Here is a 71299-nt window from a genome sequence, read left to right as displayed (position 1 = left end):
TAAATGGAGATGAGTGAGCTCTTAGAGAACCGCTTTGCATGAACAGATCTTATGGGACTTTTTCAGCAAGAAGTCGTTTTTAACATTATTTTAAACTGTTTTAAATTAATTTTGAAATGTTTCATTGTATTACATCTATATTATGTTGTGCACCACCCAGAGCTGGTTCACTGGCATAGGCAGTACCTAAATAAAATAAATCAAGGTCACCCAGCTGCCTGCGTGTGGAGGAGTGGGGAATCAAACCTGGCTCTCCAGATTAGAGGTTGCCACACTTAACCACTGCACCAGGCGGGCTCCATGCAGGGCAATGCCCTGGCATCTCCATGTTCACATCTGTTTACTTTTCTTGCATATGCTTCAGATACATGCCGGCTGTTCGCATGCATCCCTCTCCTTACGCAGAGATGTTGCCTCTACAGATGCAAAGGAGGGAATGAGAAAAATCTGCACACTCTACTGCATGTGTGTTCTCTCTCAAATCTTCAACATCACTGGACAGGCCAAACAAGGGCTGTGGTTTACCTGGGAAAATAGGTAAAACTGGGAGGAACAGAATGTAAGTTATTGCCCCAATCAGTGGTTCACCACTCAGCTCCTGGAGGACTCAGGGGTCCTGATGGACCCTCCAAAGCAAACGTCGGCTTGTACTCTGGTGAGAGGGGAGTCCGTACAATATATGGATTGTAAAATATTTGATCCCTAGATGTGAAATTCAACAGTATCCGTCTTTTCTCTAAAACATATAGATACTACCCAGTTAGCACAGCTGTGTAAAAGGATTTTTACGCAGAGATAATTGGCAGTGGCGAACCGAGAAATCTGACCATGGTGCATGATGTTCCTGTTAGTCTTGGTTGCAAAATCATGTTGTTTTCTGCACCTCCAGGAAACAGCTCAGTCGATAAATATGATGAATTGTCCATGTGTGGCTCAGTCTTTTTCAGCCTTTTGACCACAGAGGAGCCCCTGAAATAATATTCGGGTTTCGAGGAGCCTTGGAAGTGATGCCGTCTGGCCATGCCTCCCTGCCACGTGCTCCCCACCCCACCCCCAGTTACATGTTTTTGCCAATAGGTGAGAACAGGTTGGTCTCCTTCATCCTTTTTACCATCTCAAGAATCTTGGTAAGGTAGGTTAGTCCAAGAGAGTAGGTGACCCTGGGTAATCTGGCAATCTGTAATCACCTTGCTTTTTTGCTGTGCACCCAGTCACAGAGTTGATATCTCAGCCTTTAAAATAGCCTTTGTCATTTGTTTCAGAAGTTGTCTTTTAATGGGGGGGTCATTTCAAACACAAATCTGCTTGCGCACAATTGGCAAAATGGTGTTGAACCATTTTTGAGCCAAGCTGCTTTCTTCCATTTTCATCTCTTCTTTGTGCTTCTGAAACTCTGTTGCCTGCTATTTAAAATGTCCACAGCGCTTCCAATACGGCCACTTTTCCCCACCAACAACCTTCACCACATGATCTTTCCTGCAGGTTCTTATAAAATAGTTTTGAGTTAAGCATTATAGCACTATAACAATATCAGTGCTGCAGAGGGACCTTTGAGATACCTTGCTGCTCTTTTGGTCTAGCACTATAGTGTTCAATTTAGAATGATTTCTTTTAAAAACCCAAAAAAGATAATGAGGTAAAAAAAATGCAGGTTAAACAAGCAGCACTGTTTGAAATAGCCATAGTCCTTCATAGATGGTTCATGAACCGAATGAAATTTGCTGTATGAAACCCGCATCCTTGGATCGATTTGCTTGGAATAAAGCCAAAGACAGATAACATTTGGTTTAGAACAGTAATCTGAAAAGGGCCTGAGTGACACGAACCGCTACACTGCACTGGCTGACAAAAGCATATACTTGATCACCTCCCCTCCCCCTCTTCCTTCTGTGGTTCTCTCATCCCACCCACCCCTCGAATTTCCTTTGGTGCAAATTAGAGTACTGTAGGCAAGGAAACGTGTCAGGATGGCCAGTTAATGGAAAAGAAAAGGAGGCTGGTGGAAGATACACAGTAGTCCGAACAACCTCACTGTGGGTGAGGAGTCACCTTCAAAAGGCAGCAAAAGGGTGGAGGGGAAATCCAAGGGAATCTGTACACTTTTGAATGAAATTCAGCCTGGAAGCAAAACAAGGGGGAAATTGACACAAAAGCACCCTCAGAAAACTCAGACCGGAAAGCAAACTGAGCACTGAAGGGGGGGAAATCAATGCAGAGTGACAAAGTAAACCTGACAGACATGCACAGTGAAAGTGAGGGAAAACACCCGTGCATAATAGGCCAAACTTAACATCATAGCTTGTAGCCTTCTCCCTTCCAAACATTTTTTGTAACATCCAGCCTGAAGAAGAGTTCTGGTAAGCTTGAAAGCTTGTACATTGTTAGGTGACATTGACCTCAGCCTCCCTCCAGGTGGGACAAGCAGATCCCTCAGAATTACAGCTCAACTTCAGATTACTGAGGTCAGACAGACCCTCCCAAGTGGACTCCAGGGGATTCTATCCCATTGAGGTTCCTGCCCCCCCCCCCAAGCTCTGCACCCAAATCTCAAAGAGTTCCTCATCCTGGAACTGGCAAGCTACCTCCCCAAACCCTGCTGACAAGAGGATTTAGCAACCTTATTGAGACGATCTTAATAAAAGCTATTGCATGGATTATGTTCTTGGTTCTTGGACTTTATTTTCTGGACCGACATGACTGTCAACAGCTTCTTTCTAACCACTTGAACCAGATCTGTGCTCCCAGTCCCTTCCTGCAGCTGCAAGCAGAAGGCTTGTCTTAGCAGCCCCCTCTCTTAACCTTTGGGCCCTACTCCTCTCTTCCAAAGGAAGCCAAAAGTCACGGCTACCGGTTTCCATGGCCACCTACCAGGAATGGATTGTAGGGGATTTGTTGGGGGTGGGGGGGAGAAAGAGATGGATGCGACATGACCTAATGTGTCTTTTCCAGCAATGACCTTCGCATCTTCAAATGCAAACAAGACACTGGAGAGAGCTAATAATACTCGGCTGAGGCCTGCCTGGAGTAAACAGTCCCCTGCCCTGGCTGGGTAAGCAGCAAGGAGCTCGGGTGACACCCGCCTGGAGCCAGCACGCAGCGCCAAGAATGTGCCGAGAACAGATATAGTGTTACTGGGCTGCTGTCATATGTTCATCGCCAGGGTCTTTCTGTCCTGACCCTCAGCCACTGGGCAGCCAGTCGGCAAGCTGCTAAGCGAGAGGAGAAAGAGACGCTGCTTGCAAGTTGCAGTGTCTGATTTAGAAGTCTATCCCCTAATCCCCTTCAAGTTGCCAAACAAGAACGGCAAAAACAAAGCAGAAAATCCCGCCTGGGCTGATTATTTTGGACCTTAGGGCGGGCTGACGGAATGGACTGTGGTGGTGCAAAGAGCTGCCAAGCTGCAGACAAAGGCTGATGGTAATTGTAGTCCATGGACATCTGGAGAGCCCCAGTCTGGCCACAACTGTGGTAGGGGTTTCAAGGCAAGAGACAAACAGAGGCAGTGGCTTGCCATTGCGTACCTCTGCATAGCAACCATGGCATTCCTTGGCAGCGTCCCGTCCAAATGTGTTGGTGTCCCATCAACAGACGACCTCTGCTTAGCTCCTGAGATGTGACAAGATCAGACTAACATGAGGTATAAAGATCAAGATGAAAGTATAGCAGTCTTGCTCAGCTTTTTTACCATTGAGAAATCCCTGAAACATTCTTCAGGCTTCAAGAAGCTCCACATGTGGTACAATCATGCAGCATACGGTTGGGAAGCATAGCTGTGTACGTGGCCACCCAAGGCCCCTCCCCTTCCCACCCCCTTCCCACCCCCTCCAGGCCGACCATTGGCCATTTGGAGGGGTGATCCTATCACCCAATAAATGTTTAACAATTTTTTTTTAATATAATAACTCCCACCCATTTGGGAAACTCTTCCAGGGCCATCAAGAAACCTGAGAAAGCCTGATTTAGAGAGTAATCCTAAACAGATCTTCTCAGAATCCTGCTCAGGTTTATTCAACATGGGTTTACCCAAAAAAAGTTGTTTGTAGGATTTCACAGATGACGGGTCTAGAAAACCCAGAAATTCCGGCTGGCTGTGGATGTATATAACTAAACTATTGGAATGTTATAGTAAGAAAGTTTTTCATTGTATGATATTGTTTGTAAATGTTGAAAGTGTTTGGAGATCCTCCTAGTGTTAAAAGCTTAATTTGAAATTTTGTTTTTGACCTGTATTGTGTCATTTAATTTAATCTAGCTCTTTGTTGCTGATGAAAGTGCAAGCAAAAACGACTGTTATATCTGGATGTTGTTCAGGCAGAGAATGAAACAAAAGGAAAAAGGATAAAAGAAACACAGTGAAATAGTTTAATCAAATTGGAGCCCAATGACACCTTTATGACCAACAAAAGTTTTATTCTAGGTGTGAGCTTTCGCGTGCATGCATGCTTCCTCAGTGAAATAGGAATCATTGGAGTGCAACTATAAGGAGAGTAAATTAGCCGTAAATTAATAAACAGCATCATTAAGATATTCAACGAATATGCAGAATAATGAAGATGTTTATACAATCTAATAATGCCTGGTCAAGGCTATGGTATTCCCAGTTGCAATGTATGGCTGCAAAAGTTGGACCATAAGGAAGGCCGAGCGTCAAAGAATTGAGGCTTTTGAACTCTGGTGCTGGAGAAGACTCTTGCGAGTCCCTTGGACTGCAAGGCGAACAAACCGGTCAGTCCTAGAGGAGATCAGCCCTGACTGCTCCTTAGAAGGCCAGATCCTGAAGATGAAACTCAAATACTTTGGCCACCTCATGAGAAGGAAGGACTCCCTGGAGAAGAGCCTAATGTTGGGAGCAATCGAGGGCAAAAGAAGAAGGGGACGACAAAGAATGAAGTGGTTGGATGGAGTCACTGAAGCAATAGGTGCAAGCTTAAATGGACTCCGGGGAATGGTAGAGGACAGGAAGGCCTGGAGGATCATTGTCCATGGGGTCGCGATGGGTCAGACACGACTTCACACCTAACAACAACAAGAATAACAGAATTCATCAGTCCTTTGGGTTCAATTGCTGTTCACAAAAACACAAGGGGAATAAAAATGTTAAGGTTAGTGATTAATGGCAGATACTTTGCCAGTTGTGAAAAGTAGTAATTAAGAGAGCTCTGTTGCTAGTTCACACCTAGAATAAATCCTCTTTGGTCTTAAAGGTACCACTGGACTCAAATGTTGTTCTGCTACTTCAGACCAACATGGCTACACACCTGAATTTTAGTAAAATATTTTGTTTTTCACTGACTGTTTCTGCACTAGAGACTCTGCTGGGCTGCAGGCTGCAGTTTGAGCTGGGGCACTTTTCCTGTTCCCGCATGGAGAAGCATTTGGCCAGATGCACCTCATCCGCCCCGGATGAGTTCCCAGTGCGGAAATGGTGAGGGATTGTTATTTTGCCCTTGTTCAGCTTTTGGTGCGAACTGCTTGGTCTTTACTGAACAGCTGTTTGGGGTTTGTAGACAGCAGGAGACCAGGCAGCCCAAGTTGTCAATCTCCAGGTCGGGCTCTCCTGGAATTACAATTGATCATCAGGCTATAGAGATCAGCTCCACTGGAGTAAAAAGCTGCACTGGAGAATGTTTTCTATGGCATTATACTTTGCTGAGGTCACCTTTGCCAAACCCTATTCTCCCCAGCCTCCATCTCCCAGATCTCCAGGAATTTCCCTGGCAGGAGTTGGCAACCCTACATAGTCTCCTACCTTACAGCATTCATCTAAAGCAGGGGTAGTCAAACTGCAGCCCTCCAGATGTCCATGGACTACAATTCCCAGAAGCCCCTGCCAGCGTTTGCTGGCAGGGGCTTCTGGGAATTGTAGTCCATGGACATCTGGATGGCCGCAGTTTGAATACCCCTGATCTAAAGATTCATAAGTAAATGAAAAAGGGCCCTGACGGTTGTAAAACAATATGAATACTATTATTGTATTGCAGACTTGAATATACTCACAACGCTTAAATCACAGACACATAACGTGTAATAAAAATAGCGGTTACCTCAGCAATATCCACTCGTAAAATAAAAGTGCTATATATTGTTACCGGATGCATGACAACCATTCAGACTTCTTCCGAGATTTAACATGCAGTAAATCCCCATGTCTCGTCAAATACGTGATTCCTCTTTCTCTTCACACATTAGGAAAGTGAATGTGTCTGGAGGAAGCCTGATTTACATTAAGGCCTGGGGTCCCCAGAGGTCTTCTTGCTGCCCCTCGTTGTATGGATTTTTGCTATCCCTGCATCTACCCACAAGCCACCACAACCTCCGTGCTTTATTCTCCAGCCCGTTCATTAAAACACAATAGGATCACCTTGACTGGAGCCAGGACCGATAGGAATAAAGATTACCCCATCGATTTTCTGTCACTCAAGGCATCCTTTTTAAAAATCCTGGCCCATCTCTGATCAGGAATGGTAGCTAAGGTCTCTGTGCTCTTGCTTGCTTGATTGAGCTGCCCCGTCTCCAGTTGGGTCTTCGAAGAAACGAGAGTTTCAACATAAACGTCAGAAACTCCTAGAAAACCCTCACTGCAGTCCACAAGTCTATGGCTTCGTGCAGACATGATTTGAGTTAGTTAGAATCCTAGAATCATAGAATCATTGGAAGGGGCCATACAGGCCATCTAGTCCAACCCCCTGCTCAACGCAGGATCAGCCCTAAGCAGTTCCGTTTTATAGACTCAAGACACCTCAGGCTCAGTTGAAAAGACTCCCTCCGTGACAGACATGAATCTGTTTAGTTGTCGGTTTAATCTAGAGTTCAGATCTATCTATGCCGCACTTTTTTCTGACCTTTCTGACCAATAAGCTCAGGGTGGTACAGGCTCAGTCCTATTAACCTCACAACAACCCTGTGAAGTAAGTGAGGCTTAAGGAAGAGTGACTGAGGATGGGCATTAAGGCGTGCAACAAAAAAAAACAAAGGTGCAAGCAGGCACCATTTTGCGAAAAAACACATTTTTAAAAAAGGGGAAGGGAGCAAAGCATAATGGGAGCTGCCTCTGTTGGACGGAGTGTGGAAAGCATATCACAAAATTCAACCTGACACGCAGTAATGGGTTTAAACTACAACGATATAGGCTAGATATCAGGAAAAAAACATTTTCACAGTCAGAGTAGTTCAGCAGTGGAATAGGCTGCCTAAGGAGGTGGTGAGCTCCCCCTCACTGGCAGTCGTCAAGCAAAGGCTGGATACACACTTTTCTTGGATGCTTTAGGATGCCTAGGGCTGATCCTGCGTTGAGCAGGGGGTTGGACTAGATGGCCTGTGTGGCCCCTTCCAACTCTATGGTTCTAGGATTCTAACCTGGGAAATGAGGGGAGGAAAGCCCAAATGCGAGAAGGGCAGAGTTGACTTTCAGCATCCAAAGGAAATCCAAAGTGAGGCTACAACAAGGTCTGTCTCCTAAAGCAGAAACGGCCAGAGAGAGTGAACTGACCAGGGGTAGTCAACCTGTGGTCCTCCAGATGTCCATGGACTACAATTCCCATGAGCCCCTGCCAGCAAATGCTGGCAGGGGCTCATGGGAAATGTAGTCCATGGACATCTGGAGGACCACAGGTTGACTACCCCTGCCCTGGACCACTCAGTGAGCTTCAAGGCAGAATTAGGACTCATACCTGTTACGTTTTGTTTCTGCAGTTGCAGTCTAACCATCGCAACCTACTGGCTCTCGGTGCCTTAACCATAGTTAAGAATCAAATTTACTGTGAAAGATTTTTTCTATATTATTGTTGGGTCCAGAAGCTTTTAACTTCTTCTAATGAAGACCTCCCTGAAAGAGATTATAACCTCTGGGCAGTCTATCATACTCACACAGTAGCTGAAGGTCACTTGAGCAGATAAGGGTGATGGTTATCTTTAGGGGGGGGCCATGGGGGGGAAAACTTCAGTGAGCAGAACAGTGAGGGAGCATGTAAGGCATGGTCACCTCACCCGCCAGAAGCAAAGGGAGAAGCAACGGTGGCTATTATTTATTTTTAAAAACACTCTAAATGTATCTATGATAAAAACAATCATGATTTTTAAAAAAAATTATTATGCAAACTATTATGATTTTAAATGTAACAAAATAAAAGCCTGTTTTGTTTTTTAAAGATGGGGCTCCAAGTAGAACAACACTGAAACATTTATATATTTATTTATCGTATGGCATGTATGTAGTGTAGCCGGGACTTGTCTGGCAGCAAGGCAAAAGACTGTTGGGGGTGTTTTGCCATTGTCTGTCTCCATGTCGTGACCCTAGTTTTCCTTGGGGGTCTCCCATACAAATACTAACCTGCTTTGCTTCCAAGATCTGACAAGATCAGGCCTGCCTGGTCAGGTAAACACTGGGACTGAACTCCTATTGAAATGCCCAGGCGTGCTCAGCATAAATTAGCCATGTCTCATCTTGCAAAACCTACCAAAAGTGACATAATCCAACAGCAATTTCCCTCCCAGCCAGTTCTGTGACCTGTGTATGTCAAGCAAATGTGCATGGTTCTACATAATGTACTGTGCTTCTGGTATTCATCTGCAGGCCCCTATTGGCCCTCAAACAGGGTTCCCCAACCTTTCTGAGCCTGTGGCCATCTCTGAAATTGTGACACAGGCGGCAGCAGCACAGCAAACGGGGCTCAGCTCTGAGACTGGCCAGCCGCCTCTGCCACTCATTCTTCAAGGCCGCCCATGCTCTCCATCTACTGGTGGGACTGGAGGCGGGACTATGGACTGGGGGCAGGACTACATCCATAGACCTCCGTTTGAGGGGCCGCGCCAGTAGATGTTTCCACATCAAAAATCTGCACAGCCAATTAAATCTCCAGTGGCCAATCAGAAACCTTGCTTGACAAAATCCCCAGCTGGGCTCACTCGTCTTCTAAAAATGCTTGGCAAGCAGTATGAAAGGTGTCAGCGAGCATCATGACACCCACAGGCCCCTTTTTAGCGACCCATGCTTCAGACAGAGGATCAGAAACCTAGAAACTTTGAGCCTTCTCATTATTAGAAATTAACCACTGCCTGAGATGAGTAAATCAAGAGTTATGAAGGAGACTGAAGTTGGTTACTTATTCTTTATTCCTTAGTCTCCTAAATATCTGCTGGTCGATCAGGATTACTTAGCCAGTTAGCTGATTTTAGGGATGCCAGACCCCAGGTGGCACCTGGAGATCCTTATTACATCAGATCTCTAGACAGCAGAGATCAGTTCCCCTGGAGAAAATGGCTGCTTTTGAGAGTGGTCTCTATGACATTATACCCCAATGAAGTCTCTCCCCTCTCCCACTCCATTCTCAGGTTCTATGCCCCAAATTTCCAGTTATTTCGAAACCTAGAGTTTATAAACTAAAAGCAGCTTACAAGTAAAGCACAATACCTGGGGTTCTCACCTTAAGTTCAGACAACACAATGCATGTAGGGTGTGTGTCACTGAATTGGCAAAGAACTCACCAACCCATGTTAGCATGCTGAGATTTAGACTGGGCCAGACGAAGTCTCACACCCATCACCTACCACCAAACCAGGCTCTGGGGACACTTTCTTTCAATTTACTCCTCTTTCTACTTATCTAATCTTGAATGAACCGGGCATATTTCTTGTAGCACGGATTCTCAAGTGACAGCTGCCACATAAACCACCCTGTGGAGACGGAATTCCATAAGGCCTCTCTGCCACACCCAAATAATAATGGACCGTCCCCACATCTGTGCCAGCCAGAGACCAGGAATGTGCAACAGCATTGTGGAATTCATGGGGTGGGCCGTATCTACTGCGGGAGCCTGGTTCCAAAGTGGGAAATGAGAGGGCTTAAGGAGGCAAGAGTGATTCCTGAGGGAGCCCTTTCTGAGGCCATGATGGATGTTTTTCGGGTATTTCTTGTAGGGATCAACTCATGAAAATACGACTGAATACTTCTATGCTCAATCTCTACATCTGTTGAGAATAGCTTTATTATTATTAATAATATAATATTAATTAGATTTTTAGGCCGCCCTTCTGAGGCCCGCTCAGGGCAGTGTGCACACATAATTTATGCACCATAAATTTGTGCCAGGCTTCCCTGACTGAGAAGATGGATTCAGGTTATCGGATACAGCGGTGAGACCGCCGTAAGGTAATATTTTCCTTGGCAAAGTGGACTGCTTGTTTTAAATTAAGGCTTTGTAAAACATCTCCAGGAGAAAGGCCATTTTAATAAGCTCTCCCCCAGCCCAAAGCACAAGACTCCAGGGAGAAATCTATCCGCTGTTTCTGATTTTGGCCATTCTCGTTAGTGTCCTCTGTCCCTCTGACAGTAATGGGTTTAAACTACTTGGAGAACAGTATTGGCTAGATATCGGGGGGGGGGAATTGCCTAAGGAAGTGGTGAGCTCCCCCTCACAGGCGGTCTTCAAGCAGTCTTCACAGGCAGTCTTCAAGTAGTGGCTGGACAGGCAGTCTTCAAGCACAGGCAGTCTTCAAGCAGTTTTCACAGGCAGTCTTCAAGCAGTGGCTGATACTGCATTGAGCAAGGGGTTGGACTAGATGGCCTTCGTGGACCCTTCTAACTCCATGATTCTATGATTCTAATTAGCCCCGTTGGCTCAAAATCATGTACACTTATTTCAGCAGGTGTACAGAGACAGTGGGAAGGAGAGCACTAGCCCCATGCTGTACCTACACATACCCACTGGGCCATCATGGGTCCTGAGCCCATTTTGTACATATGTGGGCTTCATCTGTTTGATCAGGAACACTCAGTGTTACTTACAGGGATAGTGTGCACACTAGTCTACTCATTCCTCCCTCTATGCACATTGAAAGAAATGTGCAGAATACTGAACAAATAGGACTCATGCCTTACTTCACTTAGGTATACAGTTGCCAACTTCCAAGTGGTGACAGGAGATCTCCTGGAAATAACATAATTAACATAATTAACATAATTTGACCCTTGTGGTGCTATATTTGTTAGAAATCTTAATTGTGGTGTATACTGTGCACAATTGTTCATCTTGTGGTGATAACGTTGTGTTGAAAAGATATCCTTACATTCGCAGGGGGAATTCCAATCTTTGACTTTATAGCAGGATTGCATCCCTCCTCTTCCTTTACCTAATTCAGGCTGCATTATGTCATAAGCAGACAACAGAAATAGGTATATTGCACCACACCTAAGATGCCTGGAGTGCAGTGACTCAGATATATCAAGCTAATTACTAAGAGGGAAGACTAAAATTTTCCCCTCCTAATTTGGGTAAGCACACTGTAAGAAAATCTGAGATGATCCTTTTTGGGGAGTAATCATATTATATACTTTGCTAGATCTGACCTGGATCCAATGCCCAAATTAAGGAGAGTGTTTGATTCCCCGCTCCTCCATATGCAGCCAGCTGGGTGACCTTGGGCTCATCACAGTCATGATAGTGCTGTTCTGACCAAGCAGTCCTGTCAGAGCAATCTTAGCCCCATGGACCACACAGAGTGTCTGTCATGAGGAGAGGAAGGGAAGGTGATTGTAAGCCACTTTGAGACTCCAGGCAGTGAAAAGTGGGGTATAAAAACTCTTCTACCCGAAGGAGTCTCAGAGTGGCTTACAATCGTCTTCCTGACCTTCCTCAGTGGTCTCCCATACAAATACTGACCAGGGTCACTACACAGAGGCAGGCAATAGCAAATGACCACGGTTTATCTCTTGCTTTGAAAACCGTATAGAGTTGCAATTTGATGACAACTTCTACATTATGGGGCCAAATTGGTGGCTGACAGGGAATGGTATTTCTGGATCCATTAAAGATCCTCTCCCCTCCTGCCCTGGAAGCAGCAGTGACACAGCATAGGCCAGCCACGTCAGATCTCAGAAGTTAAGCAGGGGCAGCCGTGGTAGGTGCTTGGAAGGGAGACCACTAAGGAAGACTTTGCAGAGGAAGGCAATGTCAAGCCACATTCTCACTGGCCTTGAAACCCCCTTGCTGGGTTTACCATGTCAACTGTGACTTGATGGCACTTTACATATACATATATCTGCCCAAGAATGTGAACCCTACCTAGGTCCGGGCCCCAGTTTAATGTCTCCAACAGTGGTTAGACAGATACTTCAAGATACTGATGAGAAAGTTATTCTGTGTTATTCTCAGCACCTGGTAATTAGAGGAACAGCTCTTAATAAACCTAGCCTCTGTGACTTCACCTAATACTTTTTTTAAAAGCAGTTAGAAATAACTGGCAGTGGATTCTGTGAGGTAATGATGCATTTTGCAAAGCAGCTACCTCCCCCATCCTCTTGATTTTGAAATGGAACAAGCTCAGTCATGGTGTTGCTGGGTCGGGCAGGCCTACCAGCTTCTCCTCAGGGCTTGCAGCAAGTGTTTCCCAGTCACGCCCAGGAGACAACTTGACAAAAGAACCACGCTCGAATAGGAAAAGGAGAGGAAACCCACAAATATTGGTTATTCCCTTTCTGATAACTGACAATTTCAGGGGCAAATTCAATCAAGCGATGTATAATGCCTGTTATGTCTCTGGGCATTTGGCCACTGATGCAAATGAGGGTTTCTGCCAGCCAAGGAACTAACCAATCAAAGGAACCTGATCACTCTGCTAGAGCCAATCGGATTGCTCTGCTTAGGTCCAATCGGATTGCTCTGCTTAAGGGCCAATCAGATTGCTCCACTAGGGCCAATTGGATTGCTCTGCTTAGGGGCCAATTGGATTGCTCTACTTAAGGGCCATTCAGAGGCAGCAGCTGGCTGCCTGAAAGGTATAAAAGTGCTTGAGTTTGCCTGTTTTTCTCTGTTCAGTAGTTGTAGTCTATTGCTGGAGTTGCTAAATAAAAAGAGCTTTTCTAAAGAATTGGAGTCTGTGATCACTGAACCCGGAGACTTAATAGTGCCATCCTAGACAGAGTTATATGCTTCAAAGCCGGAGGACTCCGATGGATTTAGGATGTGATTCTGTTTTGCCTTTTGAACCTGTTCATAGAGGACAGGAAGGCCTGGAGGATCATTGTCCATGGGGTCGCGATGGGTCAGACACGAATTCACACCTAACAACAATTCTGTTTAGGACTGTACTGCCCATTCAGTGGTAACTGGAGTTGCCCACTTTTTTCCCTGCCAAGATTGTTAATCCCCTAGACCAGGCTTCCTCAACCAGGGTTTCATGAAACCCTGGGGTTTCTTGATGGCCCTGGAAGGGATTCCTGAATGAGTCAGAGTTAATCATTTAAAATTTAAAAAAATGTTAAACATTTATCAAGTTGTATGACCGTTTGTGTAGTGTTGTATCCTTGTTCAACAGGGGACTCCAGAGAGGAGCTCCTAAAAGGGGCTGGGGCCAGAAAGAGGTTGAGAATGGCTGGTCTATACCATATAGACCTCCGGGGAGGGCGGCAAATAACAAACAAACAAACAAACAAACAAACAAATAAATAAATAAATAAATAAAGTCCTCCACTACTGAAACACTCTATTAAAAATGAGCGTCAGAAGAAGGGAGGTGGTCAGCTGGTAAATTGTTGTTACCCCAGGAGTGCACAAATGTGGTAAGTCATTGCGGAAGTAACCAACTTCTGGTTAGCGGGAAACACAGGTACTTGGTGGAGCCAAGAAAACTGGGAACACTGGTCCTCCTGGCAGGTAATTCCTGAAATAGCCAGTTGGTGGCAGCAGTCCTGAAGGAGCCAGAGAAGATCAGCTGGGCTGGGTCCCTGTGAGGATCAGGTAGGCCATGAGAGGATTTCATTGCTGGGTGGAAACTCAGTTGGATGCTGGTGCTTGGACACTTCAGAGGTCCAAACAGAATTGTGTTTATGGCCACAGGGGGTCGTTCTGCCACAGCTACACAACCAGTGATGCCTAGAAGTCAGTCTCTCTCATTTTACCTCTTCTACTGTATAATTTTCTTACTGAAGATCATGCTGAGAATGTAATTTTCTCTGCCTATTTACCCTCCATACATTTATTATCATTTTAGCAAGCAGCACACACACATATACCTAAAACCCACAGGAAATGTCATATTCTCATTTGGTGTAAACTCTCAAAGTCAGGATGGGGTTCGTGCACTTCGGTCTTGGATGGGGGCCAAGGGAAGAGGATGTTACAGCTAATTCCGAGATCCTTGAGTCTGCTCATTCGCCTATCCGGATGTCTTAAAGAGGAGAAGGATTTCATGCAGGCCGGGACCGAAGGCACTCTGGTTCAAGCCGCGCTCATTCAGAGACAGTGGGCATGACAACTGTTCCCAAAACTTCCCATAAAGAGACAACTGTATAGTGGACAGTTGTGAAAAGGGGAGGGGAGGTTGCTTGCCAGAGGCAACTGGTGCTGATTGGAAAACAGGTGGGGGACACTGCAAGAAACACGAGTCGGAGAAATATTGCTCTCTAAGATGACCTGCAAAGCAAATTTAGGCTCACTATTGCTCTCTTATTCAGATTTGATTCTCCCCTCCATGACTGTATTTACTGGTGCTTTCACTTTTCTCCTTAGTAACCGGAAATCTCCCACTGGCAGCTGCTCATATCTGATTTTCACACCTCAAGTTAGGCAAAAAAGCCAAATTGCTTTTCTGGTCCCCAAATCCCAGAGTCATGTAATATGTTTATTAGATCCAGTCTGCTATCCCAGATTGTACGTAGGTCTGGAGAGAGTAAAAAATCCTACCCCTTGAATAGATTTTGAATGTGTACAAACTGCCAGTTGAAACATTTCTTGGTATGGAGATAAATATCATCTGCCCAATAACATTCCACAAAGCTTTTCTTAGAAGGAGAAGGCATATTTCTCAGACATGTTGATAACTCTAGCTATATGTGATGATAGCTGAATGGCTTGTTTCGAAGAAGAGCTGGGAGAGGGGGTTATATCCCGCTTTTCACTACCCGAGGGAGTCCTAAAGTGGCTTACAATTGCCTTCCCTTTCGTCTCCCCACAACAGACACCCTGTGAGGTAGGTGAGGCAGAGAGAGCTCTAACAGAATTGCTCTGTGAGAACTGCCCTGAAAGAACTGTAACTAGCTCAAGGTCATCCAGATGGTGCCATTAGGAGGAGTGGAGAATCAAACCTCACTGTGCAGATTAGAGTCTGCCACTCTTAACCACTACACTACGCTGGCCAATCTCCATTGTTTCCTATGGAGGTCAGAAGGGGGCACCCTCTTTGGATTCTAGTAGAATTTGACATCCTGGTCCACACTTTTTTAAAACTTGGGGGTTCTTTTGAGGAGAAGCTCCTGCAGCTCAGCTGCAAATTTGGTGCCTCTACCACACCTCACCCCAAGATCACAAAATAGACAAAGAGGCAAATTTTCCTATTGACTAACTGCACCACATGTTATAATGGTGCTGAATCAATTTGGCTGAACCCAAATTTCTGAATCCCAACCAGTGGTTCGGGTGATTCAGATTCAGCTGCAACTACACAACACTTTCCACCACCATTTATCTGCGCAGTAAGCCATCTTGAAATCCTCAATGGAGAAAAATGGCTAATAAATGGTTTTAATAAATAAAATCACCCCCATCAACCAATTTGGATTCAGGAGTTCCCTGAGGCAGAAGGGATTGCAGGCCTGTTCCCTGGACATTGATGAGTGGGACCCAGAGATGGATAGATAGATAAAATAATCCTAGATCAGACTTCCAGGTAGTTAGTAGTTATTGGTCCCTCTGAGTGTCACTCACCCCTCATCCTTAGAGAAAACTGGAGAGTGTCATGTGGGCTGCATCTGCAGTACAGACTCCAGGGTTTTGGGGGGTGGGAGAGCTTTGGGAAAGATGCCCAGAATGGGCACCCTTCTCTCAGTGGGACTGCCCTTTCCCTCCAGTCATAGCTATTTCTGTCCAGAGGGTAAGATGAACAATGAGAGTTTCGCTTTCTCTTTACACCTGTGTCTGCTTATTCCTTCGAGCGATTACTGTAAAGAGGAGGAAAGGACTACAGTCCAAGAGGCTGCACATGAGCCCACATAGCTGCCTTAAACCATGTCAGGCCATTGGTTTGTCAAAGTCAGTAGTGGGACCTTCTCCAGGGTCCCAGGCAAAGGAGATGCTGGGGTTTGAACCTGGGACCTGCTGCACCCTGCAGACTAGATGTTCTACCACTAAGCTCTATGTCCTCAAAGTATGGTCCCTGTATGGTTTTGAAACTATAATGCTGATTCCTGACACTGGCCCTGGCATGTGTACACTCTGTATCTCTGTGTCTGTAGGGGGAACAGAGAAAATTGTCCAGCCCACCCACATGTTGTATTGCATTTTCAGGCCTACCAATCTCAGGGTTGCTAACAACCTGGAGAAAAATGTCCTGCCCTTTAAGTCAGGCTTAATGGAAAGTTATTTGCTGAATGATGTGATTTACTTCCCAGACACAAAAAGCTTCAATTGCTCATTTCCGCACATCAAGCCTCAATTAAAGGGACAGGACATTTCTCCCTTCCAAATTGCTGGCAACTCTAATCGTTCCCCCAAAGCTATGACATTTCCTCACAGCCTACCCCTCCTCCACACTCCTCACTTTTCACCTTAGCTGAACTCCAATGCTGAAACACATATCTTTGGCATAAACAAATGTTTTAGCATTGGAGTTCAGCTAAGCTAATGGATTCTGAGGTAGTTGATGAGGAAAAATAAGGTCAGCTTGAACAAAAGAGTGCATGAGGGAGAGATCTATCTACCTCACACTGCTTCTTAATTTATTAGTTTTAAGCAGATTACTAAAATACAAAGAATTCTAGACCTCATTTCAACAGCTGTGAAAGTCTATCATCAATGCATAAACTTTTGTAGCTAAAAGATAGGCTGGGTTGTTAGGTCTCCCCTGGCCACCAACAGGGGAGGGGGAGTAGGGCTGCCAGATTCAAGTTGGGGTACAATGCCATAGAGTCTACCCCCCCAATACGCATTTTCTCCAAGGGAACTGATCTCTATAGTCTGGAGATATAATTCCAGGGGATCCCAAGTCCCTCATGGAGGCTAACAAACAAAGTAAAACCATGTAATAATCCCATTTGTCCCACCTGCAAGCTGGCCTGTCTCATGATAGATCTGCTGTTACCTTCTAATAAAAAGGTAATGCCTTCATATGATCTATATTGTTGGAGCAAAGGAAGAACAGAAAGATTTCTGGGCTCAGAAAAGTAGCTACATTCAAAGGCCACGTGATATAGATGCTACCTGCACCACAATCACAGGTAGAGCAGCTACAGGGAGTAAGAGATGAATGCGAGAGGGTTTAGCATACTTCATCAGCATGTCCCTTCCACTTAATCAATCTTTAATTATTTAATTAATTAATGCGGTCATGAACCAGCAAGTTTCCAACTTGCAAATATTTAAAAACATTGAATTCTATAGAAGTGAGGGGGGAAAACCGGCTCAAACATACCCCAAAAATTCTATAATCTAACCAGTTATACATAAGAAAAAATGTTGATTGAACAATGTAGTCAACAAGAGCATAAAATAAAAACCTGACTATAAAAACTACATTTGTTTTTATACAGCTGCCAAGCCTCAATTGCATGGGGATTCTGGAAAATCTGCCCTGAAGTACCACTGAGGAGAGGCATTAAATCTTGCCCTTGAGAATGCCCATCTGTCTTTTGGATTTGTGATCTTCCCCTTCCACTTAAAAAAAAAAGGACCCATGTTTCTCCAGCTTATACAAGCAAGGCAAACCCAGGTTTAAACAGATTGGATTGCTGGTGTTACACGTGGCTTATTCCCCAGGTGCGTTCTTAGGCTTGTAAGCCTAAGCAAGGCTTGCGTTGGAGTAAGCAGGAGACTGGATTTCATGAGACGAGCATCAGAAGCAGGGTTTGATCCTTCCGCTGATTCTGGAGGGGGGAAATAAACACCGTGGGCCTTGCTCCCCAAGTCCGAGGGGTCCAGACCAACTTCCCTGGTGCTGAGAGCCCCCCTCCTCCCAAGTCCTCGCCCCACAGAAGAGCATGGGTGCTTGGAGTCTATGGGTTCTGAGCGGACATTAACGAGACCTTAAACAAGGCTGTTTGCTTCCAAGGTCAGCGGGGTTGATGTAAATGTCACACTTGCGGCAGCATTTGCTGGGTTCCCAGGAGAGAGATAACACTACCAAGCACTAACAAAGCACCATCTATCAAACAGGCTCTGGGGCCTGCTGGAAACGCAGCGGTTTGTGCCTTGGCCACAGTCCTTTGTAAATGGGAGCTAGCCACTGAACCGAGAAACCCGGAACCTCAGCATCTCGGCAGCCAAATTATTGGGGCGGCCTTCTGAAGAGGGCTGTGGACACACAAGGTTTTCACGTTTCCTGCTTTGTGAAGAAGAGAGAAAGAGAGTATGAAAAAAGGCCAGATTTTCGAATCAAATAATGGCTCTGCAGGGAAAGCGGTTTACAACTGAGCTTTGCAATGAGACTTCAGCCTATAGGGTTGTGCCGTTCGGCGCGGTTCGGCTGGCTCGGCGATCACCGAAGCCTGAGGCAGCCAGCATCGCAGCACATAAAGGAAATGCAGCAGCAGCAGTGCCGGGGGCCACACACAGGCCTTTGAGATTCAGCCCCAGTGAAATTAGTACAATTTCCTGCCAGGGGACAGACCTGAAAGGATAAATTCAAGTGGGTATATGTGTTGGTCTGAAGTAGCACAACAAGAACAGAGTCCAATGGCACCTTTAAGACCAACAAGGATTTATTCAAGGCGTGAGCTTCTGGGTGCAGGCACTTTTCCTCAGACACCAGACACCAGGGTGGGTTTCCCTCGAGAAAATTAAAAGCAAGATACATTCATCATTCTCATCAGGAGAAACCTCTTTGACCTGAAAGGGGAATGGGACAGAATAAATATATGAGTACCACGATTCATCCCTCTCAATTAATTTCAGCTTTCTTAAAAATTATCCAAGGTCAACGTCAGCGAAAGCAAAGATGCCTCGGTGTTCTGGGAGGGAAGGAGAGGGTGTGCGTGTGTTTGATTCTCAGATCCATTCTCCCTGGGGAGAATAATTGGCTCAGGCAGGCTCCGGGGAGGGGGTGGTCTCCAGCCCTCAGCCGTTGTGACCCTGACACAGTCTTATTTATTGACTTGGCCTCTGACAAGGAACGCTGATGAAGGGGAAATCACAGCTAGCTGGAGACTGGAATCAAAACTCACTCACCAGAGATAAGGACAGAGAGCCTCCCTTGTTACATTTGAGAGATCAAAACACTTCCGGGGGGGCAAGTGACTAAATAGTGACAATTCCTTCCTACTTATTTTCACAATTTCTTAATTAGGTCGAACCCTGATGTTCGACTAAATCTGTATTCTCTATCACATCCTAAACTCTTCCTTGTTCTTATGGTTCTCTCGACATCTGATTTGGATTGTTGAGCCTGGGAATGTTCAGCCTGGAGAAAAGGAGGTTGAGAGGGGACATGATAGCCCTCTTTAAGTATTTGAAAGGTTGTCACTTGGAGGAGGGCAGGATGCTGTTTCTGTTGGCTGCAGAGGAGAGGACACGCAGTAATGGGTTTAAACTTCAAGTACAACGATATAGGCTAGATATCAGGAAAAAGTTTTTCTCAGTCAGAGTCGTTCAGCAGTGGAATAGGCTGCCTAAGGAGGTGGTGAGCTCCCCCTCACTGGCAGTCTTCAAGCAAAGTTTGGATACACACTTTTCTTGGATGCTTTAGGATGCTTAGGGCTAATCCTGCATTGAGCAGGGGGTTGGACTAGATGGCCTGTATGGCCCCTTCCAACTCTATGATTCTATGATTCTATGATTAAAACCCTTATCATACTGGCGCTGACTCCTGCAGAGAAATTGAGGTGAACGCTCACTATGGTAACTAAACCAGAGCTTTGAAATATTAGTTAAGGACGCCATTGTGTGCCACACATGAAATTCCTTTCTTTCCTTTTTCATTTTCCTTGAGCCATGGAAATGCAGTGAAAGGCCCTTTGGCAAATTATTGCACTCCTGCCAAGAGAAATAGATCATCTTATGGGCTTCATTCCTTGGAAATCCATTTAATTATAGAAGCAGCATAATACAGTGACAAATCTGGTAAGCCAGTTCCCAGATAAAGTACCCTCCCCAATAAGGATTGCTAACCTCCAGGTGGGACCTGAAGATCTCCTGTTTTCATTACTGAGCTCCAGACTACAGAGATCAGTTCCTTTGGGAGAAAACGGCTGCGTTGGGAGGGTGGACGCTACAGCATTATACCCCGCTGAAGTCCCTCGCCTCCACACACCTTGCCCTCCCCAGGCTTCACCTGCAAAAACTCCAGGTGCTTCCCAACCCAGAGGTAGCAGCCCTATCCCCAATACTAGCCATGCAGGAGGGTTGACTGGGATCAGGCCTGCAGAAAAGAGGAAGAGGGATCTCAATCCTTTCTCCCTGTATCTATTCTTCTGATTGAAACCAACCTGTAGCCACTGAAACATCCTTATCCATGGTTACTCTATATATTTGTGAAACAGCCTGGGGGGGTGGAGCATGTCCGGCTGTCCAAGCTGGAATAGGCCCAATCAGGGTGCAGCCAGTAAAGCTGGCTGCACCCTGATTGGCCCTGCCCCTGCAGCTCCCACCTTCCATCCCTGGACTATAGCCTCTTTGCTCTCACACACACCTCAGTGCCTGGAACCAGCAGCAGATAAGGGAAGAGGGCCTTGGGCAAAGGGTTGTGGTGGAGGGCCTGCTAACAAGGGCCTCCTGGCCTGCTGACTGCCTGCTAAGGAGCTCTGTCCTGGGCCTGCTAACGAGCTGGCCAGCTCCCGCCCACCCCACTTGATCTAGCTGCAAGCTGCAGCCCAAAGCCACCTTATGCTGCCTGGCCGGAGGCCAGGGGAGGGGACCATTTCAAGGCCCATTCTTAGAAACGGGCTTTGAAACTAGTACAAGTAAATAATATAGCCAGTATTGTATAGTGGTTATGGAGTCATATGAGGATCTAGGAGACCCAGGTTCAAAGAGAATCATAGAGTTGGACGGGATCTCCTGGGTCATCTAGTCCAACCCCCTGCACTATGCAGGACACTCCCAACCCTATCGCTCATCCACTGTTCCATTGAGAAACCACTCTGTCAGGAACTTCTTCCGGATGTTTAGACTGAATTTCTTTTGAATTAATTTCATCCCATTGGTTCTGGTCCATCCCTCTGGTGCAAGAGAGATCAACTGTGTTCCATCCTCTATATGGCAGTCTTTTAAATACTGGAAGATGGTTATCAGATCCCCTTTCAGTCATCTCCTCTCCAGGCTAAACAGACCAAACTCCCCCAACCTTTCGTCATACATCTTGGTCTCCAAACCCTTCACCAGCTTTATTTCCCTCCCCTGCACATGCTCCAGTTTTTCTACATCCCTGTCCAACTGGGTTGCCCAAAACTGAACACAGTACTCCAAGTAAAGCAGTACAATCACCTCCCATGATCTGGACACAGTCCTCCGTTTGATTACTCCCCACTTAATTACTGAAACTCGCTGGGTGACCCTGGGCCAGGCACATGCCCTCAGCCTAACCAACCTCACATCATTGTTCTGAAGATACAACAGCAAACTAGAGATCCACGTGCACATTTCTGAGATCCTTGGAGGAAGCGGGGGGCTCTTTTAAAAGGGAAAAACTAATTAAAATGTGGTGCAAATAACAGCCTGAGGTTTGCTATTTGTGGCTGAGACACAGGACAAACTCTTCCCCTACTCTTCCTTCCCCACCCCCGTCTCTGTGCCACAATTCCTTTCTGAATCAGAGCACACAAAGGAGCATCTGGTTTGGGTGAATATGGACAAGGAATCAAGGACAAAACAATGCATTTGCCAAGAAAGGAAACAGATTTGCTCCTTGTTTTTTCTGCCAACTAGCCCCGAAAGTCACAACAAAACCCCAACCGGGCTGGTTTTAGTTCGCTTACAGTGCTGTCTTCTCACAAGGAGGCTCGTGTTCACACAGCGAGGAAAATTTCGTCAGCCTATGGAATTTTGATGGGGAGCGAAGAGAGATGTTTTTAATCTGGAAGGAAACAACAAGCAGGTTCCTAATTCCTCTAGCTCCAAAATATATTTTGAGTGAAGATTGCCCTCCTCTCACCAATGCAGTTTGTTTGCCCATCAGAAAGGGCATTCTTAGATACAATTCCCTCAGACAAATCTTTCTCAACTTTTTTTATCTTTGAGAAACCCCTAAAGCCTTCAGGCTTTGAGAAATCTCAGAAGTGACACAACTGTGCAAAATATGGTTGGGAAGCATAGCTGTATATGCCTCTCCCCTTTCCCCACCTCCAGGCCCCTCACTGGCCATTGGGGAGGTCAACATGACAAAATATGGTCATATCACGTGATATGAATGTTTAACAAAGTTAAAAAAATGTCTTAATTAATTACCTCCCACCCATTCACAAAACCCTCCCAGGGCCATCAAGAAACCCCAGGGTTTCACAAAAACCTGGTTGTGAAAGACTCCCTCAGTCGGAGATGAACCTAAGTGAAAGATACACAGTTGAGGGAGGGTTTGACACAATTCTTCTGCCTGTTATGAATTCAGGCAAAGTCTGATGCTTATTGATGGGAATTTGATGGGAATTTGGTTAAGAAAATCTACAAATCTAGAGAGATGCCACAGATGGACCAGGATTTGCTCATGAAAGGCATGAGGCTGTTCAATTGTTGGGATCACACATTCTCTCTCCCTGTGTGACATCCACAGGCCGGAGAGGGAAGTCTTCAACTAATGCTAGTTGGTCATGACCACCAATATGGGGCATCTAAACAATCAAAGGTTCCCTTCCCATGAACTGGGAATCCAAAACAGAATTGCACCCTTCCAAACCCACAGGCTTAGAAGGGAGTTGCTCTTTTCAGAATTTACATTGTTAATGATGACTCAATCCTGATGGATCCAAGTTATCAGGAAGGAAGAGTTTTGTCAGTGTACCACAGGGGTAGCGAATGCTGGCAGGGGCTCCTGGGAATTGTAGTCCATGGACATCTGGAGGGCCGCAGTTTGACTACCCCTGGTGTACCAGGTGAAAGTGACACTGTGACCTTGACAACTGACCAGGTTCATGCCCTTCATGGAACAAGCTCAGGTTTTGTTCGTGACACATGAATTGAGGCTGTAACAGCTGCCCCACTTGGTGGAAATGGGGGGTAAGAACAAAAATGCCAACCATTCCAGCTTGTATGTTGACCATTGCTCAGTTAAGGTCAGATTAATCGTACCTATTGTGTACATTTAACCAGATGACAGCCACCTGTTCGCTTTGTTAAATGTACAGGCCAATGTGCTCTCTGAGTATTTGCAGACTTACAGCCGACCTAGGGAAAAAAAATCACAGTTTGGAATCACAGTTAAGGTTTTCATCCTGAACATTTACTCGGTGTCTAAGTAACTGTTGCCACGTCAACTTAAAAGCCTTTTAAAGACCTCAATAAAGACCTTTGTTTAAAAAAACAAATTCTAAAAATAGCCTGCAATTATTGAATAAAATGGTTTAAGCACGTGTACAAAAAGCATGCTTTGCAGAATGTAACAAGGTATCATGCATAAGAAACTGGGACTGAATCACCGTCTCTGGCCTCCTTTCTGTGTTCTGAAACCCCCCCACACCTGCTGCACCACACTAGATTTCACCCCTTCCCCCCTCCCAGCCCAAGAATTGCTGCCTTTCAGGCATGCAGAATGTCAGACTTATAAGTTAAGTCATGGGACAGAAATTCCTGAGAAGCATGAATTAGCATCTGGCATCCAGGGAGGAAGGGAGCATGTTCTTAAAGGGCCCTGCACTGGCCAAAAGCACTCCTTTGATGGAGTCAATAGAAGAAAAATCCTGCCGGCCCACCCCCCAAAGCCATGGCAGGGATCCAAGGAGAGAAGGACTTAAGCATTTAACAAGAGCTGCAAGCTTTGAAGGAGAAATATGCCCATGTTGTTCCATGGGGAAAAGGGAAGGTTGCTACGGAACCGTCTAGAGGTCACCGAGGTCAAATTAATTATTACACGGCTGGCTGGTGTTATTAGATTAAGTGCGCTTAGCTACATGCAAGAGGCTAAATTTGGGCAAAACAGGAAAGGGGGCTGCTGGCGCTTTATAAGGTTGGCCGCTTTCTTATCCACATTTCTGATCCACAGAAATGCCGCCACTGAAGCCTTTTCCATTGCTTCAGTTCCATACCAGGAAAAGCTTCACTTGCTACCTTGGTGTACATGAAACTACAGTTAAAGGCAGTGGAAGGGCTAGTTGGAAAAGAAAGACAGAGCAGCTGCCCTCCAACATTTGACCTGTTCAGATAATTCTTACATCCAAAGGGGAAGACGGGACACCTCTAAGGTCCAATAGGGGAGGTAGATGCCCATGTTATTAGTCGTCTGTAGAGATGCCTGATTTGCCTCTGTCTCATATGGAAATTCAGTCAATAAATTAAATAAATAAATAATGCATTGGTGGGACAAGAGAAACAAGGGAGGGTTAAGCATCAACTTAAATAGAACTTCTTCTCTCACCAAGTGCCTCCCTTCCAATAAAAGTTTTACTGTGCGTTACGATAGCAACATTACTCAACCAGCTTGCCGTAAGGAAACGAGAACGTTCACTAGGTGTTCGATACGCTGCCTGCTAAGAGAAAATGAGCGTGCTAGCGGAACAAATTCTCTCTTTCCGGAAGCCAAAAGGCGTAGCAAATTTCTTAACCAGAAAACATGTTTCAGCATCCTTTCAGGCCACATTGCTTTGGCGTAAACACTTCCCCACCAGAACAGTTCAAGCTCCATCAAGCCCAGATATCTGTTTCTTTTACAGCAACCCAGACAGAGTCCGCTGGGTAATCAAACCAAGACCACAACGGCTTTCTGCAGTAGCTTATTTACTTAATAGATGTGTACCCCACAATGACAGACAAATCTTTATTAAGGTCACCGACCAGCATAAGTAAATGGGATACAATCAATTAAAACCAAATTTAAAACCGCCTAGGATACGTAAGATGGTAGATAAAAGACGCAATGAGAAGGCGAACCTATAGTCCAAGCAAAGGATGAACTACTTTAAGGTATCACAGCTCTCATTTTGCACATATCAACCAACTGCGAATTTTCATCACTGCTGTGCAGAACCTGGCAACACTATGTGTTATGGCACAATTTGTATCTGTGAGCAACAAGGAAGTAAAAAAAAAATGATTTGAATGCCCTGGAAATCTGCATAACAATGGTGAAATGAAACTGCTACCTCTGTCATTAGAATAATGACAATGAAAAAGGATGTGTTCCGTTGTTCCTATATACCCAGAGCCACAAGGGCATTTCCTCTCAGAATAAGGTATTTCCCTGTCCTTCTATTACAGCTGAAGGAAGGGTGTTATGTTACAGCATGCTGTGAAGGCCTATGACCCACACTGGTGGCTTCCATCCTCTCTCCTGACAAATAATTCAGTGAATGAGAAAAGCAACAGAACACAATTAAACACCTTATTAAAGAACAACCCGACTACGAAACAGAATATGTCTTCAAACCAAAGTCACAACAGACTAGCTGCAAGATTCAATAAAATGGCCCTTGAGACAGCAAGTTTTTCTTGCCCCACCAAGGCATGAGAAAAGCAAAAGGCAAAGCAGGCATGTCTACAGAGGCATCTCTCTACCGGGCCTTGAACACCCCTAAAAAGTTAAATCCATAATGGAAAAAAAGATCAACAAAATTTCTGGACTGTTACTAGCATCCTTACAGTGCACAGCCAAAGGCCGGTGAGTACTTTTAACAATTTAATTGAGGTACTGAAATGTCAATTTGAATTACCAAGTGAGAGGACAACCACTGAGGAAAATTACCCTTTGAAAACGGGACATATCTAGAAACCGTTCTGGTTGGATCCTACAATAAAACAACATAGAACGAAGATACTTTTTACTTTTCTTTATTCTGTATAAATGTTGAAAATACTGTTAGTAGCCTAGAGATAGTTCTTTTTCTCTCTTTTTGATTGTAGACTCTACAAACCGTCCCTTTTGTCTGCATTTGCTTGTACTTGGCTCCGAACCTATGACAAGTCAGATCCAATGGATGAGCTCACATTTTATTGCACTTTTAAAGCATATTCTACGGAGCAGGCCTCCCAACACTTTGTACTTACAACAGCCCTGCAAGGTAGATAAGCCTGGGACACGGGATCTGTTTATCCAGACAGCCTCACGGCTAAAGAAGGATTTGAACTTGGGTCTCCCGCTCCAACATGCTGATCAAGTTGAATTATTTTGAAACAGGGTTCCACAATTCTATCGTTCCACAATTCTATCACGTCATGCACTTTTATTCACACTGTACAAGCAGCCCTGTGTCCGTTCTGAAAGAAAGAAAGCGATTAGTTCAAGTCTGAGCATCTCACAGCCAAGGAGGAAACGCCCGATTTTCACACAAATACCTTCTTTCTCTGAGAGGAAAGCAGAACTTAGACGATTACTGCTAGAGAACCGGCCAGAGATGGACACCTGTTCTGCCCTAGAGTCCTTCTCCCACTCTTTTCTGACTCTGCCCGTTCCCACTAGGATGCCATGACCAAAGGGCCATCTTGGGTGGCGCAATACACTCTTGTCGGCAGGGCCAGCCTGAATGAGTCACCCCTATGAAACAGATGCTGCATCAAGGGACTCAGGGGAGCAGCTGGGGGAGTGAAATTCAAATTGGTTTCAGTGGCTGGTCAGAAAATGTGGGTCTTCTACAGGTCTAGTGGACAGAGGGCATTGTGGGATGAAGAATGATGTCCATGTGGATCTGCCAAGGACCAAGTCTGAGGTCCAAGGAAGAATCATAATCCCAAGCCAGTAGGTTCAAAAGGGGTTGCCATGCCCTGATTGGGCAGCTTGTGGCCAGCTCCACTAGGGATCCAATCGCTTCAAATCAAGTGGCAAACGAATCACCAGTAACCACAGAGAGATCACTTGTGTCCAACTTAAATACATGGGGGGGGGGGGTTGTTAAGTGGCTTCCAGCACAGTTTTGTACCAAGAGCTGATCGCTAATAGAGAGCTGAAAGATTCCAGTGCCTCTGTGTTGCTTGGCCCATGGATTTAACAAAAAAGCAGGGAATAGTCTGCTTGTATTCAACTTCCAGAAACATTAAGTCTCCAGCCTCCATTGCCTAACAGGGACTTGAAACTTTCCAGATAGACAGATACAATATACAGCCTGGCCCAGAGAGCCCAGGCTAGGCCAATCTTGGTGGATCTCAGAAACTAAGCAGGTTTGGCAAGAATTTGGATTAGAGACCTCAAAGAATACCAGGGTGGTGACACGGATGGCAGCAATACCAAACCACCCCTGAACATCTCTTGCCTTGAAAACCTTATGAGGGGGTTTCTGTAAGTTGGCTGTGACCTGACAGCAAAACACACATCAACACACATGATGCAGCAACAATTCAACCAGAGTCTTGTGAAACCTTCATGACCTTGATTGGCAAGCAGGGGGTAGTGGTTGAAATGTCCGAGTAGGTTCTACGGCAGGGGTGGGCAAACTGTGGTTCTCCAGATGCCCGTGGACTACAGTTCCCATGAGCCTATGCCAACAGGGGCTCATGGGAATTGTAGTCCATGGGCATCTGGAGAACCACAATTTGGACATCCCTGTTCTAGGAGAATCCAAGTTCAATTCCTCACTCTGCCATGGAGGTGTCGTGGGCCAGTCACTCACTCTCTGCCTAATCCCTCACAGAGTCTGGATAACATAGAGTTAAGGAAAATGACGTAAGCCACTTCAGATCCCAACTGAAGAGAAAGGTGGGGCAGAAATTAAATTAAGAAGAAGAGTTGGCTTTTACACTCCACTTTTCACTGCACAAAGGAGTCTCAAAGTGGCTTACAATCACCTTTCCATCCTCCCCCCCCCCCCAACAGACACCCTGTGGGGTAGGCAGGGCTGAAATCCGCTCTGTGAGAACAGCTTCTAAGGGGACTGTGACTAGCCCAAAGTCGTCCAGATGGCTGCACGTGGAGGAGTAGGGAACCAAACCCCCCTCTCCAGATTAGAGGCCACTGTTCTCAACCACAACACCAAGCTAGCTTTATCAAGAAATGAATGAGTGGTACAAGATTCCGGTGCATTATTTCTTTGTCTGTTACTTTTTTGAGAGCCCCAGTACAGTATGGCACAACTTCCAGATGAGCATTACAAGTCTGATCTGAGGATGGTTGAAAGGGTGTAAATGTGATACCATACCACGCAATAACAGGTGGGTAGCCATGTTGGTCTGGAGCAGCAGAACAAAGCTTGGGAACAGTGGCACCTTTAAGATCAACAAAGTTTTATTCTGGGTATAAGCTTTCTTGCGCAGGCATACCTCTTCAGAACATTTTTAATGAATTTGCGGAAAGATGCTTGAAACCAAAAAGGATCCAGACTGACACCTACTGGCAAATGTGTGTTATAACTCCAAATCAGGGCACCACCAGTAATTCACATTTTCCTGTACAACCTTCACCGCTTCTCTCTCCCTATTTCTTTTAAGCTTTGAAGGTTCAGATACTTGCACGATAACCATTGTGCGGTTGCAGAACCATGGGCCACAATGCAAAAGTCACATTGTGGTGATGCAGGACTGGGTGGTACATCTACAATTTCAAGAATCTTTCTTTTTCAAACTGGATTCAAATACAATAGCACCTTAGAGACCAGCAAGATTCTGGGGTGGTGAGTTTTTGAGAATCAGAGCTCATACCCCCAGAATTTGGTTGGTTTCTAAGGTCCTGCTGGAGTCAATTCTAGCTGCTCCAAAGCTACCCTTGGCAAAAATAATTTCTAAGGAATTCACGTTTCTGCATCTAATTTTATAAATCATACTCTGATGGAAAACAGCTAAACACCCCCCCCCCCAAAAAAAGAAGTGTACATTTTTCTCTATAGATTTGATTTTGCTTTGGACACTGGGGCGAAATGAAAACTCAGCAGGGAGGGAGATTAGGGCCACACAGGGCCGGATTTACATGAAAAGAGGCCCTAGGCTATTCCCCTTACGTGGTCCTTTCACCTCCCATTTTTAAGTTTGCAAATTACATGAGAGATAATAAAATACATCATTACTGTGATATATATCAATATGTTAAATGAAACATGTTGTGATTGGTACTAACCTTTATTTAAAAAATGTGGAATATAGGCCCCTCTTGATCTTGAGGCCCTAGGCCGAAGCCTAGTTAGCCTATAGGAAAAGCCGGCCCTGGTGCCACGGCTGTGAGGACGAAGCACCCATACCTTGCAGAGGAGAATCAAATAGTTCAGCAGTTTCCACATCTTCTCTGCCAAGAGGCTCCAGAGTCGATAACATGTAAAATGGACTCCCTGTAAGGAATGTTCCACCAGCGTCAAAATCCACAGCCTGTGCAGCTGAAGCTTGAAAACAAAGGACATAAAGGATAAAGGGGAACAAGCGGAAGAAATGAAAGAAGGGGGGGGGGGGCTTTGCAACTTTCACCACAGACCTTAGGAATTGTAGTTCTGCGTTCCTATTTTTCATATTTTTCTCAGCATCTCTATTTCCCAAACTCTCTAGAGCACGGGTAGTCAACCTGTGGTCCTCCAGATGTTCATGGACTACAATTACCATGAGCCCCTGCCAGCGTTGGCTGCTCCGTGAACATCTGGAGGACCACAGGTTGACTACCCCTGCTCTAGAACAATGATCCCAAGCTTGGGTGCAGAATCCCATTCATCACAGCAGGGCTTGTTGTTGTTGTTAGGTGCGAAGTCGTGTCCGACCCATCACGACCCCATGGACAATGATCCTCCAGGCCTTCCTGTCCTCTACCATTCCCTGGAGTCCATTTAAGCTCACACCGACTGCTTCAGTGACTCCATCCAGCCACCTCATTCTCTGTCGTCCCCTTCTTCTTTTGCCCTCGATCGCTCCAGGGAGTCCTTCCTTCTCATGAGGTGGCCAAAGTATTGGAGTTTCCTCTTCAGGATCTGGCCTTCTAAGGAGCAGTCAGGGCTGATCTCCTCTAGGACTGACCGGTTTGTTCGCCTTGCAGTCCAAGGGACTCGTAAGAGTCTTCTCCAGCACCAGAGTTCAAAAGCCTCAATTCTTTGACGCTCGGCCTTCCTTATGGTCCAACTTTCGCAGCCCCCTTCAAGGATCACTGCCTTGCCGTGGCAAGGGGGCTTCAGTAGCTCAGTGAAGCTATGAGCTATGCCATGCAGACGGACAGATCCTAGCAGAGACGGACAGATCCTAGCAGAGAGCTCTGACAAAAGGTCATTCACTGGAGAAGGAAATGGCAAACTATTCCAGTATCTTTGCCATGAAAACCCAATGGACAAGTTCAGCAGTGCTTATTTGTGAGCAACTAAAAACTATCCCCCTCCCTGCCTGCCCGGCGCAGGCAGAACCAGGAAAACGTGGTCGGGGAGCTCCACCCACCGCTGTCAGGCTGGCCTCGCAAGCCAATAAGAAGGGAGGGAAGGCAATTTGGGATTTTTTTTTTTTTGCAGGTTCCCGGCAGGCTTTGCAGCACAGTCAATGAAGTCGGGTGGCGGTCTGGGTTGTCCAGTGGCCGGTTGCGAATCTGATCCCATCCGCGCCTCGCCTAAGACCGGGAAGGGGGCTGCAAGGATGGACCGGGGAAGGGGAGCTGGATCGACCATCCGGATCGTGCAAGAGAGCCGCGTTGGGGGAACTCCCGCGCCGGAGGCGAAGAATCCCTCGTGCCGGGGATCGTGCGTGTGCCGACTGCTGCGGATGAAGCTGATCAGGATCGCCTGCAGGGAAAGCCGGGACCCGGGATCGCCTGCAGGAACAGCCCGCCCACCCCCTCTTCTGGTCGCCCCGTTTCCCGCAGTCTGCCGCCGGAAGGTAGGAGCGCCCGCTGCGGGACCGATCGTAGCAGAGCCGATGCAGCGCTTCTGTTAGCGCGCCGCGCCCCTGGCGATCGAGGGTCCGGGCACGGTGGCACCACGCGTCTGTCCCGGACTGCCGGCCGCCCTTCGCAAGGAGAGCGACCTTTTTTGACACACACCCTACCAGCCACCCCCACCCACCCACCCCCCCGTCTGCAGTTTAGTTGCGCAAACCAAGCATGGCTTTTCAAAAGGAAAAAGCGGCAATGCGCATCACTTCCCTTATTGGGCAGTTGCTTGCTTATATTCTTTTTAAATTGGAGTTCGCGTTCTTGCTGGGGATTGTAGCCATTGCTGTACAGAGGGTGGGTGGGTGGTGTGCGTTGTGCGTTTCCAGCAAAGCCTGGAGAAAAAACCGTCTTCTTACTTTAAAGGTAAAGGTATCCCCTGTGCAAGCACGGGGTCATGTCTGACCCTTGGGGTGACGCCCTCCAGCGTTTTCATGGCAGACTCAATACGGGGTGGTTTGCCAGTGCCTTCCCCAGTCATTACCGTTTACCCCCCAGCAAGCTGGGTTCTCATTTTATGAAGGATGGAAGGCTGAGTCAACCTTGAGCTGGCTGCTGGGATCAAACTCCCAGCCTCATGGGCAGACAGCTTCAGACAGCATTTCTGCTGCCTTACCACCCTGCGCCACAAGAGAAGCTTAACGGGCTCTTCCATGCCAAGTCATGTTTTGGGCAGGACTCTGAAAAGGCAGCATCGGCTCAATCCATATTTCTCGCCATGCCTTGAAAAGCTGCGACGACCCATTTCTGCACATCGGGTCTCTATTCAAGGCCAAGGTTGTTTTCTCCTTGGCAGCTTTACCTGCTTGCTGTGAATGGGCCCAGACTGCAGATCTCCGGGTGTGGGCAGAATTTCATCCTGCCTGCTTGGAAGAATTGGGAATACTTCCCTTCTTCTTGTACATGGTGTGTCTGAACATGCAAGGAGCAGCTTGTCCCTGCCTGCAAATTCTCCTTCCTGTCTTGGTCTGCAGTTATAGTAGAGGCTCCCCATCCTTTGTGTTCAGCCCGTCATCCATGTGTGCGCATAACAGTCTTTTGCTGTATCTCTGTTCTAATGATGCTCATCTATCAGTGTTAGCTGCGGAATTTCTTCTTGACCCATCGTGGTTAACATTTGGGCCGGGGTGAGGAAGGAGCCCCTGGGAATCTTTTCAGCCTTCATGTATTCTCAGTTCGTAAATAATCTTGTGTGTGAACAAATGAAGTGGCCAGGTTTGCAGATGACACCAGGGTAAATGGGGTAAAGCTGAAATCGACTGCGGAAGGGGCGGTTGCTCAGGGGTAGAGCCTCTGCTTGAAGGTCCCCGGTTCAATCCCCGGCATTTCCAGTTAAAAGGTCTGGAAGAAAAAGAAAAGTTGGTTGTTAAGCCCTGCTTTTCGCTGTCTGAAGGAGTCTCATAGTGACTTACAATTGCCTTCCCTTCCTCTCCCCACAACAGACACCCTGTGAGGGGGGTGGGGCCGAGAGAGAAATTGCTTTGTGAAAACAGCACTATCATGGCTGTGACAAGCCCAAGGTCACCCAGCTGGCTGCATGTGGGGGAGGAGCAGGGAAGCAAACCCAGCTTGACAGATTAGAAGCTGCTGCTCTCACCCACTACACCAAGAGTAGTCAACCTGTGGTCCCCCAGATGTTCATGGAGAGCCAGTTTGGTGTAGTGGTTAGGAGTGCGGACTTCTAATCTGGCATGCCAGGTTCGATTCTGCACTCCCCCACATGCAACCAGCTGGGTGACCTTGGGCTCGCCACGGCACTAATAAAGGTGTTCTGACCGGGCAGTGATATCAGCACTCTCTCAGCCTCACCCACTCCACAGGGTGTCTGTTGTGGGGAGAGGAAAGGGAAGGTGACTGTAAGCCGCTTTGAGCATCCTTTGGGTAGGGAAAAGCGGCATATAAGAACCAACTCTTCTTCTTCTTCTACAATTCCCATGAGCCCATGCCAGCAAATGTTGGCAGGGGCTCATGGGAATTGTAGTCCATGAACATCTGGATGCCCACAGGTTGACTACCCCTGCACTACACCACACTGGCACCCTGAAGGTCGTGGGAAAGTGCCTGAAACCATGGAGAGCTGCTGCTAATCTGAGTAGGTTAATTGTGAAGGACCAAAAGTCTGATTCAGTATAAGGCAGCTTCATGCTAAAAAGCTGAACAGAGATATTTTCAAATCGGATGAGCAGTTGACAGTAAAGCAAATGAGGTACAGTGCAAAGTAATGTACATTGGGGCCTACGGAGCCACTGATGGACATCAGAACTGGTGGTGACTGACGGGGGAAGAAGTCTTGGTGCTGCAGGGGGGAAGTGCAGCAGTGGGAGGGGGGAAGGGAAATTAATTGTATGTTTGGGGTTATTAGGCAAGGGATCGGAGACAAGGTGCTGTAGAGGTGGAAGGGTGTGGAACAGGGCCACCCAAATCATTAGTGGTTTTCTTCATTTGTGATTTTTACATTAAGAGTCAAAAAGGTATGCAAAGCGGCACAGGGAGCTGGTTTAGGTAAGAATGGCGCCCTCTAATCTGGAGAACTGGGTTTGATTCCCCACTCCTCCTCCACATGCTGTCAGGTGACTTTGAACCAGACACAGTACTGTCAGGGCTCTCTCAGCCTCACCTCCCTCACAGGGTGTCTGTTGTGGGGAGAGGAAGGGAACGCAATTGTAGGCCTCTTTGAGACTCCTTAATTCGAGAAAAGCAGGGTATAAAAAACAACCTTCTTTGATATGGAGCCGGATTATCGGTTTATCAGATTCAGTGTTGTATGTTTTGGAGGAGCAGCAGGTCTCCAGGTTCTCGAAGTCTGCTGCATCACCTGCAGATCCTATTTAAGTAGAGGTGCTGGGGATGGGGCCTGGGACCTTCGGCATGTAGAGCAGATGCTCTTGTGCAGAGTTACATTCTCAGCCCTCCCTTGAGAGAAGGTTATAGAAATTGGTCACAGTGCAGGGGGGGAAATTAGCAAGAATCATATTGTCACAGATTATGTGGAAACACATAAATCTGGCACAGTCTGGCTCCTGCACCACCTCCACCGCCCATGTTCTGCAGCTGGGCCAGCCCCCACCCTTGCTCCTCCTTCCTGACAGGAAGCCAGGAGGAGACTGGAGGCCGCAGCTTGGCTGGAGGAGGAATGGGCGTGGCTGGTAAGGGGCGGTGCTGAGGCCCAGCCATGCTGCCATTCCTGACCCGCGACTGGCACACTCATTACCGCTGCCATTCCTGACCATTTACTCGGGTGAGACAACAGGCGTCACGTCCGTACCCATTTCCGTCTCAGGGGGCGCCAGTAGATGTGTTCCCACATTAGTAAACCCTTCTCTTTGCCCCTTTCCCTGAATAGTAGAAATCACAGGAACCCAGTGTGGTCGCTAGGCAGCATATTTAGGATGGGCCAGAGGAAGGATTGGTAGAAAACTAAAGCTGACGTATGGTGACCCCCCCCCCTTGGGTTTTCAAAACAAGAGACAATCAGAGATGGTTTGTCACTGGATGCCTCTGCACAACAGGCCTAGGCATCCCTGGTGGCCTCCTGCTCAAGCACTCTCCAGTGCCGATCCTGCTTAGCTTCCAAGAATGGGTGAAACCAAACTAGCCAGGGCCCTCCAGGTCAAGGATATAGTTTTCTGCAATACACAGCTTGGTGTAGTACAGCCTTTCGCAACTTTTTTGCCATCAGGAAACCCCTGAAACATTCTTGAGGCTTCAAGAAACTCCAGAAGTGGCACAATTGTGCAGAATATGGTTGGAAAGCATAGCTGTGTACATACCCACTTGAGGCCTCTGCCCTCCCCACCCACTCCAGGCCCATCCTTGGCCATTTTGGGAGGGTGGGTTGGGTTGATATGACCATATATGCTCATATCACCTGGTAAATGTTAAAACAGATTTAAAATATATATCCTCTCTCCCTGATCTACCAGCGAGTGTTTGCAATGGGGTACTTTGCCCGCCCACTTCCTGTGTTCCTACGGGGGACTGTTTTCACTGACGCACTCTGTCCACCCTGAATTTCTGCCTCCAGACAAGGCAACTGGGGTGGAAAGTTTCCGCCACACGTGGGGGTGGTAAGGGCTGTTTTTTCCTGTTTAGGAATGTGGCAGTATTACCACGTTCCTAAAGGAAAAACAATACCCTAGGTGGCTCGGTAGTACTATACAGTGGAGCCTCCTGGGGCATTTTGTGTCCTTCCGGGACACCATAGTCCACCCAGGGCCGGGTGGAGAACAAGATGCAATGAGAACAAGATGCAGTTTAATAAAGATAAGTGTAAAGTTCTGCATCTGGGTCAGAAAAATGAAAAGCATGCCTACTGGATGGGGGATACGCTTCTAGGTAACACTGTTGTGGATTGTAAACTAAACATGAGCAGGCAGTGTGATGCAGCAGTAGAAAAGGTGAATGCCATTTTGGGCTGTATCAACAGGGGCATCACATAAAAATCACAAGATGTCATAGTCCCATTGTAGACGGCACTGGTCAGACCACACCTGGAGTACTGTGTGTAGTTCTGGAGGCCTCACTTCAAGAAGGACGTAGATAAAATTGAAAGGGTACAGAGGAGAGCAACGAGGATGATCTGGGGCCAAGGGACCAAGCCCTATGAAGATAGGTTGAGGGACTTGGGAATGTTCAGCCTGGAGAAAAAAAGGTTGATGGGATATGATAGCCCTCTTTAAGTATTTGAAAGGTTGTCACTTGGAGGAGGGCAGGATGCTGTTCCCATTAGCTGCAGAGGAGAGGACACGCAGTAATGGGTTTAAACTACATGTACAACGATATAGGCTGGATTTCAGGAAAAAAATTTTCACAGTCAAGAGTAGTTCAGCAGTGGAATAGGCTGCCTAAGGAGGTGGTGAGCTCCCCCTCACTGGAAGTCTTCAAGCAAAGGTTGGATGCACACTTTTCTTGGATGCTTCAGGATGCTCTGGGCTGATCCTGCGTTGAGCAGGGGGTTGGACTAGATGGCGTGTATGACCCCTTCCAACGCTATGATTCTGTGTGATTCTGTGAGAAGCCGGGCCTGGACAGCCTGACTCTTCCCTGCCAGACAGGCCTGGCCCAACCTAGGCCCTGATGACCCCTGCGGCCTGGAAGGGAATGCGGGAAGAATCCACATTCCCTTGCTGTGGGGCAACCAAGGGTCTGAGTTGGGCCGGCCCCAGGCCAGTGCCAATATAGTCTGGAAGCAGGGATTAGCTCCACAACCAGACAAGCTCCGGCCTGGGCCTAATTCCCCACACGGAAAAGGTCCCTGGGAGGCTGAGAGAACTGCTCTTCACAAACAGCTCTAACTCGAAAGCTCACACCTTGAATAAATCTTTGTTGATCTTAATGGTGCTACTGGACTCTGATTTCATTGAGTTCTAACAGGACTGAGACTTGCCTAAGGTCACCCAGCTGGTTGCATGTGGAGGAATGGGGAATCAAACCCTGCTCTCCAGATTAGAGGTCACCACCCTTAACCACAACACCAAGCTGTCTTAGAGGAGTAGCTGTAGTAGAACAGCTAAATTTGAGTCTAGTAGCACTTTCGGGACCAGCAAGATAACCTGAAAAAAGGAGCTTTGACTCTCAGTTCAACTCACATTAGATTCAAATGGGAAGCTGTGTTGGTCTGAAGTAGCACAATAGAATCAGAGTCCAGTAGCACCTTTAAGACCATTAGATTAGGCACTGAAGGCTTGAAGGGCTACAGACATATTCATGGGAGGAGAGAGATCCAGAACCTTGACACGATGAGAGAAAATACTGTCAAAATACCAAATAGTTTGGATTCTTAAGTGCCAGCATTCTGTTCCCGAGCGCATGAATGGCCACATTCTTGTTGCATTTTCCCCCTTATTCCCCTTTGCTGTCAGTTAATATGTTACGAAAGTCATGGTTTCGTTTTCACGAAAAGCAAGCTGCAAGCAGCCCTGTAAACTGGTGCCTTTCCAGTGCAGCCTGCTGAATTGTTATCACATTTGTAGATTATGGAATGATTTCTTGCAGCAGCACATTGGAATCCAGGCTTTTTATATGTGAGTTTATTTATTTTATTATATATTTATATGTGCCACCCTCCCCTGAGGCTCTGGATGGTTTACATAGAACTTAGTGAACAGGGAACAGTACAGATAACTTAATAGTTGTAAACAGTAACAATACAGTGACGACAATAGAACAGTGTGGTTGAGCAGTAGAACAATGGTGAGAACAGTAATTTAACTACAGCATACTGATGGCCCCGTGGGTTGGACAAATCGGTGGTGATTTTCGTGGCAAGGAGGCTTGGGGGCCAATGGAAGGTGATTTGTTCAGATCGACCTCAACCAAATGCCTGGTGGAGAAGCTTCCTTTGGCAGGGCTTGTGGAACTGTCCAAGTTCCGCCAGGGCCTTGGTCTCCTCTGGGAGCTCATTCCACCAGGTGGGGTCCAGGATGGAGAATGCTCTGACCCTGGTTGAGGTCAAGCGAGCTTCCTTGGGGCCAGGGATCACCAGGCAGTTGGAGATAGCAGAGTGTAAAGTTCTTTGAGGGCAGTCCCTCAGGTACACTGGGCCCAGACCGCGTATGGCCTTAAAGGTCAGTACTAGAACCTTAAGCCTGATCCGGAATTCGACTGGAAGCCAGCGCAGCTGTTGGAGAATGGGCCAAATGTGGGCCCTCCATGGTGTTGCGTTGAGGACCCTGTCCACTCCATTCTGGACCAGCTGTCGTTTCCGGATCAGAGTTAAGGGCAGGCCTGCATAGAGTGAATTGCAGAAGTCCAGTATAGAGGTGACTGTCATGTGGATCACTGTGGCTAGGTGTTCCGGGGCCAAGTAGGGCACTAGTAGTTTGGCTTGGCAAAGGTGATAGAATGGCAGCCTCTATTGAGAGGGAGGCATCGAGAATCATGCCCAGGTTCCTGGCGGAACTTGCCACTGATAGCTGCACTCCGTCCAAGTTGGGTAGGCACGCTTCCTCTCTTGGACCCTTCTTACCCAGCCACAGGACCTCCGTCTTTGAAGGGTTGAGCTTCAGACGACTCTGCTTGAGCCACCTCGTCGCTGCTTCCAGGCAGCTAGCTAATGCTTCTGGGGGAGAATCAGGGTGGTCAGCCATCAGGAGAAAGAGCTGGGTGTCATCGGCAGATTGGTGACATCTCAGCCCAAACTTCCGCACCAGTTGAGGAAGAGGGCACATAAAGATGCTGAATCAGATTGGAGAGAGAACTACTCCCTGAGAGACTCCACATGCAAGCTGGTTGGTGGCTTGATAAACTCCCTGTTGCTACACTCTGTCTGTGATCCTAGAGAAAGGAGATCAGCCACTGAAGGGCAGTCCCCCTAATCCCAGGATCGGCGAGGCAGTGAGCTAGAAGCTCATGGTCAACTCTGTCAAATGTTGCTGAGAGGTCTAATAACACGAGCAGTGCCGACTCACCCCAGTCCAACTGGCGACATGATCCATCAGTGCAACTTGCGCTGTTTCTACCCCATGGCCAGGCTTGCAAACCGACTGAGCTGGGTCTAAGACAAGCTTCTTCCCACAATGCTGATGATTGGTCCTACCAATATCCTCCGCCTTGTGCCTTTCAGTTTATGTGCAGATAGAGTAAAGCAGGCCAGAGTAGTACATGGAATTTGTAAGTGGTTGACACTGATAATCATCTAGGAAAATTTGGGCGGCGCCTGGGCCGCTGGCTCTCCCCCACCCCCGTGTCAAGTGCTAGAAGAACTCACAACGTACTTCTGTAATAAGAAAGCTTTATTGGAAAGTTACTTCCGTCACCATAACTAGCGAAGTCAAATCTGCCCAACAATACAAATGCAAACCCTTTTCAAGAGAATTCTCCCGCCCAAAACTTGAAGGTTCCCAAGGGGGAGGGGGAAGAGCTCCAGGTGCCCGGCTGGGCAATTAGCCAGAGAGTGTTACTTCTAGCGCGTCCTTGGACCGCTTGGCGCCCACTGACAAGATAACCATTATTGTTACATAGAGCAGGCCTCGCCGGCCGGGTTCAAAAAACAAATAGTTCACAGCAAATCATGATAACAAATACACAGCAGACAGCTTTCGTTTTCAGGCAGACAGCTAATATAATGGGACAGGGTTACATAGGGGCCCAGAAGCAAAAGGTAAAACTCAGTCTAAAAAAACATGGAACGACTTAGGTTATTATAAAAACATGGCAGAGAACAGGCACTGATCCTGACACCCCGGAAGCGGTCCTCAACGAGGAAAAGGTTGGGGACCGCTGGTTTGGGGTATCTGTTGAAGGGATGGTTTGCTGTTCCAGTCAAGTTTCCAAATTAGTTTCCTGAAGTTACCAGCCTGTTAAGAAAAAAAAAGGTTTCCTCGTCCACACCTGCACCCAACATTTAAACCAATCATTTGTGGCCGAAAACAGGGCGGGCGGAAAGCAGACTGTGTTCTTTGAGTAGACCAGGGTTTCTCGAGGGCCCTGGAAGGGTTTCCCAAATGGGTGGGAGTTAATTAACTTTTTATATATTTTTAATTGGTTAAACATTTATCGGGTGATATGACTATATAAGAGCCTCTTGTGGCGCAGAGTGGTAAGGCAGCAGACATGCAGTCTGAAAGCTCTGCCCATGAGGCTGGGAGTTCAATCCCAGCAGCCGGCTCAAGGTTGACTCAGCCTTCCATCCTTCCGAGGTCGGTAAAATGAGGACCCAGCTTGCTGGGGGGTAAACGGTAATGACTGGGGAAGGCACTGGCAAACCACCCCGTATTGAGTCTGCCAAGAAAACGCTAGAGGGCATCACCCCAAGGGTCAGACATGACTCGGTGCTTGCACAGGGGATACCTTTACCTTTATGACCATATATGGTCATGTCATCTCCTCCCCAAATGGCCAACAATGGGCCTGGAGGGGGTGGGAAAGGGAGGGGCCCTGGGTGGGCGTGTCCACGGCTATGTTTCCCACCTATATTCTGCAGGATCGCACCACTTCTGGGGTTTCTCAAAGCCCGAAGACATTTCAGGGGTTTCTCAATGGTAAAAAGTTGTGAAAGGCTGAAGTAGACCATTGGCCATTTTCTGGGAGCTCTGCTGAATGCCTGCTGCTTTCTGTAGACCTTGAACTTGCTCAACAAGACTTAAAACCTTAAAGGAAAGCAGTGTGCTCAGGAATTCAGATAAGTGATCCAGACCTTGTACTCAATTGAAAACACATTAGTGTCTCCATGCTTAGCAGCCTAGATGCATTTCAAGCCTTCCTGTAATCCATTTGCATCTCAAATATACCTGCCCATGTGCGTTTGGGGATGTGACTACCATGGGTAAGCAGGATTCTTCATTGAATTTTCTCTCCTTGCACATGACACTTGGGGGTTACATGATCATATCTTCGACCATGTGCCAACAGGATCTTGCCTATATTGGTCACCAGTTTCAGTAGGATAGGGGTGTCTGGCTTAAATCCCTCTTAACCCAGCCTGGTCTGTGCTTCCCATGAGCTGGCCAAGGGTTGGGGGGTCAGAGAGATGGGGAAACCTACGGCTGGGGTTACCTGTCTGATAGTGACCTCAGTATATACTAACCCCAACACGGCCTCCGCTTCAGTGTAGGAGCTGGCATTCCCCTGTTCCCCAACTGTATTATTCCTCACTTTCTCATTCTCTGGCAGACCCAGTTCCTTCCATCTCCCTCCTCCTAACACGTAACCTTGTTCTGCTTCCTGCTTTGGTGTCCATTGCTCCAGCTTTGTCAGTATTTTAGAAACCAAGCACTTTGTTCTCGTGCTAGTAGCTTTACGTTTCAGGACATCTACACAGCACCTCTGGTTCATGTAACAGAACCTCTGGGCCCTCCTGGGGGTGGGTTGTATTCATAGAATCATAGAGTTGGAAGGGGCCATACAGGCCATCTAGTCCAACCCGCTGCTCAACGCAGGATCAACCCAAAGCATCCTAAAGCATTCATGTCTTCCGCTTCATGGGTTCTACTGCATCTACTGTAACATCCCTGGCAGAACAATTTACTCTTGCAAAAGCTCAGTCTTTGGCATATGATTTGTTTGAGTGTAGAATTTGGGGAGTCACTGATTACAGAATTTGGAAAGTTGGACATGTTTCAGGCCTTGATTGTGAATTGTTTCATATGCACATTCGTTCTCTGAGGCGTGTGACAGAATTGTGTCACCTCAAGGCAGGTTCCAGGTCTGAGGAGCAAAGAGTTTAATGAGTACCATAAAAGTGTAAATCTAGCTTTGAAACCAGAACCGAATCCATTGTTCTCTTGTTTTTTATTTCCTCTTCTCTGTTCAGGTGAGACATCTGCCTTGTCAAGGGGACAACCATTTGCCCTCAGACTTCCCCTCCTGAAGTACCTCGAAGACATCATCTTTGTTTGATCCTAAAATATCTGAATTGCTTCTGCTATAAAGGTAATATTTTTATTTTTCTGAGTTGGTGGTATGAGGTCCAGTGTGTTGTAATAATTGAGGGAGGGGTCTTTGTGATCCACACTGTTTTGAGGAGATCAAGAGCTTAGTGGGCAACTGTTGTGTAAATTTACAGAAACGAAATCCATCTGGGTTGACCCCCTTCCTAAAGTCAAGGATTGCTAGTCAATCCACAAACCCACCTCAGTTGACCAAGGCTATAAACACAGGGCAGGCACAGTGTAAAAAATTCTTACATAGTAGTAAACTCACATCAGCTTGGGCTATTTGGTGTATGGTTAAGAGTGGTGGCCTCTAATTTTCCAAGCCAGGTTTGATTCCCCACTCCTCCACATGCAGCCAGCTGGGTGACCTTGAGCTAGTCACAGTCCTGTTAGAGCTGTTCTCACAGAGAAGTTCTCTTAGAGCTCTTTCAGTCCCATCTACCTCGCGGGGTGTTGTTGTGGGGAGAGAATGGGATGGGAAGGTGATTGTAAGCCGCTTTGAGACTTACAATTATTGGACTGAGAATAGATGCCTCCCACAAAGGCGTGCCTTTACTTCCCGTGTAGAGGCACGTAAGAACTGGAGGTAGATCAAAAGGAGTGAGACCCTGCAATGAGAGTGCGCCTACCACATGAAGGCTATACCAAGGTCTTCAGTCCTACAATTCTCTGCAAAGGCAGGATAGTTTACCATTCTGGTCAAGGTGACTGAGCAATATGCTTTCAATTCAGCAGCACAATTTTTTTTTCCTTGCCGTGCTAGATTTCTGTGTGCAATGATTCTTTTCCTGACCTTGACCATTCCAGCCCCTGAAGGCTGTTACTAACTCACGAGAGCCAGCATGGTGTAGTTAGTAGTTAAAAAGCAGCAGATTCTAACCTGGAGAAACAGATTTGATTCCCCACTCCTCTACCTGCAGCCAGCTGGGTGATCTTGGAACTGTCACAGTTCTCTCGGAGCTGTTCTCACAAAGCGGTTCTTTTACAGATCTCTCAGCCCCACCTATTCAAAATCTATTTGAGGGGCAGGATTTTTCTCCCTCTCCAGATCTCTCGGCCCACCCTACGTACAATTTGGCATTGCAGATCGGTCCTCATAAAGGTCTTCCATGGTTTTGTTTGGGGGGGGGGGGTTTGTGGACCAGAACAGCTATTTGCAGTTTTTATCTTACTTGAGTTCATCTGTTTTTCTTTATTGGATATGCAGACTGGGCCTTGGAGTATGTCTCTGATATGTATGGATGCTTTGAACATGCATGTGTTGGGAATCCCCGAGAGGAAGCCATCAATATGGGTGCAGGAGGGTGCAAGGCACATCACAAGCTTAAATTGTTCTCAAGCATTGGGGATGTGGAAGGTGGCATGCTTCACTTCCCGACATGTCCTGCTGCTGGCTTGAACTTAGCTGGTGGCAGAGTAAGCAGAGGCCATTGGTGCACCTTGCTTGGATTGATAAGATACCCTCAACCAGCCTTGCCTTTTCCCAGATCACAGTGATGCATTAAGAGGTATGTCACCTGGAGCTTTCAGTATACAAAATCCTAAACCCGAACCAGGGATTTTTAAAGAATCCACCGTCAGAAAATGTTTACCTGATCGATACCTGACCTGGATAATAACTCAGGCAAGTGTGATCCTGTCCGATCTTGGAAGCCTAGCTGGGTCGGCCCTGACTAATACAAGGACCAAGCTCTATGAAGATAAGTTGAATGTTCAGCCTGGAGAAAAGGAGGTTGAGAGGGGACATGATAGCCCTCTTTAAGTATTTGAAAGGTTGTCACTTGGAGGAGGGCAGGATGCTGTTTCTGTTGGCTGCAGAGGAAAGGACACGCAGTAATGGGTTTAAACTTCAAGTACAACAATATAGGCTAGATATCAGGAAAAAAATTTTCACAGTCAAAGTAGTTCAGCAGTGGAATAGGCTGCCTAAGGAGGTGGTGAGCTCCCCCTCACTGGCAGTCTTCAAGCAAAGGCTGGATACACACTTTTCTTGGATGCTTTAGGATGCTTTGGACTGATCCTGCGTTGAGCAGGGGGTTGGACTAGATGGCCTGTATGGCCCCTTCCAACTCTAGGATTCTAGGATTCTATTTGGATGGGAAGACTTCCCATGAATATCAGGGTCGTGACACTACGTGCAGGCAAGGGCAAAACCACTTCCAAACGACTGTTGCCTGGCAGCCAGACAATCGTAGGATATCTTGGCCATATTTCATCATACATGCCATGCGATAAGTAACTAAATAATGCCTGATTTCTTTAAATGTTGCATCGTTTCTTAAAGATGTTGAGGTTTCTGGATCTGAGATCGGCCGTCCAAATGTACCCCCAGTGTAGCGTGAACACCTGAATCAGATGTGCAAGCACTGTGCACGGTCAGCAGGCACGGAAGCAGAAGGGGCATGGAGGAATCAATCGGCCCTGCAGGTACGCAAGGCTTAGAACTTCTTTGGGCCAAGCCATTTTACCTTGGATAACGGCTCAAAGATCAGGTGCAGTTGCTGGATTAAACCTTATGTGATGTTGTCCGAGCCACGTGTGACTTTTTCCCCCTGTGGCAAGATAACTCTCTCACTAGCTGTGCCCAGGATTTTCTGAATTACCTACCATTGGTAGTCAGAATGTGGTTGAACATTCTGTGACATCACAGCAGTATTGGGGAGGGGCCAGGCCCTGCTCTTCAGACAGGCGGCAATGTTTGCTGTTGTCTTTGACTCTTGCTACTGTGCCTGTCTGCTTTTAGGGCCCCTGTGGCTTTTTCTTGTTCTGTGAGTCTTCCTACTGGTGGGATTTTATTGATTGTTCTCTTTTTATAATATTACAATGCCACTCCTTTTGCTCATGAGTTTGGGGCATATAAATATATTTTAAATAAAATCAGAAACCCTGCGTTCGGTCTGATGGCTAATTGAGAAACGTTGAGGCCTCCTGCAAAGGCGTGCCTTTACTGCTCTGTGTGTGGGCACGTAAGAACTGGAGGCAAATTAATGGGGATGGAGGCTGTTTTGGACAGGACCAGCTGCCATCTTGTGCTCTTCCTGGATCTTCAACCCTACATTTTTTCTACAAAGCTTAATGTTTTCTACAAGCTGTAATGTTTGATTGCTGAAGCTGGCTGCAGATAGTGACCTATGAGACCTTTTCCCCCCATGCCCATGGAATGCTTGCTCAAAGGTAGGCCAGATACAGTTAGGGTGATTGCTGCGACTGAGCTGGGGGGAGAATCGGGAAAAGAATTGGGCCTAATCTATACATGCAGCAGGAGGTAGTAGAATTGGTTGGAGGTAGAACATTGCATTATTGAATCTCCCTTGTGTAAGCAGAAAACAAGCCCTGCAAGGAACAGACTTGGTTAGAGCTTTTTCCCTGTTGGGCTGGATCTTTTATTTTTTTTAAGTGCAGGGAGGCTTTCGTGTTACACAAGAGTATTTTAAAACAGACATCCTTGACCTACAGTCTCAAGTGTTGAGATGAAGACAGCCAGAATTCTTCTTCTATCTCCTTGCACTTCATGCATTGGGGTGGCCCAACTGCAGCTCTCTAGATGTCCAGGGACTACAACTCCCACGAGCCCCTGCCAACACCCTGTGTGTGCTGGCAAGGGCTCATGGGAGTTGTAGTCCCTGGACATCTCGAGAGCCACAGTTTGGCCACCCCAGTGAGTGATACTGCCCCCTGGCAGGTGTGGGATCACCAGAGAATGCTAAGAGAAGAGTCCTGGAGGTGGGCCCCTCCAACCACGTTGTTCACCAGGCTAAGGCCGTGATGCTGGCAAAAGACTGCAGGTTTCTGCCCTGGCATTAAAGGTAAAGGTAAAGGTATCCCCTGTGCAAGCACCAGGTCATGTCTGACCCTTGGGGTGACGCCCTCCAGCGTTTTCATGGCAGACTCAATACGGGGTGGTTTGCCACTGCCTTCCCCAGTCATTACCATTTATCCCCCAGCAAGCTGGGTACTCATTATAATGACCTCGGAAGGATGGAAGGCTGAGTCAACCTTGAGCCGGCTGCTGGGATCGAACTCCCAGCCTCATGGGCAGAGCTTTCAGACTGCATGTCTGCTGCCTTACCACTCTGCGCCACAAGAGGCTCTGCCCCGGCATTTTCCACCAAATTTCAGCACTAATGGAATCTTTAGTAATTTTTAGTAAATACGCCACAAGAGATCATCCAATTTCTCTCTAAGCCAAGAAATTGACTCTCCATTACTTAACCTGGGGATTTGAGATTCCTGCTAAGTGACTGTAAACTAGACACTGGGAAAACTCATATCACTTTATCAAGCCCATCCTTCACATAAAGAACCATGAGGTAGTTACTAAATGTGGTATCTGCGATTCTTGCTAAATGACTTTCAGACTTTGAAAAGCTGATGCCACTGGATCAATGTCAGCAATTTTGTTGAATCATCTTAAAAGTTGGATTTTGAACAAATGTGCATTTGCAGTGAGTGTGCAATGGATTGTGACTATTTTGGATTTGGGGGATCATTGCAAACAGCTGTTCTCAATAATGCTTTTTATAGAGTAGGGTGGGGGGCACTGAGGATGTCAATGGAACCGGGGGGGGGGGGCGTGGCCTGGAAATGTTTGGGAACCACTGGTCTAAATGTTAGATGAAAGATTTAGTATGTATCTCCTTGTTATTTATAGAATGAATGACAGCCTTCTGTTTTGGCCCTCAGGAGCTGGTTTGAGCACAGCAGAAAATTGGCCTGATCTGGTTCAAGAAATGAGAGATGAACAGAAAAATAATCCCAACCAACCTGCACTTTTGGAAGCGTTCATGAAGAATCAGTTCCGGAGTATGCAGTAGATTCTGTCCATGCCTTTTTTTTTGGGTGGGGAGGGGGATGTGAAAATAATATAATAGTCCGGAAACTGTGCCTCTGCTTTTCTACAAGGTCTAACCAGAATAAAAGAAGACACTTCCTACACCCCTCCTTGCATGTACATTATTTCATGTTTAATGTATACAGCCAAGAGGTTCTAGAAGTCTATGGCAACATTTCCCCATCGTGATCTGGGTCCTCCTAAACTGAGGTTCTCCCTAGCAGATTTTAACCTCTGAACAAGAGCTCGAATTTGAGACGTGGAGAGGGCCATCACACATCTTTTTTTCCCCTGCCCTATCAAGGGGTACACGTGATTGACAATTTCTTCCAGAACCATTTCTAGCTCACTGTAGATCACAACATCCCGACAGAATAATTTAGCTGTGTCTACTTTCCCGGCCAACACAGCTAAGAAGGTCACACATTTTCTCAAGGTGTTCTGAAACCTCACGACTTCCACTTGCTGAGAAGCTAGCCGATGTTTTTCTGTCTCAATTGAAGAGAGTCTCTTTTTGGTGGTCTGAATATTTGTTTCAGCTTTTTGTATCAGAGACTGGAACCTCTTGGTTTCGGCTGAATGCCGGTCGACATCTGCTGAATGGTGCTCGACTTCAGCTTCAGCTTCCCTCTTTTCCTTCTGGGCAGCCTCCAGCAATACTTGACTGGTCAGAGCAAGGATACCACCTGAAGAAATGCATTGCACATCAGAGATTGTAGGATTTTTCTTTTTGACCTTAAGTGACATTCTTACTTAAGGATCCTAGAAAACTTGTGTATTCAGCCTGTTCCCCAATAGCGATCAAGCAGCCAATAACGCAATGGGATATTTGTCTGTAGAGAAACTGAACATTGTCTGCCCTAAGGAAATGAAAACTTTTTTGGGGGGGACCCCCTAGGGAGATGAAAACTGAAAACAGATTCAAATCACAGATATTGTGGCAATGCCAGAAAAACAACTAGAACTCTGTCTGGAAGACAGAGGGTTTTTAATTTAGATTACCCGCATATTCTGAGGTTAACGATAAATAAATCCTCACCACTCAATAAAAGGAGGAATAGGACACTGACTTAGAGTTGTCTCAAGGGAATCTTTCCCACAGTGTCAAAAAGAAATACTGGTATGAGCCCCCCGCATTTTCTGCTTTGTTCTAGCCCCGTGCATAAAGGGGCATTGTCGAACACATGCACCAATCTGTGGCTGCATATTGAAGAAGAAGGGGAAGCTGTTTGCCAGGAATGCTGGAAAACCTCCCCTACTACTAATCTCACTGAGGATCTCTAGATAAATTACCATAGAATTTCAGATTTCAGGGCACAGTTGGGAGGGTACAAGCTTAGGACGTAGGGGTGTAGGACTCACTTCAAGCTGCTTTGTTTTTGTTTTGTTTTTTGCAGAACAAGTAGGGAAAATGTGAAACTTCAGTATTCATAGTATGCTCAGCGAAAGACAGTCTCAGTTTGTGATTTTAGCAAGAATGGCGACTACCACTTGAGGGGCAGGGGGGTAGGGAGGCCCAGCATTTCCAGCGATCCAAGAGATCAGTGCCTGGTGTAGATCTTTGACTTTCCTTAAAACTCCCAAATTTTGCAACACATCCACCTATTGATCTTTTCATAATGCAGAGTTTCATTGCCACTGTTAGAAAATCTTGTGTTATGCAATGCCCCCTGCTTTGGAGCTTAAACACCCAATAGCAGTCAATACAAAGTCACTCACCTGAAATCGTTCCCACAATAGGGATCAGCATCATTCCAAATGCAGCATTTCTCACGGTCCGATGCATCTCAACTTGCATTCCCTTAAACGAATGCCGGATCATCACTGCTTCAAGATGCTTCTGAGCTGTTTCTAGCATCTCCATAGACCGGCTTTCCTGGCTTCTCTGGGAATCCAGTTGGTGCCTTAAATTACTGAGCTTCTGGGCCTGTGCTTGTTTCTCCTCCTCCAAGCGTCTCTTCTGGACTACCAGCTGGACAGATTTGGCATCAATAGTGCTTAGGCCCCCCTGGAGTTCTTCCAGAGCCTGGCCCATTTCTTGTGATGCTCTTGCAATGTGTCTCCTCATTTGGTGAGTGGCACTCAGGTCTGTCCTGGCTTCTATCAGACTCTGAGCAAAGCTCACAAGTTCTTCCATGCCTGGCTGAAAATGGCGCCGGGCGACTGAAGAGCAAATCTCATTGCTTCTAGTGGAAAGAGCCATGATGCAAAGAATCCTATAAGCAAAACATTGTGCAGTGAGTGAGGTTTGGTGTCTACAGGAGAGGGATTTTATGAGTAGGCGAAACCATCAGACATGCAACAGGAATAATGTAACCAACATGATCAACCACTTGGGGCACCATCTGGTAAGATATTTGTGCTTGTTTATAAAAATGTAGAACTATGAGCTTGTCAAGGCTTAGATGTTTTCATTGATGTGGAAACACATCTACTAACACGTCCCCTGAAACTGAAACGGTTGCTGATGTGATGTGGCACAGCGAGCCGCACCCATTCCTCCTGCGGTCACGGAAGATGGGTGGCTGCTGGCTAGGCCAGGCCTGCATTGCCACCATCACTGACTGTCTTGCATGGCTGGCCCCACCATCAGGAGTGTGGGGCCAACCTTGAAAGACAGGCAGCAGTGGCAGTGCAGCAAACAAGGCTCAGAACTGGGCCTCACCCAGTGCCGCTGCACCCTTATCTCCTGTGGCTGCTAAAGATGGGCGGAGGGGAGGCAGCTGTCAGGCCTGGCATTGAGCTCAATTTGGTGCACCACTGCCCCATCAGGAATGCGGGGCCAGGTGCAGAAAACGGGCTGCAGAGACGGAGGTGGCACAGCAACTGGGATTCAGTGCCGGCCCTGCCCAGCTGCCTCCACCTCCACTGCCCTTCTTCCACACCTGGCCCCACACTCTTTCCTGAATCATTTTGATGCAGATTATCTGTTTCCACATAATCTGCAACAATCTGATCCCTGGAATGTTTATTTAAAAAACGCCTCACACAGATTCAGAGGGGATAGGTCTGTCGATGGCTGACATTTATTTATTTTTCTATTTGTACAGCATTGCTCTCAGAAAGTCTCATGGCTGTTTACAAGTATAAAACAATAATTCCATAAAAACCCCATAAAACAGCCCTTATCGGAAACCAAACAGATGGCGATCTCTATCTTAAGATTCTAAACACTCCAGCCCCTATCCCCCCGATTCAGCCCTAGGGCCAAGTTCTCTTCTGATGGGAGCAGGGAACCAGATCTAACCTATCTGGGGGATCCTCTGATGGTAACACTGAAACCCCACCCGGGCCGCAACCGTATGCCTGGTGGAAGAGCTCCGTCTTGCAGGCCCTGCAGATGATGAGCTTATCTAGCAGGGCACTTCATAGGTTCAGGACAGAAGCCATCATTCCTGGTATAAAAGCACAGCCATTGAGAGGGGGATTTGGAGAAGCCCTGAGTTGAGTCTTGTCTTAAAGCCTTGAATTTGGCAAGCTCGTTGTTCTTTCATCCTGCTTGAGTGATTCAAGTTGCAGTAGTACTAACCAAATACTCTAAAGCAGTGGTTCCCAACCTTTTTATCACTGGGGACCTGTCAACACTTGACAATTTTACTGAGGCCCAAGGGAGGGGTAGTCTTTTGCCGAAGAATGTCGCCGCCGCCTGAGCCCCTGCTCCGCTTGCTTTCCCACCACCGCCTCTGACTTCCCGCCGCCCGCTTGGGGGTGCTGCCAGAAGCAGCTGCGCAGTGCCATGCCGAGGGGGAGCCCCAGTGATGGCGGCCACTGGAGAGCACCAAGGCTGAGCCGGCAGCAGAGTGGCAGGGCAGCCCCCGAGGCAGCAGCCAGGGAGGAGGACGAGGAGGAGCCACAGACCGGTACTGGTCCCCGGATTGGGGGTGGGGACCACTGCTCTAAAGCGCCACAAGGAGCCCAGTACAACCTTCCAGGCCATGTTGAATCCCATCCCATAAGGAGAATATTTGTGGTCCCATTTACAGTCTTTTCCTGGCAGATCTGGTGGAACTTTGGCTTAGGTAAGCTACCCACAGATACCTTCTTATTAGGGCCAACCCAAATGTACAATTCATGATTATTTGAGTTCTTCATCAGGCAAATATCACAATCTTTTAAAAATCTATAGAGGTGAAAGGCAGTCTCTCACGCCAGCTGTGGTGGGTGCTGAATGTTGAGAGGCTCAAAGGCTTTTAACAAGTCAGAGGTGTCAAGATTCCAGAACTTTGCATTCCGGGAAGGAGCTGCTAGCAATAGAGATAAAACTCCACGTGAAAATTAAATCCAGGGTATGAAAGTTCACACACACAAAATATTTTGTGATATTTTGATCGGCCTTAGTACAAAGGTATTGCATGGATTTTCATTGTTCCAAAGTTTCCATGGGCTGATATGAGTGTTTTCAATTTGGTAGCTATAGATTAACTCCCAAAAGGATTATAACTGCAACCCACCAAAAAAAGAAATCGTAATAATAATAATTGTTTAGCTTGATCCATAGAGGCAAATTTGCACGTGATGAATGATGATGGGGAGGGGGGAAATTTCCTCCAAGCCAGACTGGCCAGGTATTTTGGGGGGGTTTGTTTTTTGTGGGGAGGGGGCATAATCTGGGCAAAGAATTGGTGTCACTGTGGGTGAGCTGGTAATTCTGAATTTCTTGCATTCTGCTGCAGGTTAAACTAGATGACCCTGGAATCCCTCCCAATTCTATGATTCTGTGACAACAAACTGAACAGAAATTCTGCTTCCCATAAGGTATCCCATAAGGTATCCATAAAGGTATCCCCTGTGAAAGCACTGAGTCATGTCTGACCCTTGGAGTGACGCCCTCCAGCATTTTCATGGCAGACTCAATACGGGGTGGTTTGCCAGTGCCTTCCCCAGTCATTACCGTTTACCCCCCAGCAAGCTGGGTACTCATTTTACCGACCTCGGAAGGATGGAAGGCTGAGTCAACCTTGAGCCGGCTGCTGGGATTGAACTCCCAGCCTCATGGGCAGAGCTTTCAGACTGCATGACCGCTGCCTTACCACTCTGCGCCATAAGAGGCTCTTCCATACTTCCCGCTAAATCTCGTAACTATCGGAAGGGAATCTTTCAAGACCCCTGCTGTATTAATCTACAGTAGTCATATAGCCACACCAGTTTAGAGGTTCAACAATTTTTTAATTTGAAATTTTCTAAACATTGTTAATGTTAGTAGTTTCTGTGGTGAGTAACTGAAAATTTTAACTAACCTCCTATTTTATATTTTATCTTGTAGAAATTCAACATTTTTACTGTATATTCAAAGTATGCAAGTTACATTTGACAAATGAGTATAAACAGTAGAATCGTCGTCCACAAGAACAATTGTGTATCACAGACATAAGGACAAATATAATCAAAGTACATCCAAATTAAGCAAAGAGGATATACAAGAGGAAAACATAATCACTGACAAGACTTCAAAATGTTCTCTTCTTAGCTAGCAACTGAAATTTTATGAACATTAGTTAAAATTCAATGAAGAAGAAACAAAAATATAGATAATAGATAAGTGCAAATATAAAATAAGGAAAAACTAATTTACAGAATTGAAGTTGCTGTTAATAGTAAGAATGTTAGAGATGTAAAGAGAAAGTTTTTCCCTTATAAATTTGTAAGTTTGCAATAATTCGAGAGTAAACAAGCAATTTTGAATACTATTTTGAAACACATATTAATGTTACTAGTATCTCTGGCTGAGCAACTGAAAATTTAACTCATGTCCTTCTGTTTTATATTTTATCTTGTGGGAGTTCAACAATTGTTAGTGAAGATTTAAAGCAGGTAACTTGGACAGTCCTGACCTGAAACTACTGAAGTCACATCTTAACTCGGCCCTGAATTTTAGGTTCAGCTGTTCTAGTGACTGCAGACAGATACTTGGGTGTTCATCCTACTCTTACTCAAAGGGTTTTAGGATACCACACATGCTTATGAGACCCCATCATGGGCCCAACCAAGGTCAACCAATGAGCTTCGTGACAGCATAAGGATTTGAAGCCAGCTTTCCTCATTCCTCATCTGCAATGAAGATGAGACTAACCAGAAACGAATGTAAATTGTAAATGATACCTTCAGTTTGACAGAACCATGGCAGGAAATCAAAAATGTCTCACAATCCAAGATTAGAGGCATAAGAATCTTGCACACAAAGAGGAGAACTGGGCACAAGACAGGAAGCTTGTTGGGAGTCTCTGATGTGGCTCCCATTCCTGAAGAAACAACCTGCTTCCTCAAGAGTAAGAATTCTGCAGATGGGACCAAAATGACGGTAAAGGTGGTGGAGTCCAGGCTGTGGTTTTGGAAATAAAAAATTGTTTTCTTTTCCTAGTTGGGATGTTACAGAGTGTGTATCAGGCTCAGACAAATTATGTTGGGTTTTTCCTGGATTATATAGGAAAATTCCAAAAGAAACTCCAGCTGAGAACACAAAGCTTTTTGATAGTGGCCTCGGTCGTCTTTGGACAACAAGCGGAGAAAAATGATGTACTTCATGTCCAAGCTATTCCTGTCTATCAAATTCCAGTCTCAGATGTTTTCTCTCTCCCCCTCCCCTCCTTTTCCCATATGAATTCTTCTTATTTTGCCAGTCGATTTTATGTTTTCAGTTTGTGGGCGGATAACTGCTGCTTAACATGTTATGCTCAATATTTTCATTCACATTATAAACAAAATATGAGAAGGAAGAAGCTGAAGAGAAAGAAGAATGATATGGCTCACTTAAAAAAAACACACACGCAACACAACCTCCACAACTGGTTATGCAGAGTTAAAGTAAATGTTTCTAGAAGCCTGAGGAATTGGGAACCTTCATGGGATAAATATATTGCAGTGGCATTTTCGGTTGCTTTAAGACAGGGGTAGTCAAACTGCGGCCCTCCAGATGTCCATGGACTACAAATGCTGGCAGGGGCTAATGGGAATCGTAGTCCATGGACATCTGGAGGGCCGCAGTTTGACTACCCCTGCTGTAAGAAGTCAAAACTGGTGCCTGACGTTGCATGGCTTCCACCAGGAGATACAGGCCAGAGTAGGGGATGGGTTCAAGAGAGGCCACAAGGGGAGGGGAAGAGACCTGGGAGGGAATGAGAAGGAAATGTGAGCCAGCAAGTAATTTATAGTTTTCCTGAGCCACCGTCTGGGGAAGGGCAGCATACAACTGGGGGTGGTGGGATGAAATAAAATAAGGAGAAAGTGGGAAGCAAAGAAAAGGGAAGGGAAAAGATGGTATAAGGAAGATGGCCAATGGATGGGAATGGAAAACCCCTCGCTTGGAAGTCCTTATCAGGGCCCTGCTTGTTGCATTCTACTGGATGTTGGACAAGTCATCTTGGGCACTGTAGGATATACTATTCTAGACATGCTGAGCCTCTTCCCAGGCTGTCAGCTCCTTTCTCCCATCATGCACTGCTTTTTCTACCATCTTTTTCTCTGCCGCACTAATCGGGGGCAGCACAGCTTTCAACTCTCGGTCGATTTTCTTCATCCTATCCTCTAATTTCCTGTCAAATTCTTCCTTCTTCTTGACCACTGTGTTATAAATGGCCTTGCGGGCCTCTCCGCAACCACAGCTCAAAGCATTCCGTTCAAAATTAAATTCCGGATCAGTACTTTCTAGGGTGAGAAGCCTCCCTAGGCTGCTGACCCGATCCATCAAATACCTCTCTGACACCTCCGTGTAAGTCTCGGCTATCATGTGTACTAGGTAGGCCACGTTTGAAGCACTGAACACATGGTTGTAGATGGTGTCTTGCACAAAGGACGTGGATGAATAGCCTTTGATCTGCCGGGCATCTGACACAAATTCCACAAAATCATGAATCCTGTGACTTAAGCAAGAGTCAATGATAGTGGAGATCATTTCAAAGAACTGGATCATCTTCTCCCATTGCACCTTGACCTTGCCCATTGCCTTCAGGCCTTCCTTCAGCATCTTGAGGGCCGCTTCAAAATCAATTTCCTTCACTTTGCACTGCTCCATCTGGCACAGGATTGCTGTCAGCTCTTCGTTTTGCTTCTTGAGGTTCTCATAGCTTTTCTGATATTCCTCTTGGGTTGCCTTGTACATTGCCCGGGTCTGCTCGACTTTCAGATGTGCATTTCTCACCCCAACAGATCCTCCACTTGACTCAGTCTGGCATTTAGCCAAGTTGGGGGGCTTTGGTGTAAAGGAAGGGCATCTAAGGAAATTTTTGCTATAGGTATCAAATGCAGCTGCTTGTTGGTAAAGATTTTCTATTTTGTTAATGATATCTCTTTCTTCTTCCTTTCCTACTTGGGCTGCTGTTGCCATACGTTCCAGCTGCTCACAGATATATTCACCAGACAGACAAATATTTAGAGCTTTCTCCTTGGGTTGGCAGTATTCCTCTTGGTAGATCTTATTCTTCAAATGGAGGAAATTGTCCTTCACCAAGTTGCTTTTGACCTGCCCTGTCCGCTTGTCATAAACATTCTCAAAGTTGATCCTGTTCTGGTTAACAACTTTCTCCTTGAGCCCTGATGCACACATCAGCATTGTGGATGAAAGGCTACAGATATTAATGGCAGATATTGGGCTCTGCAACCCTGAGTTTGGAGTGCCAGATCTACTGGAAGGACAATCTTCTCTTGACCCCCCAGATCTATTTTGCAGAAGGTTGGCTAAACCATTGGCCATGGTGACCACTGCATTTCCCAGACTCTCCACAATTGTCATCCCAATAGCTTCCCATCCTGAAGGGACTGCACGTATGGCTTTCTTATACTGACTGAAGGACTCTTCGGCTTGCTGCTTCATCTTGTTGTGGTATGTCTCAATCATCTTTGCATGCTTTTTTGCCGTTTCCTCTCTAATTTTTGCCTGCTTCAGGGCAGTCTGCACCTCTTCGAGCTCCCTTTCATACCCTGTTTTGGCATTTATACAGGCCTCTAAGAGTTCTTGGATGAGGGAGATCACATTTGCATACTTGTCCCTTACTTTCTGTGCTAGGGTTCTGCAGTCTGTTACTATCGATTTCATGCTCCTTAGCTGTCCGGGAATCATGACATCAGCTTCCTCCACCCCTTGGAAGAGAGTCTCAACCATCATCTTCATTCTTCCTGGGATGCTTGCCGTGAGCAGTCGGATCCGGTCCATGTTGACGTGGGCTTCGTTAAAGGCATGCCAACCTTCGTTGCTCACTTGACACAAGCAGGCTCTGAAGGACTCTGGGTACCTGATGTATCTGAAGCCTCTGGGAGGCGGGTTCCTGTTGATGGAGAAGTCTCCTTGGCCAGCAGAAATGAAGATGAGTTGTCCTAAGATAGCAATGGAAAGAGGGGCGGGCATCAGGTACTCTTCCCAGTTGGCGTAGGGCTTCATAATTAGCTCATTCTCTTCTCTCACTTCTTGAGCTTTGCTGACTCTCATCTCAGCCTTGACCACAGCTTGGCATTGGTCATCTTCACTTGCCATGCTGCTGACCTGTGAGCCTAAACATAGTTTAAATTGATTACTGAGAATATATTTCTTAATCAGTCTTCCAGAAGCTACCATACAAATGCTTGGTGCATCATTGATTTAAATATTTAGATTGCACTTTCCCCCAGAAAGGACCTGTGATAATTTAGGAGAATATATATCCAATAGATATCCAAAAGAAGAAGATTTTTACATCATTCTGCAACAGAAGAAAAGCAAGAACCCCCAAGTTGATCATAGTGTATTTGACATTTTTATAAAGTTATTGAAAATCAATTTTTAAAAGCACTGAAATATGGAAATTTTACATTTCTTTCTTTAAAAATGAATTAGTACCATTCTTTCCTTTTCTAATAGCTGATCTATAGTGCTGTTACTACCAGGCCCTAGGGAAGGGAACCATCGCCGCGGTGGCTTCTCTGGGGCCCAGCAAGCACTCTCACCACCTCTGCGAGCGCTTTGCAGGTCACAGGGAAAGGGAATCTTCCCCCTCTGTGATCAGGCAGGATGGGAGGTGGAGAGGGAGGGCCAATCAGGTTGCAGCCACACCCTATTCCATCTTGGATAGGGGAGAACAGTCTCCACCCCCAGGCCTGTTTCACAAATATATAAGAGAAGCATGGATAAGGATAGTTAGAAAATGGAAAGGTGTGATGTAAATGTCTAGATGAAAGAATGAACAAAAATATGGGTAGATTCTAATGAGTAGCCGTGTTGGTCTGAAGTAGCACAATAAAATCAGAGTCCACTAGCACCTTTAAGACCAACAAAGATTTATTCAAGGCATCGAAAGCTCACGCCTTGAATACATCTTTGTTGGTCTTAAAGGTGCTACTGGACTCCAAAAATATGGGATAAGAGTCTGTTCTTCCTACAGCTGTCAGGCTCCTCCAGGGGCAAGTGCAGGGGGGAATAACCTACTTATAGGATGTTCTGACCACAAAGTTCTTGATTATTCCTAGTCCTACCCTTGTCCCCTCCAGTTGGCTCTAGGAAACTCCTGTAAGTAGACAGACCCTTTTCTTTTAAAATTCCCACCCAGGATGCTGTCACCACTACCACATACACGACCCTCATGCCAATTACCTCAGTTCACGAGGCCTAGAATATAACTTTATTGCAGCAGGATATTGTTGTTACATGTTCTAAACCTTCCTGAGAGAAGGCTTTCCCTGAGGCAGATACTTTGAAACCAAACGCCACACAACTCCTGGTTCATTGTCACTACATGCCGCATTTGTGTGTTTTTACTGAATATACTATACTAGAGGTAAAGCCCTATAAAACTAAATCAGAGTCCAGTGGCACATTGACAACCAACAAAGATTTATTCAAGGCGCAAACTTTCGAGGGCAAACCGTTACACTCAGGGATGCAGTGGGTCCTAGCACCCACCATGGAGTGGCCTTGCCACTGAGCAGGCCCCTGTGGCACCCTGGAGTAGAGGTTTCTCAGGCCCCAAATGCCTGTGATTTCAGTCGATCGGATCTTGACTGTTGTGCGCATGAATACACATGCACACACACTGCCCACGCACATGCTCGCAACAACCCCGCGGCCGCTGCAATTGGGGTCGCTGAGTTAGAGCGGTTGAGAACCACTGGACTAAATCGACAGAATCAGCATTCCTGTCAGATAGCTATCTAGCCTCTGCTTGAAAATTTTCAAAGAAGGAGAATCTACCACTTCCTGAGGAAGCCTGTTCCACTGAGAAACTGCTCTGTCAGGAACCTCTTCTGAATGTTTAGCTGAAATTTCTGTGGAATTAATTTCACAGCATTGGTTTTGGTCTGACCCTCTGGGGCAACAGAAAACAACTGTGCTCCATCCTCTATGTCAGGGGTAGTCAACCTATGGTCCTCCTGTTCATGGACTACAATTCCCACGAGCCCCTGCCAGCATTTGCTGGCAGGAGCTCGTGGGAATTGTAATCCATGAACAACTGGAGGACCACAGGTTGACTACCCCTGCTCTATGTGACAGCCCTTCAAGTACTTGAAGATGGCTATTATATCATATTCCTTCTCAGGATGCTGTTCCCCTCCCCAGACACACACAACCTTCATGCCAGTTTCCTCAGTTCACAAGGCCTAGCATATAACAGTTGCAGCAGAATTGCTGTTATAAATTCCCAAATTGGGTGGTAACGCCCCCCTACAGGGGGCGGGGTTGGTGGAAGGATCCAGAGGGGTAGTGAGGAATTTGCCATGGTAGAGCAGGGCAGCAGTCAGACAGACTGAAGAGTCACTCTTCTTGCTGCAGCTGTTCTCACTGAGGAGGAAAAAGCCACGTGGAGCTGTGTCTGGGCCCTGCCTACTGCTTCCCATGCTCTGCCACGTGTTTTGGTTCCTGAGTAGTTGCAAACTTGCCCTCCCACCAGACTTTTGTTATTTCTGCAACACCAAGTTGTTTTTTTCTTCAATTATCTTTAATGGAGAATGAAAGAACAGCATTTCGGAGGGTCAGAAAAGAACTACTGATAGTACAAGCCGTTGAGCAAGACGGGTATGTTCTGTGGCATATAATGGACTTGTACCACCTGCTGTTTTACCAACATGTTTAAAATCTACGACCGTATCAAGATTTTGGGGGGCTACCAGATTAACGCTATTATGACCCCAGAAATGAAAGGTTGCTATCCGGGAATCCCTTTTTCAGAACGGAGTTGTTTTTGTAACACAGGAAAGGCAGATAGCCCGACTCACCTAGTTTGCAAAGGGTCAAACTTCAATGGGGGGGAGAAAGATGGATTACACTGCGGTTTGGAAAGAGCTGATAAATGTAAATCAAGATCTATCTTTTCTATTATGTAGGCTAAACATATGTACCCTTTTGAAGGGCACAGTGCCCTTTTATACATTTTCTAGCCCTCCCCTTATTTTAATAAAAATGCCAGTTTTGTCCCCTTTTATACTTCCTGTAGCATTAGTTTTTGTTTTGCCTGTATGCTAATGTAACCCATGTCCTTTTCATTGATGGCTAGAATTAAGTAAGACTGTTACAGAGAAAAATGAGACACGCTTTTGGCCACTCATTACCTCTGGTTTTGATAGGCCTCATTTTTAATTGGATGCCCAAATTTCTGGTAAGGATTGGTATGTATATTATATTTATATTTTGTCTGCATGCCCTCCTTGGGGTCTCCAACTCCTCCCCCCCCTTTCTTTTTTTACTTCAACCACTTTGCCTCTAGCTCCATCCTCAGTCCTCTAATTTCAAACTCTCCTCAGGTCGCCCACCCTCCTCCCCTTCCCTTCCCTGCATCTGACAATGTCTCCCTCCATTTATCCCCTGCCCCATTCCTGTTCCTCCTCCCTTGCCCCCTACCCTCAAATGTTCAAAGCCACTCCTCCACGTCACACCCTTCCTCCTCCTTAGACACCTGGCTGTTTGGCCTTTCTACCTGGCAGGGGTGCTGACACAGCCTTGCCCAACTAGCTTGGGTGTTCAAGACTTGGGAGCCAGCGTGTTGGCTACAGCCAGCTTTCCTTGGGCTCCTGCTTGGCTGTGGGGCTGCACATTGCCTCCCTGGCTCTGCCACACTCCGGGGGCTCCACATATAGTCTGAACACCGTAACTGCCCTCTTCCCAGCCTCCCCGCAGCTGGAGAATCAAAGAATCATAGAGTTGGAAGGGACATCCAGAGTCATCCAATCCAACCCCCTGCAGAATGCAGGAAACTCACAACTACATGCCCATCCAATTCCAATGACTCCAATTCCATGTCCAGATGATACCCTTAGTGGCAGCATCTGCCTCAGCCAGGGCTGGGGTGTGGTGATGGGGCACGTCTCCTCTAGTGGTGGCTGTTCCTCCATGGGAGGGGAGTGGCTATGTCAAGTGGCCACTCCCCCTATGTCAGCACGTTAACACAGCCATAATGGGGGCTTGGGAGCTGCCCAGGTGGGTTTGGATGTCTCGGGGTATTCTGGGGTTGGGAAAAGAGATGGGACCTCCCAGAGCCCCCAGGAGAATTCCAGGACAGCCAGGGGCAGACCTGGACAGGAGGGCACTAGGGATGTGTCCTGGGAGCCAAGGGGGTGGCAACCTGGAAAAGTTTGGGAACCACTGTTCTAAACCTTCCTGAACCTTCAGAAGGCTTTCCTGAGGTGGGTACCCTTTGAAACCAAACACCACACAACTCTCTGGTTCATTGCCAATATTTACTGCATTTGTGTGTTTATATACTGAACATAAGAGCCTCTTGTGGCGCAGAGTGGTAAGGCAGCAGACATGCAGTCTGAAAGCTCTACCCATGAGGCTGGGAGTTCGATCCCAGCAGCCAGCAAGGTTGACTCAGCCTTCCATCCTTCCGAGGTCGGTAAAATGAGTACCCAGCTTGCTGGGGGGGGGGTCAACAGTAATGACTGGGGAAGGCACTGGCAAACCACCCCGTATTGAGTCTGCCATGAAAATGCTAGAGGGCGTCACGCCAAGGGTCAGACATGACTCGGTGCTTGCACAGGGGATACCTTTACCTTTACCTTTATACTGAACATAACATCAGTGGGACGATTCCAAGAGAAGATTCCAAACAGTAACACAGCAGCCTGAGGAAGAGGCAGTCTGGCAAAGCAAGGACATTGGGTGGCACAACAAAGATAAAGTTCCTGGGAAATTCCTCAAGATTTGGAGGGGGAGCTCGGGGAGGGGGGCTTTGGGTCTGGGGTGGACCTCAGCCAGAGATAATTCCACAAAGTGCACCCTCCAAAGCAGCCAGGGAACTGATCTCTGATAGGCAGCAGCAGGAGGCCCTTGAGGTAAATTTGCTTCAGTGTGTGTGTGTTGTGGGGGGGGGCAAGTTTTGGGGAGCAGCAAGCAGAAGAATGCAGACTGCAAGGGAAAAACTACAACAGAGCCACCATTTGGATGAGAGAACAAGGCAAAGCCCTACCCTATATTGCTCAGGACTGAACTATTTTCACATTTTTTTCATCCAATAGGCTTCAGTTTGCAGTCAATCGAGAAAGCACAGAGCCTCCCCCCCCCTCACACACACACACACACACACAAAAGGATCTCCCTTTATACCCTTATTAGGAATATCTAAGCCAGGGGTGGCCAGACTGTGGCTCTCCAGATGTCTGTGGATTACAATTCCCATGAGCCTTTCCCATGTCCTGGCAGGGGCTCATGAGAATTGTAGTCCATGGACATCTGGAGAAGCACAGTTTGGCTACCCCGATCTAAGCCCTAGCAGTCATAACCCAAAAGTCATCTTTCTTCGCAGAAACACTTGTCTGTGTTTGCAGAAACAATTATAGCACAGAATTTTAAAAGGTAGAATCATTTTTTTTAACCTTTAAAAAATGGCATTTGGCGCCTATGTGTGGAAACATTCCCACGGCCACTCCCCACAACCACCACCTCAACAGAGTTGTGAGGAAAAGATTTGGGGAAAGGGAGCAGAGTATCTTTACACAAATCCAAGAATGGGAATTCCTCCCAAAAATGCCCACCCACCCCAGGTCCCAAACTTGCTTCTAGAGTCTATATCTTGCAAGCTCATGTTTTAGAGAGCTTTGGATCCCATGGGGCGGTGGGGGGAGGGGGGAGAACAGGTCCCAAAGTAACCATTCTTTGTAGAACACAAGGAAAATAAGAAATCAAGAAAGACCAAAAGAAAGTACACTGGAGGCAATGTTTGTGGTCGGTAACAATTAGAATGCTTTTCGGGTCTTGGTGTCGTGGTTAGGAGTGTGGACTTCTAATCTGGCTAGCTGGGTTTGATTCCCTGCTCCTCCCCCATATGCAGCCATCTGGGTGACCTTGGGCTCACCACAGCACTGATGAAGCTGTTCTGGCTGAGCAGTGATATCAGGGCTCTCTCAGCCTCACCTCCCTTCACAGGGTGTCTGTTGTGGGGAGAGGAAAGGGAAGGCGGTTGTAAGCCACTTTGAGACTCCTTCGAGGAGAGAAAAGCGGCATATAAGACCCAACTCTTCTTCTTCAGTAATCTCAGGGCTCTCTCAGCCTCACCTCCCTTCACAGGGTGTCTGTTGTGGGGAGAGGAAAGGGAAGGCGGTTGTAAGCCACTTTGAGACTCCTTCGAGGAGAGAAAAGCGGCATATAAGAACCAGCTCTTCTTCTTCAGTAATATCAGGGCTCTCTCAGCCTCACCTCCCTTCACAGGGTGTCTGTTGTGGGGAGAGGAAAGGGAAGGCGGTTGTAAGCCACTTTGAGACTCCTTCGAGGAGAGAAAAGCGGCATATAAGAACCAGCTCTTCTTCTTCAGTAATCTCAGGGCTCTCTCAGCCTCACCTCCCTTCACAGGGTGTCTGTTGTGGGGAGAGGAAAGGGAAGGCGGTTGTAAGCCACTTTGAGACTCCTTCGAGGAGAGAAAAGCGGCATATAAGAACCAGCTCTTCTTCTTCAGTAATATCAGGGCTCTCTCAGCCTCACCCACCTCACAGGGTGTCTGTTGTGGGGAGAGGAAGGGGAAGGCGGTTGTAAGCCACTTTGAGACTCCTTCGAGGAGAGAAAAGCGGCATATAAGAACCAACTCTTCTTCTTCTTCAGTAATCTCAGGGCTCTCTCAGCCTCACTTCCCTCACAGGGGGTCTGTTGTGGGGAGAGGAAAGGGAAGGAGATTGTAAGCCGCTTTGAGACTCCTTCGGGGAGAGAAAAGAGGCATATAAGAACCAACTCTTCTTCTTCTAGTAGAAGAAACCAAAACACTCACCCGCTTGCTTGCAGCCGTAGCCTGTTGGTTATAGGTCAGCTTGTAACGTCCTCCCTTTGGATGTGCGTTCCGTGGTTAGGGTGCCCGCTCAGGCGCCTCTCGGGTCCCTTCCGCAGAGAAAAAAGCAGAGCTGAAAACTGCAGCCGTTTCTTTCCAAAAACCGACAACTCCAACTAACATACAGAACTAGGGGAAAGCACTCCACCCCCACGTCCCATTTAAAGCGCTCGGCTATTAGGGGAGGAGCCGGCGGTTCCAACCCAGCTTCCTTTTGTGCCTGGTGGGATTATATACAGCCCCGTGCTGTGCAAGATTAATCATTTAGCGCTACCGGGTGAGCTATCCAAAAGTGAGCTGATTTCTAGGAAACCGAAACTTCAAGCTAAAGCAAGGGGCTGCTGTTCCAACAAATTATATAAACAGTTGCCAGTAGCATTGCTCTGTAGCATTTCTTAGAAAAAACATTTGCAAACCTTGGGTTGGATCCAAACTGATCTGGGGATTTCCACTGTTTTCCCTAATGAAGGAAACAGATGTCAGCATTGGAGATTGATAAGAGATAAAAGAGACCTTATGGGAAGGTTTCGGTTAATTTCTCTCACTGTTCGACCCTTAAGGATACATCTGGCCATCCGTCTCCCATTCTGACATATCTAAGTTCCTCAGGGCCTGTAAAGCAGCGTTCTTCCACCAGGTGTCTGAGTGAGGCCAGGGCAGTTTAATGATATGGCCCTCCTTTTCTTGCTATCCCACCCCCCTTGTTTCCTATCTTCTTTTATATCACCTTTAGCCTGAGTAACTCCGGCGCAGGGGTAGTCAAACTGCGGCCCTCCAGATGTCCATGGACTACAATTCCCATGAGCCTCTGCCAGAGAATGCTGGCAGAGGCTCATGGGAATTGTAGTCCATGGACATCTGGAGGGCCACAGTTTGACAACCCCCTGCTCCAGGGGTTGGTAGGGAGAGGAGTTTTTAATTGCTTTTAATTGTGTTATTGTAAACCTCCCCAAGCTTGCTTGCAGGGAGGGGCGGTATAGAAATAAAATGTATTAAATTTGTTGTTGTTGTTAATAATTTCCTTCACTGTGTTTTCCCCCAAATTAAAACCAAACAAATGTTAACCACATAACGGAAGCTTGTTATTCCGTTCAGTCCTTGAATCTGTTAAACATCTTCAATATTGCATGCTCATTTACTGCTCAGCTTCTACCTATAGGTATGGATGGGTGGAGCCTCTTGTGGCGCAGAGTGGTAAGGCAGCCATCTGAAAGCTTTGCCCATGAGGCTGGGAGTTCGATCCCAGCAGCCGGCTCAAGGTTGACTCAGCCTTCCATCCTTCCGAGGTCGGTAAAATGAGTACCCAGCTTGCTGGGGGGTCAACGGTAATGACTGGGGAAGGCACTGGCAAACCACCCCGTATTGAGTCTGCCAAGAAAACACTAGAGGGCGTCACCCCAAGGGTGAGACATGACCCGGTGCTTGCACAGGGGATACCTTTACCTTTACCTTTATGGATGGGTGACTTTCATTGTCGGTCTTAAATGTGCCCTTGGACTTAAACATTGTTCTAATGGAGAGAGGTGTACTTGCAGGATTCAAAGATGTTAAAGAAGATGACTAGAACCAACTATCAGTAGTACTGCATTTCTGCATTCCATAAATTTATAGTTGCAAACTCTGGGTTGGATACAGACTGAATTTGAAATATCCACTGATTCCCCATTTCCATTGCACATCCTCGTCATGTCAATCCTCAAGGTTCCCTGTCCACGGGAGGGACCGGGGCTCAGTGGTAGAGTATCTACTGGGCATGCAGAAGGTCCCAGGTTCAATCCCCAGCATCTTCATCTACAAGGATCAGGTAGTAGGAAATGGGGAAGACCTCTGTAACTGAGACCCTGGAGGGTCACTGCCAGTCTGAATACCAGAGGTGGCCAAACTGCGGCTCTCCAGACATCCATGGACTAAAGTTCCCATGAGCAACTGCCAGCATGCACTGCAGGGATGCATGGGAATTGTAGTCCATGGACATCTGGAGAACCACAGTTTGGCCACCCCACTGACTCTGATGGACCAGTGGTCTGGTTCAGTATCAGGGAGCTTTATCTGTCCCCAGGAACAGCACTTTGTGGAGATACATTAGGAAATTTAGTCTGGAGCCATCCCTTTATGCTTAGAGTGATCCTTTTTGTCACCATCCTTTCAGCAATGGAACCTTCTGGGGCTGTCTTTGGAAGAGGCTGAGCTGCAGCCAAGTAATACCACAGATGTAACGCTTCAGGTGGACTGAGGAGAAAGGTGCAGGAGGCTATCATCTTCCCCAGAGAATAAGCCGACTTGGTGTTTAGGTGCCATCGGATACTGCTGGCCTCACTTCTCTCTTCCCTGTAGTCCCAGAGTGAGTGATAAACTTATGTCTTAGAGCCTAAAACTCATGAGATGTGCAATTCCAGAGGGGAAGGTGTTGGTGACCACACCTAATCATTTAAGTACCACCAATGAGAGACTGATTTGAAGTCCAGGGTAGAGCTTGGATGCAGAGTTTGGGGCCAAGGCAGAAATACTAGAGAAGTTATCTGCAGTGTGGTACTTGTGGCTACCATAGGCCTTGCCAGTGTCTTTCTTGGCATACAGGTGCTTCTTCCCCAGAGAAGTTCTTCCTTGAAGCAAAGGGCCAAAATTGACTTGTCTGTTTTTCACTAGAGGAACAAAAGTCCAGGAAGTATCAAACCACTTCCAGTTGTATCTGAGAGGCCTGTCCCAGAAGGTGGTCATGGAGGATTCTAGCTGAGTCCTATGGCCTGTGGGATTTCACAAGGTTCTGTCTTGCCAATATGCTGTTTATGTTCTGCAAGGAATGTAATTAATCTACATGAAGCCATTGGAAGAGGTCATCGGGAGGCCTGTGGTATGAAGCTTGGATGGATTCAAGAAGCGAGCTGATTTACAGGAAACCGAAACTTCAGACCAAGTAAGGGGAGGGAGTGTTGAGCTGAAGAGATGCCAAGCTGAAGGAGAGCTTGGGCTGTTGTCTCCATCAGATAAACTTTGGAGAGATGTTTCAGGGATGTTAAAGGAGTAGACTAGAACTAGTTATCAGTAGCATTCCTCTTTTGCTTTCCTTAAATCAACATTTGCAAACCTTGGGTTGGATCCCAGACTGAACTAAGAATTTCCACTGTTTCCTACAGTGAAGGAAAGAAATATGTCAGAACTGGAGACTGATACTTGAGAGGAGACAATGGAGCATAATGGGGCGGGGGGGTTTGTCTCCGGTAATTACTCTCAGCATTCCACAATTAAGGATACATCTGTCCATCAATCTCCAATTGTGACATTTTTGTTTCCTTCACTGTTTCCCTCCCCCAAATTAAGCCTGAGCAAATGGTAACCATATAAACTAAGCTTGTTTGGTCCTTGAATCTGTTAAACATCTACATTATGTTGTATGCTAATTAACTGGCTGGCAGGATTCCACATTATATATATACTAGTAAGCAAGCCCGCTGCAGGGAAATGCAGCGGGCGCTAGGACTCACCGGCAGCGGGCTGGTCGTCGTCGGCGGCAGTGGCGGCGGCAGCAGCAGGCTTTTTTCGGCAGCAGGCAGGCAGGATCCCTTGGGCGGCAGTCTGACGCGGCGAGAGGCGCTTCGCGCCTCTCGCCACGTCAGACCGCCAGGGAGGGAACCCCCGGCAGCCGCGCTTCGCGTGACTGCCGGGGGTTCCCTCGGGCGGCGGCCTGACGCAGCGAGAGGCGCGAAGCGCCTCTCGCCGCATCAGTCCGCCAGGCAGGGAACCCCCGGCAGCCGCGCTTTGCGCGACTGCCGGGGGCTCCCTGGGGCGTCAGGCCAGGAGCAACTGCGAGCCTCGCTGCGCGCGGCTCGCAGTTGCTCAGGCTGGGAATCGGAGGGACCAATCGGCAGGCGCTTCGCGCCTGCCGATTGGTCCCTCCGATTGTCTGTCGTGAGGAAGGGTCCAACCCAGACCCTTCCTCATCACGGACAAAGCCCACCTCAAGGGGGCTTAACGAATTATTTAGTCCGTGGCGCCCGTGGAGCCACGGGCTGTTTAAAGATAATATAATGCTTCATTATGCTATTTCTCAGCCCTTTGTTCAGTGTTGGAGTATTCTGGAGAGGGAAGGAAGGGAGGCCCATAAAATTATATTTACTTGTTGTGGCCTCATCCACAACCATCAGGGTCCAGATCTCAGCTGGCTTCTGATGTATTTATTATTTGATTTATTATTTGATTATTTGTAGCCCACCACTCCCATAGAATGGCTTGTGGTGGGTGACTTCATAAAAGTCCCACAATAAAATCCCCTAAACACATCACAGTATAAAATAATACATTCCTGGCAGTAACTCCCCCCTGCCCCGCCCCGGCTGGAGCCAAGGCCAGAAAGGCCATAGCTCTGGTTCTTTTGGGCCAGGGACCACCAACATGTTGGCAGTGAGAGATCACAGTGTTCTTCTGAGGGCATACAGAGAAAGCTGACCCCCCAGATGCACAGGGCCCGGACCACACAAAGGTTAGAACCAAGACCTTAAACTTGATCTGGAATTCCACTGGCAACCCCTGCTGCTGCTGGAGCAAATATTGAATATGAACCCACCATGGGGTCTTGGTAAGGACCCCATGGTTGTGGCATTGTGAACAAGCTGCAGTTTCTGGGTCAAGGTTAAGGGCAGTCCTTGGCCTTGAGGAAAGGAGACCAGCCAGTATAAGGCTGATCCCCATATTCCCACATCAACGAAGAAGCAAGCTAAAAGCTCATGATCAACTATGCCAAATGCTGCCATGAGATCTAGCAACACAAGCAGCACTAACCCAGTCCCAGCTGCCTACGGAGGTTATCTGCAAGAGCGATCAGAGATGTTTCCACCCCGTGGCCAAGCTGGAATCCAGACTGGAAGGGATCCGGAATCGATGCTTCATTCAGGCAGCTCAGCCATCTGCTCCAGGAATGCTAAATGTGAAATGGAGCAGCAGCTGGCAGGGTCTTGCAGTTCCAGAGGTGGTTTCTTCAGTAGAGGTCGAACCATCGCCTCCTTTGGATGCCCGGGACAGGGACAGGTTTATTATTTCCTGGTTGCCCAATCCTCTCATCAACCACCTTTAGAAGCCACGCGGGACAGGCATCCAGGGGGAAAGTGGTCGGCCTTGTCCTGTCCAATTTGCATGAGCTACCTAAAGTTCTCTAAGCTGGCCTTTGCCCTGCAGAAAAGGAATCCCCAGAAAATTGGATTTCAGCTTTTCAAGCGGGGTCTAACGGGGTGTAATTCGGGGCTGATCAATGAGGAAATGCATGCAATTGGGTTTTCCCCCATGTCTGCCATTTTGAGTCATTTGAGAGTGCCCCTTTCCTCGTCACCATTCTCCCTCCCTCCCTCCCCCCTCCCTCCCTTCTGAAAAATCTGCCCCCTTTTTTTTAAGGGGATGATTGCATTACAACAATGTTTCTTAATTTTTTAAAAAAGCAGTCCTGCAGTCTTGCGCAGTAGTGTTATAACCCAGAGGGGTTTTTTTTATTACATTCAGGACACTTTGGGGGAAAGGGGTAAGAAAACGGTGCAATATGGTGGGATTAAGGGGTATAATGAAAACAAAGATGCAAGCAGGCACCATTTTGCAAAAAAACACACATTTTTGGAAAAGGGTAAGGAAGCAAAGGATGATGGGAGGCTGACTCTGTTGAACTCAGCGCAGAAAGCATGTCATGAAATTCAGCCTGAGAAATAAGGGGAGGAAAGCCCATGTGCAGAAAGGCTAGAGTCGACTCGAGCATCCAAAGGAAATCCAAAGCGAGGCTGAAGCAAGGTATGTCTCCTAATGCAGAAACGGTCTGAGTTAGCACATCTCGGGCATTTGTGCCAGCTGAGACTGGTCGGCTAAAAGTCTATGGCAACATTTCCCCATCCCGGCCCTGGTCCTTCTAAACTGAGTTTTTCCCTAGCAGATTTTAACCTCTGAATGAGAGCTCGAATTTCAGATGTGGAGAGGGCCATCGCACAACTTTCCCTTCCCTGCCCCATCAAGGGGAACACGTGATTCAGGATTTCTTCCAGAACCATTTCTAGCTCATTGTAGATCACAACATCACGAGATAAAAGTTCAGCTGTGTCTACTTTCCCAGCCAACATGGCTAAGAAAGTCACACATTTTCTCAGGGTGTTCTGAAACCTGACGACTTCCGCTTGCTGAGAGGCTAGCTGATGTTTTTCTGCCTCAATTGAAGAGAGTCTATTTCTGGTGATCCAAATGCTTTCTTCAGCTTCTTGTATCAGAGAATGGATTCTCTTGGTTTTGGCAGAGAGCTGGTCCACATTTTCTGAATGGCGACTGACTTCCTCTTCAGCAGCCTTCTTTTCCGACTGGGCTTGATCCACAGAGACTTGGGCACAGATTGCTATGGCGCCACCTGAAGAAATATAGGGCAGATTAGAAGTGTAGAATTTTTTTCCATTCTTGACCTGGTTGGAATCCTACTTTTGTGATATGTTAGGAAAGATACATGTTCAGCCTTTTCATGAGTGGCAATCAGGCAGACAATCAATGGGATATTTGTCTCTAGATATACTGTACGGCAGAGGTAGTCAACCTGTGATCCTCCAGATGTTCCTGGACTACAATTTCCATGAGCCCCTGCCAGCAAACTTGGGCAGGGGCTCATGGGAATTGTACTCCATGAACATCTGGAAGACCACAGGTTGACTACCCTTGCTGTACGGTAATGACTGGGGAAGGCACTGGCAAGGCCACCCCGTATTGAGTCTGCCATGAAAACACTGGAGGGCATCACCCCAAGGGTCAGACATGACTCGGTGCTTGCATAGGGGATACCTTTACCATTTATACTGTTTGAAAAATCCCTGCCCTGGAGAAATGAAAACTAGGAGAAAGCCGGAGGAAATGGAAACTGAAAACAGATTCAAGTCACAACTAGAACTGGGGGGCCCAAAAGGCAGAGGGGATCTGATTTAGTTTAACTCCCTTCCCCCTTCTGAGGTTAATGAGAAGTGCATTCCCAACACCCAATACAAGAAGCAAAAGGACACTGACTTATATATCTGTCATGAGGGACTTTTCACCCACAGTGACCAAAGGAATCCCTGACACGAACGCTCTGCATTTTCTAGGTCAAACACAGTTCATATGAAAGGCATGCTAGACCTTTTCTGCTTTGTTCTGTCCCTGTGCATGAAGGGGCATTGTAGAGCACATGCACCCTGCCTTTTTGGCTGCACATTGAAGAAGGGGAAGGGAAAGGGAAGCTGTTTTCCCGGAACGTTAATTCACTTCTCATTAAGGATCTGCAGATAAATTACGAAAGAATTACAGAGTTCCGGGCACAGTTGGAAGTACACCAGTATAGAATGTAAGGATGCAGATCAGCATTAACGGAATATACCGTAATGATAATGGGTTTGTCTCCAAAAATTTTTTTGGTTGTTGTATTAAAGTGAATGTGTGCCTGCAGCACAAGGAGGGAAAATGTTTGGGTACAGAATTCATAGTGTGCTTAGCTAAAGCTAATACCAGTTTGTGCTTTTAGCAGGAAGGTGAACTAGCACAAGGGTGGGGAATAAAATAATTGAGGCTTGGAGGGGGAAGGGGGCAGGAAGAGCAGCATTTCCAGTGATCCAACGATTCAGTGCCTGCTGTAGATAACTGCCTTTCTTATGACCTCCCATATTTTGCAACACATACTAGGAGGCCTTGGACGAGGAACAGAAGGCAGAAGAGGCAGGAGGGTGGCCTGAGATTTAGATGTGATTATAAAAGAGCCTCTTGTGGCGCAGAGTGGTAAGGCAGCAGACATGCAGTCTGAAAGCTCTGCCCATGAGGCTGGGAGTTCAATCCCAGCAGCCGGCTCAAGGTTGACTCAGCCTTCCATCCTTCCGAGGTCGGTAAAATGAGTACCCAGCTTGCTGGGGGGTCAACGGTAATGACTGGGGAAGGCACTGGCAAACCACCCCGTATTGAGTCTGCCATGAAAACGCTAGAGGGCATCACCCCAAGGGTCAGATATGACCCGGTACTTGCACAGGGGATACCTTTATAATTGGATTCAGCCAAGAGCTGTCTTGCAAGCTCAGCGGAATTGTGATAGGTCCGACAGGGCCCTCAGCTCTTCCGAGAGATCATTCCACCAGGTAGGGGCCAGGAGCAAAAAGAGTATTCCACTTTTGACAATGCAGACTTTCATAGCCACAGGTACAAAAAATTGTGTAATGCTGCTTTGGAGGCCAACAGTTGGCACATAGCAATCAACACATGATCAGTACAAAGTCACTCACCAACAATTGGTCCCACAAAAGGGATGAACAATAGTCCAAGCCCAACGTTTCTTATTTGCTGATTGTGCTGGACTTCCCTTTCTTTTTCAGAGAGCTGCTGTTGCATTGCTCTGAGATGCCTCTGGGCTGTTTCCAGCATCTCCCTAGACCGTCTTTCCTCGTCTCTGTGGGAATCCAGCTGATACCTTAAATTACTGAGCTTCTGGGTGTTTGTATGACTCTCCCACTGCAAGCTATTCTTCTGGGCTACCAGTTGGACAGATTTGGCGTCAATAGTGCTCAGGCCCCCCTGGAGTTCTTCCAGAGCCTCGTCCATTTCTTCTGATGCTCTTGCGATGTGCCTCCTCATTTGGTGAGTGGCACTCAGGTCTGTCCTGGCTTCTATCAGACTCTGAGCGAAGCTCACAAGTTCTTCCATGCCCGGCTGAAAATGGCGATGGGCGACTGACGAGCAAATCTCATTGCTTCCAGTGGAAAGAGCCATGATGCAAAGAATCCTATAAGCAAAACATTGTGCAGTGAGAGAGGTTTGGTGTCTACAGGAGAGGGACGATTCTTGGTGAAACTATCATTTGAGGACGGCAACAGACATGCAACAGGAATAATGTGAAGATACAGAATGGGCAACCAACATGATCAAGAACTTGGGCCGCCTTCAATTAAGGTGTTTGTGCTTTTTCTTAAAAAAAAAAAAAAAGGAGAACTGTATCACACAGTTCTATGGGGTGATAGCTGCTAGGCTTAGATGTTTTTATTTTTTAAATGCCTCAC

At 46.9% G+C, this 71299-nt stretch overlaps 1 protein-coding gene, 3 long non-coding RNA genes and 1 other non-coding gene across 5 annotated transcripts; 2 read left to right on the top strand and 3 right to left on the bottom strand.

The window, feature by feature from the left end:
- Positions 1–21893: 21893 nt before the first annotated feature.
- On the bottom strand, positions 21894–26304 carry LOC143834509 (uncharacterized). The gene is made up of 3 exons (XR_013229788.1): positions 26109–26304; positions 23202–23297; positions 21894–21993 (listed from the first exon to the last, which is right to left on the bottom strand). It is a non-coding gene; the product is annotated as an uncharacterized LOC143834509 (long non-coding RNA).
- A 4140-nt stretch (positions 26305–30444) lies between these two features.
- On the top strand, positions 30445–46178 carry LOC143831509 (uncharacterized). The gene is made up of 4 exons (XR_013228895.1): positions 30445–30818; positions 41123–41241; positions 43528–43670; positions 45927–46178. It is a non-coding gene; the product is annotated as an uncharacterized LOC143831509 (long non-coding RNA).
- On the top strand, positions 44167–44303 carry LOC143834617 (small nucleolar RNA SNORA38). Its single transcript, XR_013229865.1, has one exon. It is a non-coding gene; the product is annotated as a small nucleolar RNA SNORA38 (small nucleolar RNA).
- Positions 46179–51219: 5041 nt separating the features above from the next.
- LOC143831505 (uncharacterized) lies at positions 51220–62529 on the bottom strand. The gene is made up of 2 exons (XM_077324540.1): positions 62226–62529; positions 51220–55554 (listed from the first exon to the last, which is right to left on the bottom strand). Exon 2 carries the CDS (start codon positions 55535–55537, stop codon positions 53456–53458), a length of 2082 nt encoding a protein of 693 aa, XP_077180655.1. The 5' UTR covers positions 55538–55554; positions 62226–62529; the 3' UTR covers positions 51220–53455.
- Positions 62530–67726: 5197 nt separating this feature from the next.
- On the bottom strand, positions 67727–70520 carry LOC143831498 (uncharacterized). Its single transcript, XR_013228893.1, has 2 exons — positions 70286–70520; positions 67727–68649 (listed from the first exon to the last, which is right to left on the bottom strand). It is a non-coding gene; the product is annotated as an uncharacterized LOC143831498 (long non-coding RNA).
- Positions 70521–71299: the final 779 nt, after the last annotated feature.

Source organism: Paroedura picta, chromosome 3 (assembly GCF_049243985.1).
Source record: "Paroedura picta isolate Pp20150507F chromosome 3, Ppicta_v3.0, whole genome shotgun sequence".
NCBI classification, from domain to species: Eukaryota; Metazoa; Chordata; class Lepidosauria; order Squamata; family Gekkonidae; genus Paroedura; species Paroedura picta.
The sequence above is the reverse complement of the archived record's forward strand: the minus strand, read 5'-3'. Positions and strand labels throughout refer to the sequence as shown.

Coding starts and splice junctions, on each gene's coding strand:
- LOC143831505 (XM_077324540.1), bottom strand. CDS start 55,537: ATGGCAAGTGAAGATGACCAATGCCAAGCTGTGGTCAAGGCTGAGATG.